At 43.2% G+C, this 72,089-nt stretch overlaps 1 protein-coding gene and 1 long non-coding RNA gene across 2 annotated transcripts; one reads left to right on the top strand and one right to left on the bottom strand.

Annotated features, from left to right (window-relative positions):
• Positions 1–26,278: 26,278 nt before the first annotated feature.
• LOC112848011 (uncharacterized) lies at positions 26,279–28,675 on the bottom strand. The gene is made up of 2 exons (XR_003221882.1): positions 26,987–28,675; positions 26,279–26,849 (listed from the first exon to the last, which is right to left on the bottom strand). It is a non-coding gene; the product is annotated as an uncharacterized LOC112848011 (long non-coding RNA).
• Positions 28,676–31,140: 2,465 nt separating this feature from the next.
• Positions 31,141–63,299, top strand: slco2b1 (solute carrier organic anion transporter family, member 2B1). Its single transcript, XM_003457683.5, has 15 exons — positions 31,141–31,308; positions 33,477–33,581; positions 34,592–34,729; positions 35,009–35,171; positions 35,502–35,726; positions 39,374–39,472; positions 45,610–45,740; positions 50,636–50,732; positions 50,998–51,162; positions 51,263–51,452; positions 56,987–57,131; positions 58,206–58,366; positions 58,720–58,784; positions 59,304–59,424; positions 59,833–63,299. Exons 2-15 carry the CDS (start codon positions 33,516–33,518, stop codon positions 59,990–59,992), a joined length of 1,926 nt encoding a protein of 641 aa, XP_003457731.1. The 5' UTR covers positions 31,141–31,308; positions 33,477–33,515; the 3' UTR covers positions 59,993–63,299.
• The last annotated feature ends 8,790 nt before the right edge of the window (positions 63,300–72,089 follow it).

The following is a 72,089-nucleotide window of genomic DNA, read 5'->3' as shown; positions in this document are numbered from 1 at the left end:
ACCAGCGACGAGGACGAGGTAACACACACTATAAATACACACGCCAGGAATCAGGGGAAGGGAAACAGGAGGGGAACACACCTGGAAGACATCACAGCTGACGAGGTGGAGGAACGTGAACAGGACACACTGACATAAGGCACAGACCGTCACAATAAAACAGGAAACACATACACACAAAGACACAGACTAGCAAACGCGGACTTAACACAAGGGTAGACGGCAGAACAGAACAACACTAAACAGGAGGAAGAACAGAACCAAAATGACACTAATAGAAAACACAAAACGCTGGGTCAAAAGGACCCAGGATCATGACAGTACCCCCCCTCAAAGGCTGGCCCCAGACAGCCCAAAACAAGAAAACCAAGAAACGCCCAAAAACAGAAAACAACCCGACCAGGGCGGGCGGTGGGGGTCCAGGAAGGAGGGCTCGAAGCCAAAACAAAACAGGAGCACCAGAAAACACAACACGAGTCCAAAACCAAAAGAAGACAGAAAGGAAACACATCAGAACACAGGAAAACAGTCCAAAACAGAACACCTCAGGGGGCCGGCAGTGAGGACGGCAACGTGGACACAGTTCAGGGGGACGGCCAGGGGGCCGACCGCACCGGAGCCCAGACAGTTCAGGGGGCCGGCCGTGCGGAAGGCAGCGGCGGCCACGTGGAAGCAGTTCAGGGGGTCGGCCAGGGGGCCGACAGCACCGGAGCCCAGGAAACAGTTCAGGAGGCCGGCCGTGTGGACGGCAGCGACGCCGACGTGGGCACAGTTCAGGGGGCCGGCCGTGAGGACGGCAGCGGCGGCGACTCAGGCGAAGGCGGTCCGGGGCCGCCCACGACGGCGATGTCGCCTGGCCAGTGGCCTGGAAAGTGGCCAGTCAGCAGCAGATCCCGACGGGATAGGACCAGGCGACGCCGAAGACTCGGAGGCTGGACCAGGCGACGCTGATGAGGCCGCAGGTGACGGCGAGGAAGCCGGAGACGATGAGGCCGCAGGTGACGGCGAGGAAGCCGGAGACGATGAGGCCGCAGGTGACGGCGAGGAAGCCGGAGACGATGAGGCCGCAGGTGACGGCGAGGAAGCCGGAGACGATGAGGCCGCAGGTGACGGCGAGGAAGCCGGAGACGATGAGGCCGCAGGTGACGGCGAGGAAGCCGGAGACGATGAGGCCGCAGGTGACGGCGAGGAAGCCGGAGACGATGAGGCCGCAGGTGACGGCGAGGAAGCCGGAGACGATGAAGCCGCAGGTGACGGCGAGGAAGCCGGAGACGAAGAGGCCGCAGGTGACGGCGAGGAAGCCGGAGACGAAGAGGCCGCAGGTGACGGCGAGGAAGCCGGAGACGAAGAGGCCGCAGGTGACGGCGTGGAAGCCGGAGACGAAGGCACTGCAGCTGGCGGCATAGATGGTGAGGCTGCAGCTGGCGTGAATGAAGAGGCGGCAGCTGGCATGGAAGCCTGAGACGGAAGCGCTGCAGGCGGCGGCGTGGAAGCCGGAGGCGGCGGCGCTGCAGGCGGCGGCGTGGAAGCCGGAGGCGGCGGCGCTGCAGCTGGCGGCGTAGATGGTGAGGCTGCCGCTGGCGTGGATGGTGAAGCTGCAGCTGGCGGCGGCGTGGAAGCCGGAGACGGAGGCGCTGCAGCTGGCGTGAATGAAGAGGCGGCAGCTGGTGTGGAAGCCAGAGACGGAAGCGCTGCAGGCGGCGGCGGCGGCGTGGAAGCCGGAGGCGGCGGCGCTGCAGCTGGCGGCGTAGATGGTGAGGCTGCCGCTGGCGTGGATGGTGAAGCTGCAGCTGGCGGCGGCGTGGAAGCCGGAGACGGAGGCGCTGCAGCTGGCGTGAATGAAGAGGCGGCAGCTGGTGTGGAAGCCAGAGACGGAGGCGCTGCAGCTGGCGGCGGCGTGGAAGCCGGAGACGGAGGCGCTGCAGCTGGCGGCGGCGTGGAAGCCGGAGGCGGAGGCGCTGCAGCTGGCGGCGGCGCTGCAGCTGGCGGCGGCGTGGAAGCCGGAGGCGGAGGCGCTGCAGCTGGCGGCGGCGCTGCAGCTGGCGGCGGCGTGGAAGCCGGAGGCGGAGGCGCTGCAGCTGGCGGCGGCGTGGAAGCCGGAGGCGGAGGCGCTGCAGCTGGCGGCGGCGTGGAAGCCGGAGACGGAGGCGCTGCAGCTGGCGGCGGCGTGGAAGCCGGAGACGGAGGCGCTGCAGCTGGCGGCGGCGTGGAAGCCGGAGACGGAGGCGCTGCAGCTGGCGGCGGCGTGGAAGCCGGAGACGGAGGCGCTGCAGCTGGCGGCGGCGTGGAAGCCGGAGACGGAGGCGCTGCAGCTGGCGGCGGCGTGGAAGCCGGAGACGGAGGCGCTGCAGCTGACGGCGGCGTGGAAGCCGGAGACGGAGGCGCTGCAGCAGACGAGGATGGTGAGGCTGCAGCTGGCGGTGGCGTGGAAGCCGGAGGCGCTGCAGCAGACGAGGATGGTGAGGCTGCAGCTGGCGGTGGCGTGGAAGCCGGAGGCGCTGCAGGCGGCGTGGACGGTGAGGCTGCAGCTGGCGTGGAAGCCGGAGGCGCTGCAGGCTGGACGGGTCCCTCGGACCCTCCAGCGAAGACTTGAGACGAAGGCCGGACGGGTCCCTCGGACCCTCCAGCGAAGACTTGAGACGAAGGCCGGAGCGGTCCCTCGGACCCTCCAGCGGAGACTTGAGACGAAGGCCGGAGCGGTCCCTCGGACCCTCCAGCGGAGACTTGAGACGAAGGCCGGAGCGGTCCCTCGGACCCTCCAGCGGAGGCACGAAATGAAGGCCGGACGGGCCCCTTGGACCCTCCAGCAGAAGCCATCACAAAGCCAGCAGGCATGGAGTCCTCTGGCAGACACGAAGGCAACGGGTGCTGTGCTGGGCACTGGTTCTGCTCACACAGCGCTGACCCGAAGTTGTTCTCTGAGGGCTGCTTAATCTTCAGGGATCCAGTAACAGCTGGGGAATGAAACCTAGCTTCTGGGGAGGCCCTGGAGTGCATTACGGTGCTTGAAGCAGCTAAGGCACGAGAAACTCCCTGCATAAAGTGAGTGTGTGAGACTGGCGACGGAATGAGCGACGGAGCTACGGGGGACACCGGAGCCTGAACTGAAAGGGGCACAGGAGCCTGAACCACAGGCGGCACTGGGGCCTGGACTGCGGGTGAAACTGGGAGCACTGGAGGCACCGGAGACTGAACTACAGGAGGCACCGGAGACTGAACTACAGGAGGCACCGGAGACTGAACTACAGGAGGCACCGGAGACTGAACTACAGGAGGCACCGGAGACTGAACTACAGGAGGCACCGGAGACTGAGCTGAGGGAGGCACCGGAGACTGAGCTGAGAGTGGCACAGGAGACTGAGCTGAGAGTGGCACAGGAGACTGAGCTGAGAGTGGCACAGGAGACTGAGCTGAGAGTGGCACAGGAGACTGAGCTGAGAGTGGCACAGGAGACTGAGCTGAGAGTGGCACAGGAGACTGAGGAGGTGTGGTGGAGCGAGGCTGGGACAAGGAGGTGGGAAGTTTGTGTAGCTCAGAACTTGGAAGTCCCAAATACAAAGCGAATGCTTGCAGTGGAGTAAGCCCAGTGTCTTCCACCACATAATCCCTCTTACGCCGCTGCTTGCCTCTCCTGCAGGGCCAGGATTCAGAAAGCAGCGGTGGAGTGACACCAGAAAACTGGGCTGAGGGTGAAGCTGGGAGCACTGGAGACTGCACTGAGGGCGACCCTGGAGACTGCACTGAGGGCGACTGCGAGGCCGCTGAATGAGCAGAGGGAGGCTGCGAGGCCGCTGAATGAGCAGAGGGAGGCTGCGAGGCCGCTGAATGAGCAGAGGGAGGCTGCGAGGCCGCTGAATGAGCAGAGGGAGGCTGCGAGGCAGCTAACTGAGCTGAGAGCTGCAGAGCAGGCGATAAGCCGTTCCTATCGTTATCTGCCGCACAGAACACAGCCCCTGAATGAACAGTCAAACAGTCCGAAAATGGAAAAGAGTCCTCACTCACCACAGCCGGCGAATTAGAAGTCCGAACGTCCGGCTGTGGGGTGGCGTGCCGGCGGCGCGATCGGCGTTTTCTCCCCGCAGATGGCTCCGACGGGCCGGGCGAGTTCACCTCCGACGAGTCGGGCAGCGAGGCAGGGGTGGCGGAGAGAAGGTGAGGTGTGTGCCGGAGAAAAGCCTGCATGGTCGGAGAAAGAGACTCCAATAGCCATGGCAGGCCGGAAAAGAGCCGTTGTAGCCGGCTTTCCACTGCGCGGCGAAGCTCTTCCGGTGGGTGCTCCAGCCACAGGCCGAGAAGATTCTCCACATTGTAGGTGACGTCGTCCCGGAGCTCCTCGGACGGATTTGTTGCTGCTGGGTCCATGGTGGCTGGTTCGTGCTGTCACGGTTCGCGAGTGCAAGCCGTGTGGAATTATTTTAGGACCAAAACAGCAGCTCAGGTGCAGGTGATTATTTATTGAAGGAAGGACAACGAACAACAAAGGTACTGGGAAAAAGAAACTAAAACCTAAACTGGGTCATACTAACCAAAACAAACCAGAACGCAGATGCGGGGAGGTCCGAGGAAACACACACGGAGAGACGCAGGGACATCGAGGGGAAACAACACAGACGAACCAGCGACGAGGACGAGGTAACACACACTATAAATACACACGCCAGGAATCAGGGGAAGGGAAACAGGAGGGGAACACACCTGGAAGACATCACAGCTGACGAGGTGGAGGAACGTGAACAGGACACACTGACATAAGGCACAGACCGTCACAATAAAACAGGAAACACATACACACAAAGACACAGACTAGCAAACGCGGACTTAACACAAGGGTAGACGGCAGAACAGAACAACACTAAACAGGAGGAAGAACAGAACCAAAATGACACTAATAGAAAACACAAAACGCTGGGTCAAAAGGACCCAGGATCATGACATGGATGGTCGCTAACTTTCTGCTTGCTTCTTAATTCAGATAAACTAATTGGTGTGTGTTACCTGGCTTCATGGATAGATTGTGCTGGATGTCATCAGCATAGCAGTGAAAATGTATGCTATGCCTTCTAATGATGCTGCCTAAGGGAAGCATGTATAATGTAAACAGAATTGGTCCTAGCACTGAACCCTGTGGAACACCATAATTAACCTCAGTGTGTGAAGAGGACTCTCCATTTACATGCACAGATTGGAGTCTATTAGATAGATATGATACAAACCACTGCAGTGCAGTACCTGTAATACCTACAGCATGTTCTAATCGCTCTAATAGGATATTATGGTCGACAGTATCGAACGCTGCACTGAGGTCTAGCAGGACAAGCACAGAGATGAGTCCACTGTCAGAGGCCATAAGAAGATCATTTGTAACCTTCACTAAAGCTGTTTCTGTGCTGTGATGAGCTCTGAAACCTGACTGAAACTCTTCAAATAAGCCATTCCTCTGCAGATGATCTGTTAGAATCAGAATCAGAATCAGAATCGTGTTTATTGGCCAAGTATATGTGCAGACAAATACAAGGAATTTGGTTCCGGTAGATGGTGGCTCTCAAGCACAGCAATGTAAAACACACACACACACACACACACACACACACACACACACACGTCTATATATACATTACACATGCATACACATACATACACAAAGCTGTGTAAACCAACTATAAATAACTAAACTTATGTAGATAAAATACAGAAATGAAATGAGGTGGAATGAATACTACAAAATGTACATAAGGTGCAGGTGCAGTCTGGCAGTGGGAGCAGTGTGACAGGTCAACTGTTTAGGAGGGAGATGGCGAGGGGAAAGAAACTGTTCCTGTGTTGGGTGGTCCTGGTCTGCAGGCTTCTGTACCGTCTGCCAGAGGGCAGCAGGTCAAAAAGTCTGTGTCCAGGGTGTGAGGGGTCTGTGATGATTTTCCCTGCCCGTTTCCTGGTTCTTGAGAGGTACAGATCCTGGATGGAGGGCAGGGGGGCGCCGATGATCCTTTCTGCTGCCCGTACAGTCCGCTGCAGTCTGCACCTGTCCTGTTTTGTGGCTGCACCATACCAGACTGTGATGGAGGAGCACAGGACAGACTCAATGACTGCAGTGTAGAACTGGATCAGCAGCTCCTGTGGAAGACTGTACTTCCCCAGTTGTCTCAGGAAGTACATCCTCTGCTGGGTCTTTTTGAGGATGGAGTTGATGTTGGTCTCCCACTTCAGGTCCTGGGAGATGGTGGTACCCAGCAACTTGAAGATCTTCACAGTCGACACAGGGCTGTCTGACATGATGAGGGGGGCAGAGTTGGGGGATGTCTCCTGAAGTCCACTGTCATCTCTACAGTTTTAAGAGTGTTCAGCTCCAGATTGTGCTGACTGCACCAGAGTACCAGCCGCTCAACTTCCTGCCGGTATGCAGACTCGTCACCATCCTGAATGAGGCCAATGACGGTGGTGTCATCTGCAAACTTTAGGAGTTTAACAGCCGAGTTCTTGGAGGTGCAGTCATTAGTGTAGAGGGAGAACAGTAGTGGTGAGAGGACACATCCTTGAGGGGCACCAGTACTGAGGGACCGAGTTTCAGAGGTCATCTCCCCCAGCCTCACTTGTTGCTTTCTGTCTGTCAGGAAGCTGGTGATCCACTGACAGGTAGCTGGAGACACGCTGAGCTGGGAGAGTTTGGAAGAGAGAAGTTCAGGCACGATGGTGTTAAAAGCCGAACTAAAGTCCACAAACAGGATCCTGGCATAAGTTCCCGGGCGGTCGAGGTGTTGCAGGATGTAATGCAGCCCCATATTCACTGCATCATCCACCGACCTGTTTGCCCGGTAGGCAAACTGCAGAGGGTCCAGCTGGTGGCCTGTAATGTCCTTCAGATGGGCTAACACCAGTCGTTCGAAGGATTTCATGACCACAGACGTCAAGGCGATAGGTCTGTAGTCGTTCAGTCCTGTGATGGTGGGTTTCTTGGGAACAGGGATGATGGTGGAGCGTTTGAAGCAGGATGGAACTTCACACAGCTCCAGGGATCTGTTGAAGATGCGAGTGAAGATGGGAGCCAGCTGTTCAGCACAGGTCTTGAGGCAGGAGGGTGAGACACCGTCTGGTCCGGGGGCTTTCCTGGGCTTCTGTTTCTGGAATAGTCGGCTCACATCCTCAGTGTGTATTCTGAGTTTCAGGGAGGAGGAAAGGGGGGTGAGAGGTGTGATGGAGGTTGTTGAGTCTGGATTGGAGAGGGTGGTGGTGGTCGTTGAGTCTGAAATGGGAAGGGTGGTGGTGGTCGTTGAGTCTGGATTGGGGAGGGTGGGGGTGGTCGTTGAGACTGGATTGGAGAGGGTGAGGGTGAAGGGGGGAGAGGTGGAAGGTGTGTTGGGGGTCAGTGTCTGAAGCGGTGTCTCTGGGGAGGGAGGGTGAGGCGTGGGAGTCTGTCCGTCTCAAACCTGCAGTAGAATGTATTTAGCTCGTTGGCCAGGTCTTTGTTTGCTTCAACAGTGGGTGGGGGGCGTCTGTAGCTGGTGATTTCCTGCAGGCCCCTCCACACTGACGCAGGGTCGTTGGCTGAGAGCCGTTCTTCCAGCTTCTGGGAGTAGATCCTTTTAGCTGCTGTGATCTCCTTGGTCAGTGTGTTCCTGGCTTGCTTGTACAGGGCCCTGTCACCACTTCTGTAGGCGTCCTCCTTGGCCTTACGAAGATGTTGGAGTTTAGGAGTGAACCATGGTTTATTGTTGTTGTATGTGCAAAAGGTCTTTGTTGGCACACACACGTCTTCACAAAAACTGATGTATGATGTCACAGTGTCCGTGAGCTCATCCAGGTTCTCAGATGCAGCTTCAAAAACAGTCCAATCAGTGCAGTCAAAACAGTCCTGCAGTTCCTGCTTTGCTGCGTTAGTCCACTTCTTCACAGTTTTGACTACAGGCTTGGCACGTTTGAGTTGTTGCCTATAAACTGGAATAAGATGGACCAGGCAGTGATCAGAATGTCCCAAAGCTGCCCGGGGCACAGAGCGATAGGCGTCTTTTAGAGTGGTGTAACAGTGATCCAGTATGATGTTGTCCCTGGTGGGGCAGTCTATATGCTGTCTGTATTTAGGGAGTTCGTGGTTGAGGTTTGCTCTGTTAAAATCCCCAAGGATAATTGTAAAGGAGTCCGGGAATTTCCTCTCCAGGGTGGTGATCTGGTCAGCCAGCTCGCACAGTGCGTTGTTCGCGTTGGCCTGAGGAGGGATGTAAACTCCGACCAGCATGAAGGAAGAAAACTCCCGCGGTGAATAAAACGGTTTACAATTGATGAAAAAACTTTCCAAGTGTGGGCTGCAGTGTTTCTGTAACACTGTGACATCAGTACACCAACCTTCATTAATGTAGAAGCAGACTCCACCACCCTTTGTTTTCCCTGAGAGCTCCGTTTCGCGGTCCGCCCGGTGAAGTTGGAAGCCCGGCAGATTTAAGACAGCGTCTGGGACACGCTCACTGAGCCAGGTTTCAGTAAAGCAGAGGGCAGCAGAGCGTGCAAAGTCCTTGTTAGTCCGTTTTAAGAGCAGTAATTTGTCGACTTTGTTTGGATGAGAGCGGAGATTCGCGAGGTGAATGGAGGGGAGTGCCGTGCGGAATCCTCGCCGACGTAGTTTCACCAGCGCACCAGCGCGAGTCCCCGTCTACGTCTCCTCCAGGAGCCACAGAGAGCTGCTGCGCCACCAACTAAAATCTCCAAAAAACTTTCCGGGTTTGTGAAAAATGGATAAGAACTATAGTGAGACGACTGCCTGATGTTTAGCAGTTCATCTCTGGAGAAAGTGATGTGGTCTGAGTGACCAAAAGCACAGAAAATAAACAAAAACAAGAAAAGTGCGAGAGAGCGCAGTACCGAGGCTGCCATCCGCGGCCCCATCTTAGTATGTATTTTCTGTGTATGTATGTATGTATAGTATGTAGCTGTTTGACAACTACTCTTTCAAGAATTCTTGATACTTTTTAATGCAGAGGTACAATGCACAATCTGTACTTTTTCTAAATATTCTAAATATTCTTAATTATTTAAACATCTTCCAGTACCCTGCTCTGTCTGCACACTATAATCTGGGTTTGCCATCTATATCTGTACTCTTAATAACTGTACAGTACTCTGTATTTGTAACTATTTTCCATGATTTAAATATTTTTTTCTGTAAAAATTGTGTGTGTTTCTGTTCTGTGTACTGTTCTGTTTGTATATGTGCTTTTATTCTGCTGCTGTTACAACCAAATTTCCCCTTGTGGGACAATTAAAGGATTATTCTATTCTATTCTATTCTTAAATGGTTTTTGCCATCCAAAATTGAATATCTGAATCCTGTTAATTTGGCTTTTATTGGTTTTTAGGCAACAACATCATTAACATGGTGATCACTTGTTACTGGGGCCATAACACTGATCAGTGCTCATCTGTTGACACACGTCTTCTTTTTTGAATGGTCCACAGGCGGTTCTGTTTATGTCTTATGCGGTAAATATAGAGCTATGACAAAATTATCCAGCAGACTGTAAAATCAAGACTTACTTCTGTTTTGACAAGAAGAGAAAGAAAGGAAAAAGATTAAAGATTATAAACTTTTTAACAGCAGGTGATGCAGATTTTCCTCATTAGATGCTCATGTACGATCTTACAAAATGAAAACAAACTAATGGACTTGAGGATAATTAAAGATCATAAACACCCAAAGACTTTCCACATTTGCATTAGTCCCATGAGGTCTCCCCTGCTGAGTAATTTAATGTACCTTAGTGCCTCATGTTTTGTTGCTATTGTTACAGCAACAATTTGTTAATTAGTACCACGAGACAGAAAACTCTCCAAGGAGGACTCAGCTAACCCCAACCTCCCACCCCAGCACCAGCTGAACTGAATCATTAAGGTCCTTTTTGTTTGTTGCAGAAAGTTTCCATTAAACTTCTGATGTAAACAACGTCACTTGTTGGCTCCCAGAGATTTGCTCACACTCCAAACGTTTAGACAAATAAACAAATCTAAAAACCCATTTTCTTGTATTATGACTCTTTAACAACTCACTTCAGTCAACTGGTCGTTTCATTTCTAAAAGTAAGTTTGACATGAGTTTGAATTTTCCTGTCACTAGTGCTGGATGTTCAGCTGAAACAATCAGATGAATTGTTGAGGAATAAGCTGTCATGTGAAATTAAAGACATTTTAAGACATTTTAAAAACTGTGTTGTCGTGCAACCCTGCCCCACCCCACCCCGACCTCAAACCCCAAAATTAACATCTCCAGATGTTTATTTTTGGACTTCATCGTGGCCATGAGTGAAAATGGCATAAAACTTGTTGAAACAGTATTTTATTGTATTTCCTTTTTTTTTGTATGTGTATGGGCTTTTTTTCTCTCCACTGTAGTCCAATTTCAGTAAGTCAGAATTAAACCCAAAAAGTTTAACGAAGAGATCTGCAAGGATAGTTTGCTTTATCACAAATTCAGCTGTCCTTTCATATGATGCCACATAATCTGAGTTTCTACTATGCATCCTGATCAGGATGCAAACTGCATAATAGAAAGGTCCAAATGAAATATAGACTGCAGACTTCTCCCACCTCTCCACCCTCCTAACGTGGAAATTGTGATCAAATTCCCATTTTATAGACCTACATCTGGTGCATTGAGGCACACTCACCAACCTTCCATCAGCTTTCATTTAAAGTTACACCTGGGATAATATGAAAGGAAAACAGCAGTTTAAAAATGAACCATACTGGTTTTCAAGATGGCGGCTTGAAGTAAGGTTGTACCAGAGAGTGCTAGCACGCCAGTTCCCTGATTTTACTCTGATAACCTGCAGTTAAAGGGGGAGTTAAATTTGTAAGTCTGGAATGAGCATCAGCAACTACTTTTTGAAACAGTCCGACAACATGCCGCGAAGGAAAGCTGTAGTGTCTGACACCACGGAGGGCCCCAACCTACAGAGCGGAGAAGCTAATGAGGGGATTAGCATGGGAGCCGACGCGGAGTTGGATATTAGATCTTAACCAGCGGTCTGCGAGGTGATCCGGGAAGTAACTGTGAACCTCACCAAAGTTATTGAAGATAAACTTGGACCGGTCTCTCTGCTTTTACAAGCACAAGGAAAGCAGCTGGAGGACCACGAGACAGGAGGCCCGGATCTCGGTTTTGGAGGATGCCACCGACCCGGCGCTGGATAAGCTCCAGTCACTGGAGAAACAGGTAAAGGAGCTAGTGGAGCGCACTGATGATTTGGAAAATAGAGGGAGGAAAAATATTCGTATTATTGGTCTCCTGGAGGGTGCAGAAGGTAGCGACCCTATCGGTTTTTTTGAGTGCTGGCTGCCTGAGCTTCTCAATATCAGAACAAAAGCTGGTCGAGTTAAAGTGGAAAGAGCGCACCGCACAGCAGCGCAAGCCCTGTCCTCTGGACAGAGAGCACGTCCTGCACTGGTGAGACTGCACAATTATCAAGACAAACAGCGGATTATGAACGCAGCATGGGCGATGAGCAGGGACAACCAGCCCTTGAAGCCACAGTGATGATTTTCCAGGATTACTCAGCCGCAGTTGTACGTAAACGGAAAAGTTTTGATGAGGTAAAGAAGCACCTTTGGTCCACTGGAGCTGAGTATAAGGAGATTTACCCTGCTTTGCTGAAGGTGACCCACTGTGGATCCACTAAGATCTTCAGAGATGCGGCTGAGGTGGAAGGCTTCATCGAGTCGCTGGACTTAACCCCTGCGGCTGGTGACGAGTGAGAGGTGGTCACCATTCGTCGTCCCACTCGGTCGTGGATTTGTTTTATTCCACACCTCAAGTAGCTGCCTATTCTTGACTGTTCCTATATATTTCTCACAATTTTCTCTTCCTCTTTTTCGGACGTTACATAGTTAACACAGAGTCCCACTACCACTACCTTTCGCTATGAGGTCGACTAGAATCATCCTGCTGAACATTTGCGGTACGTTATGAGCGTTGCTATAACTCCTGGGGTGTTTTTTTTTCTCTTTCGGGCAGGGAAGTATCTTCTGCTGTTAGGAAACCTCTACACTCGAGCTCCTCCACTTTGGGAGGGGGACAGTGGGTTCTTCTTATTTTTGTTTTGTTTCGGTAATGTTGAGCATTGTTTGTTTAGCTTGGTTTTATTTGTTTACCTGTTTTGTTTTGCCCCGGCTCTGTTTTTATGTTTTATGTTTTTATACTTGCATTACTCTCATTATTTAATTTTAGGAAGATGTTCAGAATACTCCAGACCCTACCTGAATAATAAAAGACTAGCATGTCAACAGTGAACATATGCACCTGGAATGTGAATGGTATCCATACGCCTGTTAAGCGAAGAAAGGTCTTGAACTATCTCAGGAGCGAGCAGGTCCACATTGCTTTATTACAGGAGACACATTTGAATCCTATGGAACATGCTAAACTAGCGCAGGGGGGATTTGGGCAGGTCTTTCTTTCATCCTTTACATCAAGGAGGAGGGGTACAGCTATATTAATTAGGAAAAATCTACCATTTACACCTCTTGATTGTATAAGGGATACCGATGGCCGTTTTGTTATAGTGAAAGGTGTTTTATACGGACAGGAAATTGCCATTATGAATATTTACTGTCCCCCTGGTCACCCAGGAGACTTTTTGATTACAGCCTTCACAAAATTGTGGATTTAAATGTTAGAAACTCATTCATTGGAGGGGACTTTAACTGTCATTTAAACCCAATTTTGGATCAATCTCCTCAGGGTAAACTATCTCTCTCACCTCAAGCCAAGACCTTTGTTACCTTATGTAGGGAACTGGATTATGTTGACATGTGGAGAGCACAGCATTCAGCAAATAAGGAATTTACCTTTTTCTCTAAAGTACATACTTGTTATACAAGAATTGACTACTTCTTCGTCCCAAACCTTATTTTACCATCAGTTACATCTAGCTCGATTGGTAACATAGTCATATCAGACCATGCGGCAGTTTTCCTTCATTGCAACGTCAGGAATCAGCCCCCCCGGGATAGACATTGGCACTTTGACCCTTCTATCCTGTACGATCTTGGATTCACAGGTTACCTCACAGAGGAACTTGGACAGTTCTTGTTAATTAATACACCCTCCACGGATAACCCGTCGTTACTCTGGGAGACACTAAAGGCCTACTCAAGAGGTCTCATTATTTCATATACTAAAGGTAAAAAGCGTAGACAAGCAGAGCAGAGGAAGGTTTTGGAATCCAAGCTAAAACACACAGAAGGAGATTATCTTAAAAAACCTTCTAAGGGTAAACTCAAAGAAATTTATGCTCTGTGTTCGGCATTAGACTGTCTACTGACAAAAGATGCAGAGACTAAAATTAGATTTGCCAGGCAAAGGCTATATGAACATGGTGACAAACCTGGGAAATACTTAGCATACCTGACTAAGAAGAAATCAGACTCTCAGAACATCACTTCAATCAAAGATGTAAATGGAAAACAGTTTTTTGACAACACCAGTATTAATGATATATTTAGAAATTTTTATGAAGACCTTCATAAATCACAAATTCAGACAAGTACAGCAGACCTATTGGATGTATTTTTTGCCCCTCTTAACCTTCCGAAGTTGAACCTCAAATTGGACTCTCCCATATCAAAACAGGAGGTATTAGACGCCATTAAAGAGCTGAAGGTTGGCAAAGTAGCAGGACCAGACGGACTATGTGCCGAGTTTTATAAAGAATTCTGAGAAATTTTAGCTGTCCCGCTGTTGAACATGTACAATGACTCCTTTAAAAAGGGTCTCTTGTCCAATTCTCTAAGTGAAGCCAATATATCCCTTATACTTAAAAAGGGTAAGCTACCTGAAGACTGTGCCTCCTACAGGCCAATCTCTTTGTTGAATGTGGATCTGAAAATCCTCTCCAAGATATTAGTAAAACATCTGGAACTTTTACTCCCCTTGCTTATCAACGAGGACCAAACGGGTTTCATTAAAACAACCTACGCATGTCATATAATAACATGCAGGTTGTTGAATATGATCCAGTTCTTCCAACAAAAATCTCTGCCTGGTGTGGTGTTTTCCCTTGATGCCGAGAAGGCATTTGACCGTGTTGAATGGTCTTACCTGTTTTTTACACTACACCAATTCGGTTTCAGTGGAAACTTTATAAACTGGATTAAGTTACTTTATAACAAGCCCTGCTCTGCAGTTCTCACAAACGGGGTGTGGTCCTCCAACTTCCGGATACTGAAGGGAACCAGACAAGGCTATCCCCTCTCCCCTTTGCTCTTTGCCTTAGCTATAGAGCCACTGGCAGAGGCAGTACGAGCTCAGGCGGACATACATGGTCTATCCGTAGGACAAAGACAGTATAAGATTACTCTGTATGCTGATGATGTACTTGTTGTGTTGACTCGGCCGGAAACATCAATCCCCTCTCTGGTTGAAACTATTAATAAGTTTAGTGAAATCTCAGGCTATAAAATTAATTTCAATAAATCAGAAACGATGCTATTGGGCAGTCTGAAACAAAAACCACGGGCCCCTTCTCCATTTCCCTTCACTTGGTCCCCACAGGGCTTTACGTATCTGGGAATTAGGGTCACACCCGCCTTTGACCAGATGTATAAAAGCAACTTTAGCCCCCTATTTGAGCAGGTCAAATTAGATTTGGAGAGATGGAAGTCCTTACCTCTATCCTGGCTCGTTCGTATCACTCTTCTGAAAATGAACATTCTACCCAGGCTACTTTACCCAATACAGATGGTTCCAACCCTCTTCCCACACAAAACTATCCAAACTCTAAATGGCTGGTTTAGCTCCTTTGTTTGGGCAAGGAGGAAACCTCGTCTTAAAATATCCACGTTATGTCTTCCATCCTCAAAGGGGGGCCTTGATTTCCCAGATATAAGGAAGTATCAGCTGAGCACCCATATGCGTATAGCTGCCGATTGGGTACAACAGCCTTCTCCTGTCTGGTTGGATATTGAGAGCTCTATGTCCAACTTCCCTTTGAAAATTTTGCTTTTTGTGGGAAAACTTAAGACCATAAGGATGTTCTGTTGCAACCCACTCACATTATCTACTGTTATAGCTTGGCGAATGGTTCAAACACTAGAAGGAAGGTCTCACTTAACATCTCTTTTCACTCCCCTATCTGATTATCTTTTTTTGCCTGGGACCACTGACCCTGGCTTTTGGAACTGGGCTGCGAATGGTATTTCTACCTTTTCTGACTTAATAGATGGGTCTAACCTTATGTCCTTTGACCAGCTAATCGATAAATACAATATTCATACGCACGACGTCTTTAGATATTTACAAGTGAGGGACCATATCCAAAGGGCTACAACAATACTTACTAATCAAACCGTCTCTAACTGTGAAAAGCAGATATTTCAGCCAAATCTTGGAACTTCTATAAAAATTTGTTATGGCCTGTTAACAGAATTTGGGGTCACGGACACAACTTATTTGAAGATGACTTGGGAAAAGGAATTACATATAGAGATAGTGACGAGGTATGGGACGAAGTCTGGGAGAATGCTAAATCTCTGAGCGTCTGTAATAAAGTAAAGGCACACTCCGCTGTGCCCTAAATGTAAAATAGAGGTGGGCAACCTCACGCATTGTCTATGGTCCTGCCAGAAAATACAACAATTTTGGTTTGTCATAAAGTGTGAACTGGATAAGATGTTCACCACTGACACTGAATGCAACCCATTGTGCATGCTACTTGGAGTGGCAAACGACAAAATCAGGGGGAAGTTTGGAAAGCAGCTCTACACACTGTTAACATTCTGTGCAAGGAAATGTGTCCTTTTGAACTGGATCACGGACACGGCCCCATCTAAGACTCAGTGGCACCGGACGGTATTGGAATATGTGTAACTAGATTTCCTAACATGCAAGTTACATAGTAGGGACAAAAAGTTTCATGAAATATGGGATCCATTCATGGCATATGGCGGTTTGGATGTTTCTGGTGTTTTCTCACGGGCCCTGATATAATGCAAGCATGTCACTGCTATTTTACATATGTGTATTGTTAATTGTATCTCATAATCAAAGTGTCTGGATTTTCCATTTATTTATTTGTATTCTTGAGCCGGGTTGTTTGTTTTGTTTTGTCTGTTTGTTTTGTCCTGTTATGTTGGTTTTGTTTTGTTTAATGATGGTGTCAGTGTAAAGTTTAAAACTCAATAAATACATGGAAGAAAAAAAATGAACCATACTTGCAGTTTGTATAAGGGTAAAAACAGGGGATATAAATAGGTAACATTCTTTTACTCAAACATAAAAAAACAAGCTTGTAATCCTTCTTGTTAACTGCCCCTTTAGAAGTAGGATTTTTCAGAATAAAGGACAATAAGTGTTTGTAAAAATCTGTTTTTTAAGGTTGAACACTTGCAACAAACAGTGGTAAAGAAAAATAAAAAATAGTGGTCACACAATAGGAGTTTTTACCTTTGTAATCTCAGTATTTGAACTTTAATCTGGCTTGTTCCTGCAGTCAGCCTGACTGTGTGCTCTCATCTTCATGTCATTTTCTGGCTATAATGAGTGTCCTGGAGGCCTCAGAGTTCCCAGGAGTCTCAGTGACCAACAGGTTAATTGAATTAAAGGTTGCAGTAACAGTTTCTCTCTTGAGAAATCTGGGGAACTGGCAGACTGGCCTTTTGTTTTCATATTCACTTTCTTGGGATCTGATCATCTGCATCTGTCCATTACCGATTACTTCAGATACTTTGAATCTTATATTTTTAATGATAATGGCTCCAAGTTTTACTTCTTTAAAATTCACTTCTGCACATCGGCACAAACACCTCAAAACAGCTGTGGTGGAGGGGTGACGACCTGAGTGGACGTGGACTCCTCTGTGAGGCCATCTGTCCAGTCAGAGTCCAGAGCTGAGAGAGCTGTGCATGAATCAGTGCTGCAAACCTCAGTGAAATGAAGAGTCGAGCATAACTCTTTCACAACAATATGAGAGACTGATGAAGAAAACCAACATTTCCACCTGTTACTGCTTAAGAAAGCTGTGGACTAAGGAAACCTTATTTTTCAAATTACTATATGCAGACAAAAGAAAGGTCAGAAGTCTTTTTGTAGGTAAACCTGGGTTAACCTGGGTCATTTACAGTTGCAGCTGCCTTTGTCTGTTAGTGTCACACCTGGCCTGCTTTCAGTGCCATGTGAATGAGGTGTTAGTAGACCCAGTAGACCAACAGAATCCATAGATATCTTGCAATAAAGGTTATGGTCAAAAATATCTCACACATTACAGCACAGATATTCTCTGAGTCTTTACCACCCACCGCTCCACCAGGTTTTTTGTTTTTCTGTTTTTTACTTCAAGATTAATAAATTCTCCAGTTAAAAAGACCTCATTTAAACATGTCATTAATAAATGAGATTACACTGAATGACAAAACTTATTTCTGACTGTGATCAAACTGAAGCTTAAGTGAGTTCTCCCAAACCTCTCATATGTTTACATTCGTTTGTACATTTTAGTGTGTTTCACTGCTTTTTTAGTATTTCTTTTTTGTAATGTCAGTTTCCCAGAGTACACTTGAAACCCAGCAGGCAGAAGGTGATTATTAGTCCCTGTAGATCCCGAGAGCTTTCATCACCACCTGTTATAATCGGTGTTGTCCTCTGAGCTCCATTAGCAGGCCTGTCTATCTCTCAGAAGACTAATTACAATCAGAAACTGTTAATAAGTGTTTTGTTAAGATCCAACTCACAGAGGAGCTCATTAATGACCACCTTTCTCTCAAAAACACTGATGCTCATTACCTTTGGAGCAAATACTGTGATGGAACACGGGGACCACCAGGGGGCAGCATACGCCCCCTGTGGTCCTAAGAATACACAGAAGGAAAATGTTTGACTTTGGGTGGACCTCCCTGCAGATCTGTCCTTTTTAATGCACAAAGAAGTCACACTGTTTCCACATGTGAGGGGAACTTTATCTACTTTTATTTTATTGTGTGTTCAGACATGAATCAGTTAAAGTGCTCGAAAAACAATGACAAATGCAATCTTTAAGATTTGAGAACAATAAAAACATGAATGCACTAAAATCAGTTATTAAGTAACATAAGTAACGGCCTTTTCTCATAAAAAGAGAAATATCAGTTTATTGGTACCGTTAACCCCTTTGGTCCGCCTCTGTTTGAAAAACTTGATTTAAATCCACATCCAGTTATACGATTTTTACACCTTTAATTATTCAAAGAGTAAGAAGTCTTAATTCTTTATTTTTAAAATATGAAAAACAAAAATTCTGCTGAAGTCTTGCCGCCCTTTTCAGTTTCTGTCATTCTTGGTTCCTGTTCAGTATCAGATCATTTCTAATCTAACAGCTTACATTTCCACAGGGGAAGCTGTCTAGACCAGGGGTGCAAGAAATACGCTTACAAAGAAAGCTATGTGAGTATTAAGGTCATCACAGCATCATGAGCTGCTTTAATGCATCCTCCATTTTGATTTGGGGTGTGAAGCGAGCAGCCGGAGCCTCCAGATAGCATCTTCAACCACCACGACCGGCTCCTGTTTCTACATACAAGGAAGCTTCTGCTGGGTTTTCACTGCAGCTCTTGCAACACAATTCAGTGCATGAAGAATCTTCTTCTTCCATTATCCCATTTTATTATTCAGTTGTTTTAGCTCTGCTTAAATTTTGTGCCTCAGCCAACACATTTCAGAAGTTTGAAGGCAAAAGTCTCTGTTTCTGGTTCACAACAACTTCTACTGTACAAGATTACTGTACAGACTGTGGAACAAGCTGAGGCTTCATCCACTGTGAGAAAAACACAGGTAAATGTTAAAAACTGACCCGATTCAAAATGCACTAGCACCAATCGGACAAGATGAGGAGAAACCACACCATAAACTGATATTCCAACGCACATGTACAAAAAGCCAGAAGGAAAAAACATGCAAGCTACTCATCTTCAAGACTGTAAATGGTTAAACAACCAGGTGGAGTCACCCAATGACGGCACAACATTTGTGGGACTTTTGGTTGTTACTCAGCAGATGTGGCACCACATGCTCAGCAATAAAAATCTCCAGTTTAATCTTCCTGCCGGGGAAGTCTTGGAGGTTTTGGACGATGTTACAAACAGAAGAACCACAACCAGAGGGATTTTGTTCCAACTGACCTCCCACGTAACTGCCTGGTGTCTTTGAGGGCTTCATGTTGAACATTGTTGGTGTTTGGCTGGAAGCAAACAAAGTGACACACTAACACACAAACCTAGCGATGACTCCTCCAGAAAGATGTTCCACTCTTTGTATTTTTGTTTGCAGGATTATGGAATATCAGATAAAAGCTTCTTTGTCTCAAACTTAAACTGAAACAGATTCTTCATGTGCTGTTAGATCTTTGGCTTTGAATCAAAAATGTTTTTGTACCCAGCTGGACACGTTGGAGCCTCCCTCACATGGCCATGTGGAAGTGCTCTGCTTCAAGCTCCTATTTGGTTTTATTTCTGCTCTGCTGAGCATTTTTCTGCTTAAAGCCTGACGTCAGTTCTTGTCTTTCTAAATAAAAAGGGAGGGTCTATACAGTCATATTTGCCTTTTCATATATGTGACATGCGAATTTTAAGACTAAAGGTCACAAGACAAAAAGCTCAAGGATCACTGGTGTCACATTTAACATTTTTCACTTATATTGTCATTTCTTTTAGAAACACAATGATATTATTGTGCTCTGACTCTCTCTGAAGGCATGTGCAAAAATGAGCTCATTCAATGCATGATCAAATAGCCAAGTGATCATGCAATGTTTTACTAGTCCTTGGACTCAGTCCAAGCCATATGATTTCTTGAATGATAAAAAGTCCATCAGGTCAAAGAACATTTAATTGGACTTTATCTTGGCTGCTGGTAACATCATTGCTTCATCATAAAACAACATTACTGGTATAAACTGGCACTGAATATTAATGAACTGTTTGTTTGAATTCTGTAAAAAATGTAAATTACTGCCACTTTTTTTTTTTTAGCTTTTTTAATATTTAATTGGTTCAAACAAACATTATTCAGCTCTGTGAGCGTTTGTGAGACCGTCTGCTCTTGTTGGCTTAAAATCCAGGTTACGTTGGTGTTTTGAAGACAGTAGATAAGATGTTTTCTTCACCTTGTGTTTACATACCCAAGACTTACAATCCTAATGTACAGTGTTTTCTGCTTTGTGCATTGCTGCTATGGATTCATGTATTTATTGCACAATGACAGTAACATTCTCTAATTCCTGCTTTGAGGCTGTTTTCCGTTTTGTTTTGGAGGCTGAATTGATTGTGAAAGTTTTCTCTTGTTGTTGGGAAACTGTCAAGAAAGGATTGCAGCAAAAAAACAAAGTACTCATTAAAGCTCTTTTTAGTTTTTTTGGTGTATTTTGAGGAAGTCTGGCTGTAAAGCGCCTTCCACAGAAAAGAAGAAGAAGAAGAAGAAGAGCTTTTCCATCAGGCAGCATTTAAAAATCTTATGACAGATATTTATTATTTCTCATCTTAGTTATATTCCAAGTAATTTATTTATTGACGTCAGCAGTTCTCTGTCTGATCGGGCACATTTAGCAGGGTTGTTAAATCACTGGAGCTCAGCAGAGATCAGAGGTGGCTTTGTGATGTGTCCAGTTTGTTCCGTTTCTTTCATTTAAATCAGCTGAAGTGTAAAGAAATTCTTCGGGTGCAGAGAAGCAGTGAATACACGGGCTGTGCTCAGACAGTCTCTGCAATGCCAGCACTACATAATAACAGATACATACAGTTAAGTCCATGAAGTAAATGGACAAATGAAATAAATGAAAATAAAATGTTCATTTCTAAGACTTGGTTGAGAACCCATTGCTGGCAATGACAGCCTGAAGTCTTGAACTCATGGACATGAGTGCTGGTTTCCTCCTTTTTATTGCTCTGCAGGCTCTTTAAGCTGCTGTTTGTTTGTGGGACTTTCTGTCCGAAGTTTAGTCTTTAACAAGTGAAATGCTCAGATGGGTTAAGATCAGCTGACTGACTTGGCCATTCAAGAATATTCCACTTCATTGCTTTAATAAACTCCTGGGTTGCTTTGGCTGTATGTTTTGGGTCATTGTCCATCTGTATTATGAAATCAGTTTGACTGCATGTAGCTGAACATGAGCAGACAGTATGTCCCTGACACCTCAGAGTTCATTCTGCTGCTTCTGTCCTGTCACATCATCAATAAATACTAGTGTCCCAGTGCCACTGGCAGCCATGCATGCCCAAGCCATCACACTGTCTCTGCTATGCTTTACAGATGATGTGCTATCAAACCCCACGGCCACAATGTATAGCTGGAATTGCTGCTTGAAAACCATGTTTTGTTTGTCTACATATTTATGAAGAATTAGTCCTTTTATGATCTGCTACATGTTGTTATTATTCACTCTTTGCTAGCAGGAGGAACATGTATACCTCTATTTTTCTAGCTCTCATACCCATGTACGCTTTCTTCTTCTACCCTGTAGCTCACTAGTGATGTGTCAGTCGCGAATGAAACGGCTCTTAGAGCCGGATCTTTGAAGTGAACGACACGAGCCGGCTCCTTATTGGGAACCGTGTTGTTTTTTTGTTTTTTTCTTTCTCTCACCCTCTCTCTCGCACTTTTTTCCCGCTTCACTCCGCACGCGAGCCTTGTGCTTGTGCTGGGCAGAGGGGGGAGGGGCGGTAGTTACACTCGCAGTAGCACAGGAACAGAGCAGGAGAGAGAGAAAGAGAGCCAGGGACAACAACGTCACATTAGAAAGGTATAGTAATGATCCACAACTATTTTCAGTTGCGGATGATAAAGCATTCAGAAAGTTTATTCATGCAGGCCCATATGACAGAGAATGTGCATCTTCTTTTTGTTTTGCATATTTTAATTTACATTTAATTGTGTTGTGGTTTGCAGTGTTTTGTGTTTAAATTTGTTTAAAAGGAAAAAGCTGAAAATTTAAGTAGCTAAAAGTGGAAATGTAAATAGTTGTTTTTTGTATTATATGATTTATTTATTACATTTTATGTGGAGTGAATAAATAAAAGTATCCTGGTGAGCTCAGACAAGGAGGAGACAGAGGTATCGTTTGGTCTTGCTTCCCGCCGTGTTAGCCAGGGAGCACAGCCGGTTATTTGCATTCAACAAGAGAACACTGCCGCTAGCCCAACTGCTCGGCGCAGCACTAGCATAACGACAAGAAGAAAAAAAAGGCGCTCTCTCTCCCAGAAAACACACAGTCGCCGAGAGCGCATCACATGGTAACCATGGCAACATAACGCTGCCGCCTGAAACAACAGAACACAGCTGTCAACCAAAACCCAAACAGCCCTGACCCGCTACATAGCCCCCACCTAAGGGGTCAGTCGTCCCCGACAACCCCATTACCCAACACAAAGTCCTGCAAATGTCCAGGTGTCTTCTTTCGGCGCACCGGCCGACCTCGACCGGCGGGGAAGAGTCACTCGGATCAGAACATGGGGTGCCACCAGCATCCCCTGCCCCGGCGGCTGTTGGAGCGAGCAGTCGGTATGGTGAGAGTCTGTCCTGGTGCAACACCACCATGCGCCCTGGGCCCGGCATGCGGATCTGGTACACCACTTCTGTTAGCCGCTCCACGACCTCCGCCGGCCCTTGCCAGTGACTGCAGAGCTTGGGGGACACTCCTCTCTTGCGAACCGGACAGTACACCCAAACCTTGTCGGAAGTTACACCCCTGGTCACTGTGGAGCTCAGCCGGGACCCCAAAACGGGTGAACATCTCCTAAACAAGTTTCTCCGCCGTCGTGGTTGCACTCTGGTCCGGCACTGCGTAGGCCTCCGGCCACTTTGTGAAACAGTCCATAGCCACCAACATATACCGGTTCCCTGACTCAGTAACGGGGAAAGGCCCTAGGACGTCCACTCCCACTCCCTCCATCGGGGCCCCCACCAGATACTGCTGCAGGGGGGCGGTGGAGCGTTGAGTTGGTCAATGGGAGCCATCCACCTCCGCTGGCTGTGGCCTGAGCAGTAGCCACCCCAGCGCCTCCTGGGCCCTATCCTCCTGCCGCCGACAGTAGCGGCACTCGACAGCCATGCAGGGCCGTCTGGAGAGGGCATCAGGGTTGCCATGCTGTCGACCTGCCCGGTGCTGGATCTCGAAGTCGTAGCCCTGAAGGACCTCCAGCCAGCGGGCCCACCTGACCTTCTGGGTGTTTGAAGTTCAGGAGCCAAGTCAGGGATGCATGGTCAGTGCGCAGGAGGAACCGGCAGCCATGCAGGTATGGCCGGAAGTGCTGCACCGCCAGCACTAAGGCGAGCAGCTCCCGCTGAGTCACGCAGTAGTTCCTCTCGGCTCGCCCCAGAGCACGGCTGAAGTTCTCCGGCCTGTGAAAGGACCGCCCCGACTCCTACATTACTAGTGTCAGTGTCCACAATGAAAGGTTGCCGAGCGTCGGGGTAGGCCAGGACTGGAGCTCTGGTGAGGGCCTCCTTCAGCCATGTAAAAGCCGCAGCGCAGGCATCACCCCAGCCAAATGGCTGGCCCTTGTCAGTCAGGTGGTGGAGAGGGCTGGCTATCGTCGCGAACCCCTTGATGAACCGACGGTAGTAGGAAGCTAGGCCCAGGGAGCTCCGCAGTTCTTTGACGTTCGAGGGCGTCGGCCAGTCCCGGACCGCAGTCACCTTTGCGGGGTCGGTGGCGATACCTTGAGCACTGATCACATGGCCCAAGAACGTGGTCTCTCTTGCCAACAGCCGGCACTTCGCAGGGCTGAGCCGCAGCCCAGCTTGTCGGATGGCACTGAAGACCTCGCACAGGTGGGACAGTGTACTGTCGAAGTCACCACCGTGCACCAACAGGTCATCCAGGTACACAATACAGCAGCTACGAGGGATGTTCACAAGCACCCTCTCCATCAGCCTCTCAAATGTCGCTGGCGCATTGCAGAGCCCGAGTGGCATGACCCTGAACTGCCACAGCCCCTGTCAATGGTGAATGCAGTCTTAGGCCTTGCTTCGGGGGCTAGCTCCACCTGCCAGTAACTGCTGCGTAGGTCGAGGGAGCAGAACCAGCTGGAGCCGGTAATGTAAACCAGGGCCTCATCGATCCGCGGGAGCGGATACGAGTCCTTCTTGGTGACTGCATTGAGATGGCGAAAATCCACGCAGAACCTCGGGCTGCCATCCTTCTTTCCCACCAGGACCGCGGGTGCCGCCCATGGGCTGTTGGACGGCTCGATCACCCCAGCCACAGCCATCTCACGGATCTTTTCCTCCGCCACCTGCCGTTTCGAGAGGGGCAGCCGGTGTGGGCGCAGACGGATGGGTTGAGCAGAGCCGGCGTCGATGGTGTGCTGAACCAGCCCCGTCTGCCTGCAGTCTTTGTCACTGGCGGCAAAGATGTCCACATTCTCGTCCAGGAGGCACCTCAACCGCTGGCACTGGTCAATGTTGAGACCTACACTGCTGCGCTGCCACAGGTCATCAACAACCTCGGTTGTCTCAGTTGACGGAGGCTTGTCGGGCTGAGAGGCTGGGGCTGAGGTGAGTAGAGATGATCCAGAGCCACTGGCGCCCAAAGTCTGCTGAGTGGCAGCTGCCTGACGCCTGGCTTGTCTGTGTCTGGTCCCCTCCGTTCCCTGCTTTTGACCGCACTGGAGGGCCAGATTCGCTGTGCCAAGAGTGATAGCCAGCTTCGTGGTGTCAACGCAGGCCCCCCCAGCGGGTCAGCAGATCAAGGCCGATGATGCACTGGTCTTGAATGTCAGCAAGCCAGAAGTCGTGCACCAGCTCCAGATCCTTCACTCGGATCCGCAACGGTTTCTTCCCCCGCATGTCAGTTCTCTCCCCCGTCACCGTCATCAGCTGGGTGTCAGTGGGTGACCAACCCATCACAAGCGGCCCGGACGTTCCAGGGAGCACACCAGGTCGTATTAGGGAAATGGTAGACCCCGTGTCCACCAGGGCCCGGCATGGTTGGTCCTCAACACAGCAGCTCAGGTAGAGTCCCTTGAGGTGCCCGACTCGGCCCACCACCATGCATCGTCCTTGGAGGGGGGCAGTAAGCTAGAGCGGTGGTCCCCTCACTACACCGCTCCCACCCCATTTCCCTGAGGCTGCGTAGTTCTGGTCTTTGGGGCGGGTGCCGGGCAGTCGCACGCCACGTGGCCAGGCTCATCCCACCGGTAGCAGCGGTCGGTCGGTCGACGAGGACGCCTCCTGGACACCGTGGGCTGCAGCTGGCATATCTCCGCGACCACCTCCTCCCCGTCGCAGTCTGCGGCTCTGATTTGGGGGTAGTTTGAGGGGGGCACCTGCTGGTTAGGTCGCGAGGCGAGCACCAGCTCGGCCCTTTCAGCCTCAAGGAGCGTCTCATGGAGAATTTGAGGCATGGCCAGGCGGACGTGTTGCCGCAGTCGCTCTGGAAAAAGTCCTTGCAGAAAAGCATGCAGGCTAAGCTCCTCACCGGCTGCTGCTGGGAACTCTGGGCAGCCACGACGAGCATAAAGCAACACATCCGCTGCAAAGGTGCCCAGGCTCTCCCCCGGCTGATGGCTCCGGTTGGTCATTTGCTCCCTGCTCTGATCAGTGGAGTGCCGCTGCCCAAATCGCCTCTCGAGTGCCATGGTGAGGGCCTGGAGCTCATGCTGCTCTGCCGGGGCTAGGTCAAGGAGTACCTGCAGTGCATTTCCTTCCAATGCTAGCGCTAGGTGTGTAGCAGCCTCTTCGTCGCTCCAGCCACTATGCCTCGCGGCTAGCCGGACTTGTGAGAGGTAGGGCTCTAGCGATGTTAGCCCGTTGTATTTTGGTACCTTAGCTGGCGTTGTAGGCATCACTGCTCACTGTCGGGGGCTTGGCGTGTCGGACCACAGAGGCAGCCCATGAAGCACTGTCCTAGCATCTAAAGGGCAGACGAAGGATTGTGTGTGCAATGAACAGGGCAGAGCAGAGATAAACACAACACTGCTTGATAAGATTGTTAAAGTTTGCTGCATTTTGGTGAATATGTGCCCCAGTGTGGTTGTCAAACCAGCGCCAAATGAAAATTGCTCTTGTTGAGCATTCATAAAGCTGTTGTGTTGCATGTTTAGTTCATTGTAAATAATTGTACTTTGTGTGAAGTAGTTTCAATAAAACAGAAAAGAATAGTATATTTGTTTGTTTTTTATTCTTGATCTGTTCACATGTACTTAGCAAGTACATAAAAATGAAATGCAAACTATTTACATGGCAACACACAGCTGGCATCAATCTTGAACGACACAAAATGAAACATTACAGACTATTTAGAGCAGCACGTTGTTTGAAGAAGTATTTCCCAACAAGTTCAGGAAGACACACTTTAAGAAAGAAATCTTGTGCTTGCTTTAAACGTGGTTCCCAGAAATCCACATCAGGGAAGATGCGTATCACAGCAAGATCTCTCTGTGTCCACACAATGAGGTCAGTGGTTGGCGCCGGTAACAAAGATTTGTGTTTGTACCTGACAGTAGTGTATCCAGTAATGGTGACAAATCCTCCAGCGTTGCAATAGGAATCTGCCTTTTTTGCGATCGCCTCCTTTTGCCTCTCAAAGGCAAAAGGAGGGTGTGTTTATGTTTTCATCAAGACCACGTTTTTGGGCAGCTGCTGAGGAGAAGTCAATGTTATGTGCAACCTCGGGCTGTATCCTGGTCATATTTCCGGGCAATACCCAATATGCTGGCTCGTCTGTTACAGTTCTGGTGCCTCTTATACGCACTGTAGCCTTGACTTTAAACAAAAGAGCAGCGACATGGGTGCAGGTCTCTGCAACTCCTGCCATGCATGTGCAGTGAGCAGCCTCAACCCTCCCATTGGTGCTCACAATGACCCATGGCTGTAATGCAGTTTCATTCAGTCGTTGTGAGTGCAGTACCTGAAACACACAAAAACCACTTTTAATAAAAACTCTGTAATGAACCAAGGCTAATATAGATGGGTTGGCTGTACGTGCAAATCAAAAACTGTAACAAGGAAGTTGTTTAGAAAGTTATCAAGTTCAAACCGACTTACCTATGTCTTAACGACAACGCACTCGCAGCGTGGGGGCTTAAAGACGGACAAAGCTTGCACCCAGCCGTTCGTGAATTGGATGTGGGCCTCCAGGGATTTAAAATTCTTAAACTGGTTTGCTGTGTATGCGCTGACTCCACAGACAAGGTATGCGAAGATATCGGGATAGGACAAAGGCGGTAGGTCGTCTGGGTTTCCACTCCACTTCCTTATTTCATACGGGTCCACATTACCGATGCACGCAATTTTTTCAAAGTACCGTCTCTTGGGGTCTGGGCGCAATCGGTCGCGATACAGCCCTTTGTCTTTTGCGCTGATTTTGAGCATGTTTCTGGCAGTCCCGATTCCAACACTCCAACACTGTGCGCTTGTTTTGCTTTCTAGCCTACTGACATGGCGCCGCGATCCCACAATGCACTGCGGCATGACGTCAACTCCAAAGCCCTATTCCCATCACTATAGCTCACATCTTAGTGTCCACACAAATAGTGCCACCTTGTGGTCTGGCATGGAACTGTATTAACTTTACAGCACAGCAACAGCTTCTGATCATTACAGTTATCTCGGCTGAAGTTTGAATTGCAGGAAGAAGAAGCTGGAAATGAACCAAAGGAATTCATCTCTTCTCACTGGGGACTCTCATCATTCTTTCCTTGCTGATGTGAAGATCCTATCTGGACCATTTTTAACTCTCAGCGGTGCCTCAGTGTTTATTTGCTTTCAGTAATTGAAGGAGCATTTAGACCTGCAAATACTTAATAGCTTTAGACGAAAACAAGCCACTACTCTAAAAACTACAACTGACTCATGAATTTAGCTCATTAGAGCAAAATTAATTTGTAAAACTTGTCTTTGAAAAAAAAAGTAAAACCTCTCCTGAGGAGTCACTTGTTTATGGCTCTTATTGACTCTAATGGGGCAATCAAAGCACGCTCAGTGGGCCATGAGCTGTCAATCAAAGGTTTTTAGAGAATAAGAGAAAAGTTAGTAGGGTGGTAATGAAGACATTTTGAGGTCTCATAAATAGGACTCCACAAACCAATCGGTGATGTTACAGTGGGTATGTCCATCTTTGTATACAGTCAGTGTGCTGGTGAAAGCAGCATGTGTGAGATCATATCAGGTCCAAACATCCTCTCAGGATGGCCCAGGCTCCTTTTATGTTCATAAAACTTCAATTTTTTTGTTCAATCAGTAACAAATATTCCGTCATGATGTTTTATCACTGTTTATAAATCCCTTCTTAAATATTTACTTTAATAGATTTTAGATAAAGAGTCAGCAGGTTCAGACGTCTCCAGCAGTTAAGGTTGGAGTGTGACAGATGATGACAGATAAGTGGAGGAGTCCCGGCTCCTATCAGTCTGAGGATACAGATGTTAGCAAGAACCAGAAACCTAAAATTACAGCTTAACAGCATGCAGTCAGAGGTGATTAATAACAGGAAACAGACAGATCAAGAATTTCAATCGTCCAACCTGCCAAACACAACCAGAAGAAAACCAACAGCTTCACTCACATGCTGCTCTAAAAATGAAGCAAAGAAAGAAAGAAATTTGATTCATTGCCTTCAAAGCGTTGCTGATGCTAAACTAAACAGAATATTTGAAATGACATATCTGAGAAAGTCACATGTTGTTTGAGGAAAAACTTTTTTTTTAATCCAGAGACTTCCTGTCAGTGTTTCCCCTCGTACTTTTCATTCTTTAATTAGTCCTTCTGCTCTCTGCGGGGAACACGAAGAGGTAAGAGTTCTTCATTCAACATACATGTTATTTCTGACTCTATTTCTGACTTTCGTGCCGTCAGTGTGGACTTTCAGTGAAACTGCTGAAATATATTTACGTTAAACTTTCTATTCGTGTTCAATTTCCTTAATTTAATCAGTCATGTGATGCTGGACAGCAGGTCTGAGGGTGGGAATTTAAAGGTCTTATTGAGATTTCATACTTAATACTTTCAAACTTCAAGTAAACGCTCGCGTATCCTGTCCTTACTCTTTAAGAGTGCTTTTAGGGTAATGTGGGACATTTTATGGTCCTTTTGTCTTGATCTGTTTGGAACCAGAAGTGGGAATAATGGGCGGAGAGGGTGGAGGGCAGAGTTATCAGCTGATTCCTGCTGCATTCATGCACTGCATTGGAGCATCACACAGACACACATACCTGCCAGGGCTCTAGACTAACTTTTTGCCATGGGCGCACCGGTACACCTAACTTTAAAAATTTAGGCGTACCTGCACAAAAGTTAGGCGCACTCAAATTTTTCAACCGCATCGCTTAACACCGCAGTTTTACATGTGCACTTTCTTTGGGGGGAAGTCCATACAGACAATATTCATTTCTAAATTATTAACTAACAAACTTGTGCTTAAAGTGCTTTGTCAATATTGTAGAAAATGTTAAAGTTAATCATCATCTTGGCTCCTCTGACGACCTGTTTGCTGCTGCCTGCTGCTGAAAGGCAGTGGGGAGAGGGGACACGTGGGCAGTGCATTTATTGCAGCATATAATGTGTTTTCTGGATACTTTGCTGTTTTTTCAGCATTCAAAGATTGATGGCACCGTGTCAGAGCTGGCTATGAATTTCAGACGGATCAGGCCTTAACTTAACACAAAAGTTATCAATAGTTCTTTTCATCTTTTCTTATTACCCACAGCTACATCCACTTCTGTCAGGCCTAGGCTGCTCACTAGGGCTGGGTATCATCACTGATTTCTATAATCCATTCGATTCCGGTTCTCAAAGTCCTGATTTGATTCAATTTAGCCTCAGACAGTCAGAAATATTATAATTCTGGTCATTTATCAGCACTGATACATGTGAGACTTCATCAGAATTGTGAACATCACAGCAGATGCCTTTGTGTCAAAGTAACTGAGAATAAAACACAGAAAAACATGAAGGAGATTTTCCTGGTCTGGCGTTTTACAGCAGATAACCTTAAAAATATTCTGCAATATTCTGCAATTTTGCATAATTTTAAGAAGTTTAAGTTTCTTCAGTATTGAACAGCAGAAATTAGGCTTTCTTGTCTGAGGTCATTTAAGTGAAAAAAAGAAAAAGAAAAGAAAAAGACAGCGGCCGACAGCGCTGTAAACAACGGTAGACTGGTGGGTAATAAGCCAATGAATAAGAAAACAGAGATTTGAGACGGGAAACTGTTCTTGAAGTACAGAGAGAGAGAGAGAGAGAGAGAGAGAGAGAGAGCTGTGCATGAAGTGGGATTTTTATCGTGGTGGAAGCAAAACAGCAAAAGTCAGAGGGAATTCATGACGACATTGATCAAATGTGAAGCGTAGTTTGCTGCTTCTTTTGCTGCTGGCTCGGCGAATTTTGGTTGGAGAGACAAAACCTGCAGCTCAGAATCAGCGCAAAAAGACGTAAACACAGCGCCAACCCGACGCATCAGAATCGCTGAGCTCCGACAGCGTGTCCGTGTTCGGGCCGTGGGGTGAGAAAGCCGAGAAAGACAAAGCTGATCCTGATGCGTCGGGTCCGTTAATGAATTGATTTGGCTTTATTCAAGCTACTCACCTTTTCTCTTCCACCTGCACTTTCAACTGGACCACGGCCAATCAGAGAGGTCCCGCCCCTGACTATCTCTGATTGGTTTAGTCCACGATAGGGGCATAATGTGTGTCTGTTGTTGACCACACGGAGAGTTGCAGAGATTTTTTTTTTTTTGTTACCCGAAAATATTTGGTCGCACCGGTGCGACCAAATATTTTTTTTTAGTCGCACCACTGAAAAATTTGGTCGCACTCTAGAGCCCTGCCTGCTAATTACTGATAAGTCTTCTTCTTCTTCTTCATTCAGCTGCCTCCTTTAAAAGTCACCTGCCCCCATCTCACCCTCTCCCAGCATCCTCCTTTGTCACACCCACCCTCTGCAATGTGATTGGTCAGAAGATGTCATCAAAAATGCTCCAATTCCAATGTGGCCCAGAAGTCCATTTCAGGGACTCCAGTTAGCTGAGGTGAAGCTAGCAGAGAGCTATCAGCTACAGCCGCCTGTGTCAGTGCCAGAGGCCACGCCCCTAATAATGCAGACTTTAAGTTTTAGAACAATGTAAATATTTGTGGGACTCACTGCTGCCTCTTTTTACCGCCCCCCCCCCACACACACACACGCACACGGCTTTCCCCCCCCTTTTTTCACAGACTGTCTTAACACAGGAGGAGGGTTCAAACTCCACCACTCTCCTTGCTCCTGTTGTCTCCTCCTATTCCTTCAGTGAGTCGGAGGTGTGTTGGCAGCTTGAGTGGAACAGAAAGTCGGAGCTGCAACGAAGTGAGAGCAGCAGAGAGACGAGCTACACAGTGAGTCTGAGTGTTTTTTCTCTGTGGGAGATTTCAGACTTTTAGTGGGACTGTTGGGACTTTTCACTGGAGCTGTGAGTGATTGAGTGATTGAGTGTGTGTGTGTGTGTGTGTGTGTGTGTGTGTGTGTGTGTGTGTGTGTGTGTGAGTGAGAGAGTGAGAGAGAGACAGCTCAGCCGTTGTGTTGCAGGAGTGAAAAGCTGGCTGCAGACTCTTTGTGCTGTTAGTTGGAATAAATAAATCCGGGCTTGGAGCTGGATTTTAGAGCAGGAAAGTGAAGACAGCTGTTTTTTTAAGATGATTGGTGTGTGACACGGTCTTTACAGTCATGGCGACCACGAGGAGCTAAACATGATCAGATATGTTCTGGTCTAAGACCAGCATGATGAGCTCAGCAGCCAGACTTGCTCAGAGGTTTCACAGAGTTCTAATAGCATTAATATTATATTAATATAAATCATAAAATGTGTTTAAATATTATTTTAAATCTTGATTATAAAGTTAACAGTGATGTCATGACCTGCATGGCATTAGTTATTCCCAGGTTTAGTTTGCTCATTCTTCAGGGACATGGTGACGATGTGAGGAGCCTGTACACAGAGCCATGATCGGGCCTGATAAGCTATCAGTATCCTGGTTACTCATTATCCCATGCTGCTTGTTTCCAAACACTGTGCTGGCTGTCAAACATTTAATCCGCTGTAAAAAAGAACTTGTCTTCGACCCGACGTGTAGGACATCTGCTGGAAATCGTTTCCCAACACCTTCAAGGATTTTTTTTTCTTTCAGTACTCCAACAAAAACCAACCAATCCCATTTTGGCAGGTTTTGGTTGGAGAGGCACCGGGGAAACCATCAGCTATCTTCAGATCAGAGTTTATTTTATATTTTACGTGCATGTTCACGAACAGTGATGAGGAAAAACTGGCAACACAGAAGACCTGAAAAACTGGCCAAAGGAAAAAAACGAGTTTCCTTCATTACAAACATTCAGATTATTCTGAGCATCAGGAAACGCTGCCGATGATCTCACAGTGAGGATGGTGATGATTGCTCATCTCACTCCGTGAAGCCTGTGTGGAGTCCGGGGTGGGAGTGGTGGTCATTGGTTTTATCTTCACAGATGAAGCTCAGCTCGTCTGTTTGTGGCTCTTGACAGATAAAACCGGGTCACACAATCAGTTGGAGTCTTAGATAAGAAACTACTTCCTGTCATCTCCACCTCCTTCTACCAAACTTTCTCTGGTTCCTGTTGTTTTCTAACGTTTTTTGTTGTCTTTGTATTTTAGCCTGATTATGGAAATACGTCACACAGCACAAATCAAATCAAACACATTCTTGTTCACATTCAGTTCTGTTTTAGGGAAAAAAAAACCCTTTCAAAGAAAAAAAAACTTTGACCTTGTTAAACATAAACATTTGTCTTCTGGTCCTTTGCCCTTCACAATAAATGCAGTTTCTCCGCTTGAAGTGTGCTACAAAACACTGACAGTTTAAGAGCTAGTTGGACAGAACCCAATGGGAAAACGGCCTTTTCAGGTCATTTTTAACAAAACATGAAGTTAATTTTGTAAATTCGTATTCATTATTAGAGTCAGCATGAAGAAATATCCAAAGTATACACATTCAGTGCTGGCGATAGTGAAAACACTCAAACCAAAGCTTTCATCATTCTTCTTTAAAAATGCTCCAGAAGGCATATGGATGTGTTCAAACAGCAGGAACACATCCAGAAGTCCAGTGCAGGTGTAGCTAGCAGCTACAGCCACCTGTGTCACCATCCACCTGTCCGTCACAGGGGTGCTGACCTGGCTGCCCTGTGACGCTGTGTCAAATCGCCCTCAGAAGTCGACGTCTTGTTTTGTTCTTTTTGGCTTTGATCAACGTTTTTCCAGCAGCTTTAACTGTTGAATAGCTCTATATCCAAACACTCACACGCCCTGTGTGTGTGTGTGTGTGTGTGTGTGTGTGTGTGTGTGTGTGTGTGTGTGTGTGTGTGTGTGTGTGTGTGTGTGTGTGTGTGTGTGTGTGTGTGTGTGTGTGTGTGTGCACTCAGTACTTCTAGAAGGTGGTGTTTGCTCAGCATGAGTGTGTCGGGCTGTTTGTGCTGGACTTTCTGCTGAATAAAGGAGAAGAATGGCAGGTTCACCCATGTTTGTCGTTCACAGGGTCACTCTTCAGTCTCGGTGTGAGTCAACAGCCTCAACATGACCTCTGACCCCAGAAGCCTACAAGCTCCTGCACGATCCAGGAGTCTCTTCAACAGCATCAAGGTTTGTCGGCAGCGCCATAGCAAAGATAGGATGGAAGGAAAGAAGGAAGGGACTAAGGAAGAAAGGAAGGGAATACAACAAAGGAAAGAAAGAAAAGATGAATTAAAGGAAATTTGTAACATTTATAGTTTATTTCAAACTTGGAGCTGAAAAAGTAGGAGTGGTGCTTGGACCTGTCAGGGCTCGTCTGAGCCCTGCTGGGTAAAAATGGTGAACAGTAAAGGGTTAAAGGCCGATGTTGTGTCAGACAGATGTTCCAGTGGTTAAGTCTTGTCTCTAACAGCTCAATGGTCTCACATAGATCTGATTTCAGTGTTTACAGTGATGAAGAAGAACGATCAGCTGGGTTTGTTAGTCTGCTCTCCGAGAGTGTCATGAAAAACAAATGAAACACAATGACTTGATCACATGATCACATGGCGCTGTAGCAATGCCTGTGACAGTAAAATCAGAGGCGGGCAAGCTCAGAGGTCAGATCCCTTCAGGCAGCGGAGAGATTTAAAAGCTGGACTCAGACACTCGCCTGTCTAAACACTGGAACCTGTGGGACTCGCTGACACACAGCTCTCACAGAAGCTTCACATCCTGAGCTTCATCCTGGAATTGTTCTCCAGTCACAATACTCTCAGGACGAGCTCAGGGCAAAGAAAAATACTGTTTCTTGTCTGTACCTTTCACTTTGTGCTGAAATTGAGCCAGAAACAGACTCTGTTCTCTCACAGTATGCAAGATGGATGTAACCACATTCTGGTTACTTTAGCACTGTGGGTGGAGCTACAAGTTACCACCTATAGATGCTCAAATGCTAATGCTAGCAGGTTTGGTAATTAGTGTGGAGTAAAGCCAAATAAAATGTCAGAATTTAAGTCAACAAAACTAGACTTTGGAGGTTTTAACACAGTTTGTCAGTCTGTTTGTCAGTTTGTTGCCTCGTGTGGACATAAGGGGAAATGCAGCTTGTGTTAAAATACATTTTCTTACTTTTTGTCTTCTTCTTCTTCTGTTTGCAGTTCTTTGTGTTTTGCCACAGTTTGCTGCAGCTGGCCCAGCTGTTGGTGTCAGGCTACATGAAGAGCTCCATCTCCACCATCGAGAGGCGCTATGGCCTATCCAGCCAGAAGTCTGGGCTCCTGGCCTCCTTCAACGAGGTCAGTTCAGCTAGGACTCTGAAGTCCTGCTTAATGAATTCATGGCTCTTCAGAAAGTCACAAGTTTGTTTTCGGTTTGAGAATACGATCCAGTGTTCTACGATACGAGATGGCGGTAAATGAATGATAATCAGAACGAGGTCTACGCTTTATGTTTGAGATGTTTTAGTTCTCCTATTGATAGAAACAAACAAAAACCTGAATATGAACCTGAAGGTGACTGGATTGGAAATCTTTGATGTTAGACTTACATTATGGATGTTGTGTGTCTGAGTACAGGTGGGAAACACCATCCTCATCATCTTTGTGAGCTTCTTTGGGAGTCGAGTCCATCGGCCACGGTACATCGGAGCTGGAGCTCTGCTCGCTTGCCTGGCCTCTCTGCTGATGGGGGTAACACACTTTATGAGTGAACCGTACCACTACACAAAGAGCATCTTTGGTGAGAACGCACACACACACACACACACACACACACACACACACACACACACACACACACACACACACACACACACACACACGCACGCACGCACACATCGAGCACAGTAACCTTACAGCAGTTATATTATTGGTCAGATGATTAATGCTCCAACAGCGCAAACACAGATCACAGGTCCAGTTCAGGGACACTAATTAGCTGATGTGCCAGTATATTAGAAATAGATTGAGTTCAGACTGAATCTTCTCCCTTTCAGTTTTATTTGCACAGAACGAAATCTATGTGTTGAATTCAGACACACCTAAAAGTCTCCCTCTGTTTTCCAAACAGCCTCCAATGAAAAAAGTGCCAACCTCTGCCAATCAGAAAGCTCAGTAACCACCTCATCCTACAATCAGACCTGCCTGAAACAGGAGACCCCCGCCCAGCAGGGGATCTACCCCATGCTGCTCCTGGGTCAGCTGCTGTTGGGCGTCGGAGCCGTCCCCATCCAGCCCTTTGGCATCTCCTACATCGACGACTACGCCAGCAGAAGGAATTCCCCGCTCTACCTTGGTAGGAAGCAGAGAATGATATTATAACTTGCAATTTGGTCCCGATGTCACGTTCTGGTAGATTAAGTAGTTTAGAGGTTCAAAACACCCAAGATGAAGACACCAAGAAGTCAAGTCAAGAAGTTTTTTGAGGGGGTTTCCTCAAAGTGAAGTCCATCAGTGTCTCATCAGTGTTAGTAAACTGCATTTAACCAAGTGTTGCTGATTATATTGAAGATTCAAGATTCTTTATTTGTCACATGCATAGTTATACAAGTACAACATGCAGTGAAATGTATCCCGACATGCTCCTCGACTGTGCAAAAGGGGAGAAAAGAACATTATATACATTATAATGTAATGCAGAATTCATTCACAAAATGAATTCTGCATTTTCTGAATGTTTCTCACTTTTTGAGCCTCTGAGCACACAAAATAACATTTTCTATGACTTAACATCTGTAACAGGTATTTTCTACTAAGGAGTATCCTCCATCTATGAGCTTATACTTTCTGAATCAAAGGAGTTTGCAAAGAAAAGCGTCTGGACTTCTTTAAGTTGCTTGAAGACGTTTCACCTTCATCCGAGAAGCTTCTTCAGTTCTAAGGTCAAATGGCCGAGAGTCCCAGATTTAAACCCAGTGGGAGTATCCCCCCAAGGAGGGACAAAGGACCCCCTGGTGATCCTCTAATCACATGCGCCCAGGTGTGAAAGCGGGTGTGGGACCTAATCAGCCAGGGTTTCGGGTGAGCTCATTGTGAAACCTGGCCCCACCCTATCATGTGATTTCCTGAGGTCAGATGGCCCAGGATGTGAGTGGGCGTTAAGGCGTCTGGGGAGGGAACTCAAAACTGGATTATAGATGGCAGACAGTTGGTGTCGTAAACCACCGCCTCTGTTCAAAGATGGTCGCTCACAGTGGACATAGATGGCCTCTTTCACTCCTCTTTCAAACCATCTGTCCTCTCTGTCCAAAATGTGAACATTGGCATCCTTGAAAGAGTGACCTTTGACCTTTAGATGCAGGTGGACTGCTGAGTCTTGTCCTGTGGAGGTGGCTCTTCTATGTTGTGCCATGCGCTTGTGAAGTGGCTGTTTGGTCTCTCCAATGTAGAGGTCTGGGCATTCCTCGCTGCACTGTACAGCATACACCACGTTGTTCAGTCTGTGTTTTGGAGTTTTGTCTTTCGGGTGAACCAGTTTGTGTCTGAGTGTGTTGCTGGGTCTGAAGTACACTGGGATGTCGTGCTTGGAGAAAACTCTCCTGAGTTTCTCTGATACACCGGCTACATAGGGGACGACAACGTTGTTGCGTCTGTCTTTCTTATCCTCCCTCGCTGGTGTCTGATCTTCTTTTCTGTGCCTCTTTGCTGACTTTATGAACGCCCAGTTAGGATAACCGGCCATTTGACCTTAGAACTGAAGAAGCTTCTCGGATGAGAGGTGAAACGTCTTCAAGCAACTTAAAGAAGTCCAGACGCCTTTCTTTGCAAACTCCTTTGACTACGATGACCTGGATGACTGAGAACCTTCACAGACATATACTTTCTGAAGTGTTCAAAAACTTTTTACTTGTTATAAATAAACTGTCAAAGAATTCACAGCTGATAAACTTGAAACTGTTGTTGAAGTACGGATGACTGCAATCTAAGACACAGCTCATATACCAGCACTGGTTATAACTGATTGCTGAAATTTGATCTCACAGAAGATTCTGATTGGCTGGTCTTGATGAACACTCCGATAAATGTAATTCCCGCTGAACTGCCAGCTGTGATGCAGATCAGGAGGAAAACATTTAAACTCTCTAACAGGTTTGAGTGTTGAGTCTTTGATCTGAGGAACAAGGTTCCAAACGCACCTCCAGCTTCAAACCATTGTTGGATTGAGTGTTTGCGGCGGAGACAGGAAACGAAAAGAATCAGAAGACTTTCCCCAATCGCTGAAACAGATTTCTGGTTGCTGTGGTGGACTTTTTTTTTTTTTTTTTTTGAAGAAAGAAAATGAACAATAGGTAAGTTTCCTCTAATTCAAAGACAAAGTCAGAATGACCCAAAGAGACACAACAGTTAGTACTCTTCAGCATGGCTGCATTTTACCACCCACTGTTATATCATAGCTGTATAACAAATACCTTTGTTCCTCATAACTATCAGCAAACACTGGCAAGAGTTGTATTTAACACACTAAAGGCAGATTACTTGAGGCCATGAAAGATTTTCAGCTCAGGTCAACTCACATTACAGAACTTTAACTGGGCGTTATAAAAATGTGAGAAGGCGATAACAGAGAGACCGAGGTCATCAAGAAGCTCACCTGACTTGTTACAGAACCCACTCACTGTGACAACAGACGTGATTGTAGTGCTGCTCCTTGCAGGGTAACATTAGCCTGCGGCGTCTCTGCTTATACAACAAACCTGTTTTAATTAGGATCCTGGGACCCGCAGGCAGGAAGTCTTTAATAATGATGTGAAATTCCTTCATTATAGCTCTATTGTTGTCCTAAATTCAACACAAATGCTGCACTAACTGCATATTTTGTAGACACGGTGTGATTGCTTCTCCTTTTGCTTTTGTTTTCTGTCACGATGGTGTAAGTAAAGCTGGGCATGCTCAGATGTTAAAACCTTTTCTTTAAATGTTAGAGAGAGAAAAACTCTGAGGTGCCCGTGGCCTGAAATGAGATGCAGATGTTCAGCTGACAGAGATCATTAGGAAAAGCTGTGATTATGTGAGGCAGGACGTCCAAATTCTGTTACCAGAACTGTGTGATTATGGGCGAAAAAGCCATAACTACAGTCGGTCATGTCTCTCTTCTTAGTTCTTAGTTTCCATGTTATTTTTTATTTTGGGCCCAGGCTGTCTTTTTCTTGTCTCTGTGTGTCCTCCCTGTCATCCCCTGTATAGAGTCCGGTTTGTGTCTGTGTTTCTTTCCCTCTCTGTCATCTGTGTCAAGTTAGTGTGTTTGTCCTAGTCTTTGTTTCCTGCTGTTTCCTGTCCTTTTTGGTGAGCTCATGTCAATTGTGTGTTGTCTTGAGGTTGCTTCCTTTGTTTCGTTGGTTATTATTCAGTTCAGCTGTGTTCCCCTGTGTCTCCACTTCCCTAATCACCCTTCTTTGTATATATTGTCTTAGTTTCCAGACTAAAGAAATAAAAACAGTAACCAGACCTCAGTAATTCCTCAAGAAGTCAAACTTAACATTATACAATAATAATTCGATCACAGCTTGAATCTAAAACTCAAAGGTTGAACTTCATTTAAAGCAGAACAAGACCAGAGCTTCATACAACAAATTCACTGTTTTATCTCATTTATCTCATTTTCAAGTTCATCGAGGCCTCTGAGCGTAAGAAGAACTGCAGGACAAAAGCAGCCACATGCAACTCTGTGTAACACCTCACAGACCTCGCCGCTCCTTCTTGTTCCAAATATATCATGTTTTCTGTGGTAACCTCATAATGAATCTGTCTGATGTGATGCTGAGGAGGAAGGAAATGTTTGGTTAGCAGAATCTTTTTTTGTGTTGGACGGAGGCGCCTGGAAAAAGCAGATAAATTATTCCAAAGTGATGTTTGAGGTGAAAGGTCAGGGTCAACCCTTTGGCTAGCAGGCGTCTCTTTCATCTTCTCAGGTTTTTTTTGTTTTTTTTTTATCATGTCTTCCAGGCATCCTCCTTGCTATGACCTCGATCGGTCCGGCCTTCGGATTCATCACTGGGTCCCTCATGCTGCGCTTCTATGTTGACTTTGACAAGGTACCCAAAGGTGAGGAGACACACTGTCCTAATGCTATACAGCTGTTTAAAGAAAGTTTATTTTACTCATTTCAAAAGGAAAGGAGGTCTTCCTGCATGTGAGCACTCAACATGGTGTTAATAAAAACAGTGTAAAGCTGACTAATGTGGGTCATTTCCTCTAAAATCTTCTACAAAAGATAAAAACCCATAAAATAAATCATATTTAAATGATGCAGCTTTGCAAACAGTGGCTGAGGTCTTCACTGGTGGTGTGGAGTTCTTTAAGACAGCCATGTCCTCATGATCATTGAGCTGTAGACAGGTTTTGTAACAGATTCACACCCTAATGACCTCTTTTTGTGTGTGTGTGTGTGTGTGTGTGTGTGTGTGTGTGTGTGCGTGTGTGTGTGTGCGCACTAACTGGAAATGCTAGGGCAGTGCTCGGTCCTCGGGCTGTTTATGCTGTGCCAACATTTCTACAAAAGGGTGGCGGTTTAAAAACAAGTGTTCTAGTTTATCCTGTTTTACTCATGAGAAAACAATGCTGAAACAAAGAATGATATTTAAAGATTAATATTCGGGTTCAACACACCGGGAGCTCGTCAACAACAGATCTGCTGTGAGAAATAGCTTATGGTGGCTACTGTTAGCTAATGTTTGCACACTTTATGCAGTTACTGCTGTGGAGATACTGAACCAGACTCTGTTTGAGGCATTGGTCTCTTGGACCGATACATTGTTATGTTTTTAACTCATATAAAGAAGCATCATCATTACTCTCAATATTTAGAGCACTATAATCAAAATGAACTGAACTCAAAACTCTGACATCCAACAAATAATCAAGCTGTGAAGCTTTTCTTGAATGAGCATTTCTCATGTTTTGGCTGTTCGTAGTGTTTCCCTCACAGCGCCTGCTGCCTCTTCAACACGGACATATGAAGGCACGTCTATGAACCTGTTTTTCTTTTTGGGACTAACAGATCTTCTTCTGACTCAGCCAGACTTAATTGGAAGTGTAAAATGGTATTTTGTAGCTGAAGTAGTAGATTATTTGCTGTTGATGTTATTTTGAAAGTTTCAGCGTTAGGGCAGACATCCAGATTGGAAATGTGTTCAGACAAGAATCTGAGGTCAGTGTTTTCAGTGAAACTATTATATTTTATTTATTTTTTGCTGTGTTTTACTTGCATCTATTTAAAAGAGTGAGTGTAAACACTAAACATTATTTTGCTGGAATATGCAGAAAATAGGTTTAAAAGTTAAACACATTTCTTTAAGTCAAAGACTGTTTTATATAATTTAATTTTTGCTTGATGCACTGTGCATAAAGTTAAAAGATTAAAACTCATAAAACAAGTTTTAAAAACAGACATTAATCATTTGATTCAATTTTAAATGATGGATTATGCAGAAACAATAAAATTGGGCTGAAAGGTCTATTGCTTTATTAGATATCCAGGTTGTGTATCATGTTTTTAAAAAGTAACTAAGTAACAAAGCAACTAATTACTTTTGAAAATAAGTAATGAGAAAAGAAACGGGGTTACTTTATCTTTGTGATGTTGCATTTCCAAGCTTCTTGCTTTAACATCTGACCCTAACCTTAAGTGGCTCACTGGTAATCTGCTGGATGCTAAGAGGCTAACTCCCACCATTTCTGGGATCAATAGTTCTGCTACATCTGCTCATATTTCAGGTTTCATTTCTGATCTAAGTTGAGTGAGAGTTTCGTGACATTCAGTCAGGCATTGCAGTCGTTTGACGTCTGCATGATTAATGATGTTACAGTTTCTTTACAGACTTGTTGAAACAAGGAACTTGCTTGTTTCAACATTCCCAGTGGAATGTGTACATGGGCCAACAGATTGTGAAAGTGAATGTGCCGTCACATAACACGTTTAACAATTTGCATGTTTAGAAAACAAATGTAAAAAATTGCATCAATTCTGTGTTTGTAAGTAAAAACATACCGAGGAGAATGTGTGTGAGTGTGTATATCTTATTTTGCGGGGACCAGGGACCCTGAGCAGGAAAGTGGGACATGTGGAATATTGAGGACGCTTTTCTTTTGCTTCATGAAATGTATGTTTGAGGTTTAATTTGTGGTGCTAAGGTTGGAGAGTTATGTTTAAGTTTCATTTCCTTAAAAAAAAACAGCACACATGCAAGTTGAAGCTGTCACTGAGGTCCTCATAATCTGTACGCCAGCTTGCTCCACACATCTATAGATGTACAAACACAATTGTATGAGGAGCTTTGTGTCTTAGGGATTGACACACTTAAATCTCACTGAGTTAGACTTTGGTGGTGGTTGGTGGGCTAGCAAATTAAAAGCCACTGATGTGGTTTGATTTGTAACACATGTAGGTTTATTGGCTTACACTGAGCCTTCAGGCAACTTGGCGCTGAGTAAGCATTAAAATATGTTCAGAGGAGAGTTTAAGGACAAATATGTTCAGTGAAACAATATAAAAAAAACCATTTACTGCACACACTACAAATTGTCCCTGTTTTTCTGTAAAGTTTTGTCAATAAAACACCAAAATTACCAATTATAGATTTTAACCAGCAGTTATGTTCTTCATTAGCAGTAACTATTTTAAAACTGCCTAAAAGCTCAACTTTAAATGTGTTTAGGCAGTTTTGATGATCCATTCCTCCTTTTTCTTTCACTTACTTAGGATCCTAGGAGATGTAATAAATATATATGAAATTAAGGAACCAAAAGATTTTTCTGAAAACTACAAAAAAAATGCACTTTTAATGTTTATCCATCCTTTCTTCTTTAGTTTTACAAAGAGTCAGCTACTCTGTGAAATATCTGGGAAGGTTTTCCAATAATAACAGCTGGATTGATAGTGAGGACAGTAAATAGAAAATAGATTAAGCCTAAATCAGAGAAAGGAACGGCTATTAAAATTTATAAAGCAATGTTTTTGTTTTGGAAACAAAAATATTTGTCTTTGTTTTTTCTAAAATTAAAATAGCAAGAAAATATTGGCTCTGAAGATTCTGGCAGGATGTCATTAACATGTTCTACTCAAGTGCAAATTCGGAATTTGGATTTTATTTTGAAATTCTTCTCTTGGTTGCTGTTACATTAGAGCTGTCACACTTACCTTATTTGTAACCTGGGCCATGTTTAATATGAACATCCACCACTGGAACCAGTGCTAATGTCAGCGAATAGATAAAAGCAGAGCAGTCTTAACATGACAGTAACTGCACACTGAGCAGTGTAATAAGGTTAATATAGTAAACAGGTAAAGCGGGTCAAGGTGTCCATTGCGAGATTTTCGGAATGTTGTTGTCAGAGCAGGACCAAGAGAGTCGCCCATTCCTGATTTTCAGTAATTACAGCCTTGCAAAGTTCCCACAGGGTTTTTCAATGGTCAGGTTCCACTGGGATTAGCCTTCATTGTTTGGTTCATTGTTTCAAACATGAATGTCACTAAAACCTGCAGAGGTTCTTCATTGTCATAGGTCCAGGAGCAAACAGATGTTTTTGCTTTCTGGTGATGAACAGGAAGTTGAGGTGGTACCATTTTCATTGGTTTCCCTCGACAAGCAAAGCCATAACTGGTTTAATAAATCAAGGAAAACAAGTGAACAGTTTTAGATGGGCAGTGACGTTTGTTTCAGATTGGCAGCATGTCATTGGTGCACAGTTACATTAGTGGAAAGTTGTGTTTACAGACTACAGTTTGTGTCTTGATATTAGGGCTGCACGATTTTGCATAAAATGAGAATCACGATTTTTTTGCTTAGAATTGAGATCACGATTCTCTCACGATTTTCTTTTCCAATATAAATATTTATTGCACTTATTAACTGCACATCAACTTCGTAACAGTTGAAACTGAACATAAAAACAATAAATAAACATAAAAACAACAAATGTCTCACATTTTGTGGTTGCCGCAAAATGTTGTACTGCTTGTAATTCCGTCTCCACCGTTGCTCGACACTGCGTGTATAGAGCAGGTAGTGCAACAATAGAAAAATAGTTGCGGGACGGCACTGTGTAGCGTTTGTCGAGGGTGTTGATCATTTTTCTAAATCCCTCGTTTTGCACAGTGTTGATATATCTTTGGTCAGGTGATAAGTGATAGCCTCCGTAATTTCTTTGTGCCTGCGGGAGTTCGACGGCTATGGGGAAGCGCTGTATAAGGTTCCCGTTATTGATGTTTGGGTGGTTGACCGGGACGAATTTTCTCCTGTCACTTTCTCGTCATCCCTGACGTGTTCTCCGTTGTTTTTTTCCTGCCAATTTGAGCATCATGGCACAGCTTCTGTATCACGTGGTATAAGGCTCCGCCCTTGTCATTTGTTGAGCAGGAAGAGGGAGCGCTTGTTTTCATGCAGATTACATCCCGGATCAAAATGCGGTACAATCGTCGTCGTCTTTTTTTTTTTTTTTTTTTTAAATCGTTGTCATTTGGAAATGAGATCGCACATAAGTATGAATCGAGATCGCGATTTTTTTTAACGATTAATCGTGCAGCCCTACTTGATATCTATAAATTTTAGGATGTAGACACAATTACAGCATCCATTTTTTTCTTTAGTGTGCATTTTGAAACCTCAACATATACATTTTGGCTGATGCTATGTTGGTTGTTGGTTTATATTTGGATAAAAAGTTTATTTCTAGGAGTGCTAAGTTCTTGTTGCACCTGCAGACTAAACAAATGAAATTCACAGATCCCCTCTAGTAACATAGGAAAAAAACACTAAAGTTCTAAAACTAGTGCTGAGACTTCTTGGATGGTCTGTTAGTACAATTAAATGCAGAGGAGCCATATTATAGGTCAGATAATTAAAAATGCTCCTAAAGGTCCTAAAAGCACAAACCGAGCCAGAGGTTGAGGTGAAGGAATCCAATTAGCTGAGGTGAAGTCGAGCAGGCAGCTAGCATCTAAATTTTTATCAGATTTTGCTTAGAACATTCACACAGTACGGAAGGTCAAATTACACACAGTGAAAACACTAGAACCAGGTACCTGTAGGTTCTTGCAAGTGATGGAAAGCTCACTTTACCAAGCAAAAGAAAGTAGTTTGTGTTTCATCCAGAACAACCTCTGACAGGGAATAAGATTTCAGCTTGTACTGTAAAAGCATTCAGTTTTAGTTCTTTGTTAGGAATGACTCCATGACCAACCCTAACTATAAATAACAGCAATGGTTGTCCAAACATGGAACTCCACCGGCGTAGGCTTCATCTGACTTCTGATTCTTGTGTAAATGACACATCTTTCAAACAAAGGAGGAATGATGACTTGTTGTTATAACATGAAGTGTACAGTAGGTTTTTCCCTTAACTGGTTCAATTAGTTATTTTGGATGCAGTTATTTTACCATTTAGGTCCAAGTATGCATTTAAACTATTAACTCAATATTACAAATGTGAAGAACAAGTTATAAGTCAAACCTGCTGACATATTTCTATCAGAAGATTCATTAATTTAAGCAAATTCAGTCTTTTTATACATGTTATTATTACCTTAGGCAGGACTACTAGAGTCAAAAGATTACTTCCACCTGGTTGTATTTTAAAACAGAGCAGGCATCACTGAGAACTAATATCACATGATTACGTTGGAGGTATAATGAAAAGGTGGTTTGGAGTTTCAACTGTAGACATGTTAAAGCAGTGTAAATATTGCACCCTATATAAGAATTTTTAGATATGTACTTGGATGAATGATAGACTTATGGGCTGGCAGTGAATTAACACTATGTTTAATTACATGTGTTGATAATTTATTGGCTGTTATAAGGCAATAAATGGCTACAAATAAATGAAATCATGAGTCGTATTCTTTGCATGTGGCAACATGGTGGTGCAGTGGTTAGCTCTGTTGCCTTACAGCAAGTTTGACTCCACCATCTAGCCTCTCTGAGTGAAGTTTGCATGGGTTATCTCCGGGTACTCCCGCTTCCTCCCACAGTCTGAAGACATGCACTTAGTGGGGTTAGGTTAATTGATGATTCTAAATTGCCCATAGGCATTAATGTTAGCGTGAATGGTTATCTGTCTCTCTGTGTTAGGCGACCTGTCCAGGGTGTACCTCACCTCTTGTACCTCCTGACCCTGATAAGTGGATGGATGGATGGATTCTTTGCATCAATTTCATGATTTGTGTTCTCTTCTGTTTCCAGAGGCGATCGAGTTGGACACTAAAGACCTGCGCTGGGTGGGAGCATGGTGGCTCGGCTTCCTGGTAGCCTCGTGTGTCCTCTTTCTCACTGCACTGCCTTACCTCTTCTTCCCCAGAAACATGCCCAAAGAGGTGAGTCAGTCCTATCTAATACAGAAGAGTTGTTTTGTAATTGAAGTTACATGTCCAGAAAATGTTCATGGGCATAGTCAACATCCGTTATGGGCCTTAATATCCCAGAGCACGTTATTTGTAACATTTAATCCAGCACCAGTCAATGGCTAATGTTTGAAACACATCACATGCATTGACTTTGTTTTTCTTTACACACCTATAATCGCCTCACCCTAGCTTAGTGATTAATCCAGACAGATCCAAGATATGCGCATGTGTAGCAGGTGTAACTGAAGATAATTACAGGTGGCTCACAGTGACTCATGTTCTCTGACAGGTTGATGAACTCTATTCTAGGGAAGAAAAACAATTGAGAGGAGTGTAAATAACAAGACTGTAAAACATGTACATTGGTTCCACCAACAAAATAGATACCAATCCTGATTGATCATTAATACACCTGACAGGTCTTTCATAGAACTTTTCTACTTTTCTGGCTTTTCAAGTAAACATTATATTAAATATTTCATAATGTTTTAATGTCTTTAGTTGTCTCTGGCTTTCCAGCTTTCGCCAGCTTTACAGCAGTAGCAAATCCCACACACTTTCTGTTGGTACTTAAATGCATTCTTCTTTTTCTTCTTCTTCTATTTTTTTCCAGCTCCTCTCTATATACTCGAATTTTTTTAAATTGTGTTTCATGATGAGTGGTAATCAGCTTCTAGGTGTGGCAAAGCTGTGTTTAGGCAGCCTGATATGTGGTACCAGGTCACAGTTTTAAATGGCCAGACTGGCTTCCGGCCGTCACCTCGAGTCATGACTGAAAGACCAATGTAGTGAATAAAAGCAACCAAAAAAGGTTTCTTTCTCAGGTGGGCTGGGCTTAGCTTCAAAGCTGGTGAGGAGTTCGAACATCTGAAATCGCTGCTTAGCTGTGACTGACTTTTAACAAGAAGACAATGAATGGATCTTTAAAGACCTTCTATAATTGCTTATTTACCACTGGAAAAGTTTTAAAATGTCACGATAGTTTATCAGACCACCCAAGAGCTGCTATTGTTATCTAAATGATGAATATGAATTTTAGTTTAAATAATCTGCACAGATGTGGGATGAAGTTTTCTATACATTGATAGAGGAGGAGATCTGTCTTCTCTCCTCACAGCAAACACAAGCACAGCTGAAGGGAGGAGTAAAGATTGATAATCAAAATTAGGAAATGAAATGGCTTGTAGCCAATATCACAGTACTTTTCATGAATTCAAGAAGCCCTGGTGGTGGTCAGAGGGCCCGGTGGCGCCTGTGTTCGGCAGCCTCGCCTCTGTCAGTGCGCCCCAGGGCAGCTGTGGCTACAATGTAGCTTGCTATCGCCAGTGTGTGAATGTGTGTGTGAATGGGTGAATGACTGAATGTAGTGTAAAGCGCTTTGGGGTCCTATGGACTAGAAAAGCGCTATACAAATGCAGGCCATTTTACCCTTTGCGGTTTCTTTACTCAAACATCTTAATGGCAGCAGCCAAAATCGAGTGATTATCTTAATTATCTCGATGTGATAATGATCAACTGAAGCCGGCCTGCAACCCAAAGAGGTTTTAATGGCTTCATGTCAGGGAGTAAGTATGTGGAGGGGGTTACTTTGTTTGTCAGAAACTGCATGAAGTAAATGAGTCGTTTAGTTAAATGGATTTAAAAATGTCTCTAACTGCAATGCAGGAAAATACAGCTGTCACTAACTAAAGAAAGCAAAAAGCTCACAATGCTGTTATGTTTTATGACAGAGAAAGCTTCTGCCTCAAAACCACAGAAACACAAAATGACAGGATAAGATGAGGCTTTGTTGGTGAAGCTGAACTTATTTCACTTCAGCCAGTGCGAACGTGAAACTGCTTTTGTGTGTTTTGGCTCAGTCCCAACACAAAAGAGAAAGTTCAGCTTCTGCACATGTTTTATCAATTAAATGAGACAAACTATCCGATTGCCCAACAGAGTTTCTTGGAATAAGACTCCCTGAGCATGCTGCCAAACATCAGTGCTCGACCAAATGTTTGCCTGAAAGCCTCCCAGTCACATTTTAGCCTGTTTTCATTCCATCAGGTCAGCGGTATTTGCAGAGATATACCATCTGTAATGTTAGCTCTAACAGTTCAGGGTTTCTGAGTGGATAAAAATAGAGCCATGTCATTTGAAATCTGGCTACCTTGATGTGAATGGATTTCGAACCCTAAGTTATCTAATGTTGGATGGTTTCTTTTGTTTTGCTTTGTTTTTCTTGATGGGGAAAAGGACTTTTTTCTATTTGTCAGCTTACACTCAGAGGGGATCTGTGGTTTATCTGACGCTAAAAGACTGGTCTTTTGAAATTTGAGCAATTTAGTTTGAGTGAAGTCATTTCACTAATAAGGTAAAGAGGGCGAAAATGCAGTCAACAAGAAATCATGTGAATTTAATAAAAAAAAGAAACAAAATCAAGCCTTGAAGATTGTTCCAACCAGTCCAGGGTTTGCTGATGACTGACAAACTCTCTGTCTGTACGAAGATGGTGAAAAAAAATTGTTTCTTCACTCTCTGATTCATTATTATTGCAGTACTGCACACAGTACTAATGCTGTACTCTCAGAGCTGTGAGAAAAAATGAACAAAGGAAAGCAGACTAGTCAGTCAGGGAAAAGAAGGGATAAGAATCCACTTTTGATTTGAACAGTTCCAGTCCGAGGATGTTTTGGTAGAAAGATAAATGATGAATTAAAAAAAACCTTTTTGGGCTAAATTTTGAGATTTTAATTATTTCAATTATTGAATTAAAAATCTTTTCTCATCTGTTGAAAGTTGATCTACTGACAAACTGCCTGTCTGTACAAAGGCAAAGGGAGTCGGACTGATAGGTCAGGAGTTCATCCAACTGCAGGAAAATCAAACAGATCGCAAATGATGAATCCCATCAAGCTGGTTCGAGATGACCTGGACTGTCCAAGAATGCAGAACAAAGCAAAAAAATCTAACAAAATGAAACCAAATCTGTATGTTTTATATTTAGAGTCTACTAGAAAAATACACCCAACAGTACCGTCCATTTCCTGCTGCTCATGCTACCTAAACCTTACATAGAAGTGGTTAGCCAAGAGACTTAATCTCTTCTGAGATAGCAAATCAGATCACTCTAAAACTGAAGATGTAATAATTGTGTTAATGTCAGTAGGGTGTTTTATGAAAACTTCAAGTTGATGCCTTGGACGTTTTCCACTGTTAGACTTGCATCACATAATATTTAAAAAGACCTCCTGGACCTTCCTCAGAACAGTTGCATAAGTAGCCACTAGAGACGAACTAACAAAGTCCACATGCTGCAGGAATGAGGGTAATATCCACAAACTAACTGCTGCTGCATGAACCAATCTGTCAAGCCTAAGATACAGATTGCTGTCTATAGATTAAAGCAGGGATCTGTCCATCAGATCTAAGGTAAGGACCATAAACCAGCCAGAACAGACCAATCAGAATAGTTTTGACTATACCGCAGGAAACTTTTCTATCTTCACAGCTGCTTTAAGTAAATTTTCGTTTTTAGACGTCACACTGCGCACTGCTGCATCCCAATCTTGTCCCCACATAAGAAAGCAGTTTTTAACCTTTAAAGGGTTAAATGATGAAACTCATTTCAGTTTTGTGATGGAGTCTTTCTCACATATTTCATTGTTTAATTATGTTATTGTTAATGAAACACAACTCTCTGTAGCACAACTCTGACAAGATTTTAAACTGAAAGTATTTCCGTGCTTAAAGAAAACCTTTGGACTTAGTGAACATCTGTGAGCTCTGTGAGATAAATCACTGTTGAGCAACAGTCTCAGTCATTTGTTTGAAAACCTGAGGCAGTGAATGGCTTTTGTGACGACTCCATGAACGGAACCAGGTTTCTCTGCTGAGTCTGGTGAAGAATTATTGACTACACTGGCTAATAATAACTCACGTATACATACATACATAGATAGATAGATAGATAGATAGATAGATATAAAAAATATGTGTGTGTGTGTGTGTGTGTGTGTGTGTGTGTGTGTTATACAAGGATGGAGGGAGCTGGAAGCTCAGGCCTGACCCAGATATTTTGGACAGTATCCAGTTTCAATCATTCCCGCCCACACAAAGATGTTTGTGAAGTTGAGAAGAGTATTTAAACTTTCTGATTTTATCCAAATAAGGTTCTTGGTGAATAAAACATTTTGGAGCAAATTTGTGTAGCAAAAAGACTCACGACAGTTTTTCTTTCTTACCTGTGCATCATGTGCTTCACAGACTGCACAGCTGTACTTTCACTTCTTGTTGTTGAACAGTGTGCTATGCTCAGCACTGTGCAGGAATAAACACATGCAATGACAACACTGCTGCTAATCTGACAACTTGAACATTAACACACCCACGAGTCTTTGTGCTCTCTGACACAAAACTGTCTGTAGTCCAGTGGACTGGCTTTGTGCGTTGAGAGGGGAACAACTAACTACTAAATCACACTGGTCCAGGTTTAGGGTCCGTCACATAGTTGCTTAGGCAATAATGGTATATTTTCAAAGTACACATCACCCCACTTTTGTTCCACTATCCAGTCCTGGCCTGTGGTTACAGTGGGAATGTAGATTGTCTGATAAATCAAGAGATTTCTCTCAAGGTTCGAACGCTTTCTTTATCTGCCACAGGATGAAATAGTTTCCATAAAAAAACATTCTTTAAATAGTCCTGGCATTTGTCAAGATTTTAGATCAAATAATTCATGCCTGTAAGTAACTCGCGTTTCCCAGGAACACATTTATCTGAAGCCTCAGACAGATTCATGAGTGTAAACTTTTACATTTACTGGTTTCAAATCTCACAGTGGAAAAACAAGGCTGTCATGTGATATTCTTTCCATATTTGTGCAGGAAGATCCAGACGATATTGAGTCCCAACCAGACAGTAAGGAGCAGCAGCAGCAGACAGACACACAACGGGAACCTACCCTCATTCAGTTCCTCAAAAGTAAGAGTCCTTTTTCCACTTCTGTTTCCTGTCCAGCTGAGGTGACTGAAGGGTGTCAACCAATTTAAAAGCGGTCAGCAGCAAGAAGGACTAAGCCAAGCATCACATCTTCATACTTCATCCAGCTGCTTCATCCAGCATTTTATGCTCTATAGTCTATGTAGCTATTAGTCTATATACTATTTTTCCATTAGAAACTTAATAATGATGCAAGGATTGGACACATAATATATTAATCCTCAGTCATACTGTACACCTCCCTCAGGTTTTCCTAAAATCGCTCTGCGAACGCTGCGAAATCCCATCTACCTGCTGGTGGTTCTGGCTCTGGTGAACTTGTCAGCTCTGCTGTCTGGCCTCGCCACCTTTATGGCCAAGTTCATTGAGAAACAGTTCAGCCAGAGTGCCTCTTTCTCCACCATGATGATAGGTGAGAGGACCTGAATAGTGCCGTGAAAGTCGTTACAGTGGAATCAAGCGGTGGACATAAAAATGAAGCTGCTGTTTTCTAAATGATTGATTTCTCGCAGGAGGAGTCGGGATCCCAATGGCGGTACTGGGGACCGTCCTGGGTGGAGCTCTGATGCGACGGTTCAGTCTTTCAGTCAGTGGTGCCAGCAAATTGTGCACAATAGCCATTCTTCTCTGCATGCTAACCGCCCTACCAATGCTGTTCATCGGCTGTCCCACACAGAACATTGCTGAGGTCTCTAACAACAGGTACTTGTCCCTTTACTTTTTTTGATAAACTTTATTAAAGTATACAAATTACATACATATATCAATTACACATACAAATTACAGTTACATATTGCTCATCAAAGAAAAAGGAAGATAAAGGAAGAGAATCAAACATCAACAGAGCGCACAACTCACTTATTAAACTTACAATTTTAGTACATCCCAAGGTAAAGCTTTCCCAAGTTTCAGGTCCACTCTTCTTCTTCTTCGTAAATCTGTGAGAATATATTTACTTACTACATCGCAACTTATTATTTTTTGCTCTATCACTCCTTTGGCTCGTGTTTTCCAAATATGTGTGTTTATTACACACATTTTTAACCAAAATAATCTCCTTTTGTCTTCACACATTTTTTCCTTAAACAAACCATATTTAACTGCTTTGATATTAACATCAACATCATAACCAATTTCTGTCATCCTCCGCGTTATCTCAGTTGTCCTATAACAATCCAATAAGATGTTCTAGAGTCTCATCCTCATCACAGTTTGTCATAGGACATTTTTTGGTGGTCACGAAACGACTCCATTGGACTACAGCTCTTACACGGAGGCGCCTGCGCGAGATGAGCCATACAACATCCCTCATGTTTTCAGATATTATTTTATCTTGAATATTTTTAACTATCAATGGATTTTCTTCTTTGTCTGCGTGCTTATATTGAATTAGACCTTCATTTTTACTTTCATTAATTTTATTATAAATATTCTTCGTGTTGTCCTGTAAAATATTGAGGTTGTAACGTTCCCATTGTCCTAATAAATCTCCAAACATGAGTCTGTAGTATGGTACGCCTGCTCTGGCTCTACCTCTCTTTTTACTCCACAACCCCTCCTTCCCTCGAACCCACGGAGCACCTCGGGAAATCGCACTGTGAATTTTTTTGAAAAACAGAATTCGCAAAACAATCTCCAAGTCTGGGGCTCCCAATCCACCATGCTTCCTACTCTTATACATAAATTTCTTCTTAGTCACCTCACGGTTAGATCCCCAGATAAATTTGGTACACATTTTACTTATTTTAATAATTGTTTTTCTCGGAGGAGGAAGAAAGAGAAAGAGTTTTGAGATTATGTGTGTTTTTACTATATTAATACGTGTTTTATAGTTTGTATCTTTATTTTCCCATTTCATCATTTCCATTTTGATTTCACTTTCTTTCTTAATCCAATTTAATAAGCAAGAGTCAATTTTATCGATCCATATACCCAGAATTTTAATCTCCCTGCATAGGGAGATCGCCATTTCAGGTCTTCTGGTCTGATGTCCAAGCCACACCCCTTCAGTTTTGTCCTGATTCAGCTTGGCACCTGATGCCAGTTCATATTGGTGTAATGTCTCCATCACTATAGACAATTGATTTTGATTTCTAATTAACACTGTCACATCATCTGCATACGCCAAGGCTGTAATCTTGTCGGTTTTATCAAGAGGATATCCTTTAATTCATTTTTCATTGTTTATCCTTTTAAGTAAGGGGTTGATTGCAAGGATGTACAATGCAGCACTTAATGGGCATCCTTGTTAAATACACACTCAACACCAAAAGGAGGTGAGAGTTTTCCATTTACTTTAACTCGCACCAGAGACGTTTTATAAATCAATTGCACAATGGAAATAAACTGATCCAGGAAATTATAGGCTTTCATTACTCGCCATAAATAGGAATGAGAAACAGAATCGAAGGCTCTCCTTTGGTCTAAACCTAGGATGCAAAGCTCTGAATCCTTTGCATTATAAATAATTTCTCTTAACATACATAAATTATCCCACATCTTCCGTCCCTTAATTGCGCAAGTTTGTTCTTTTTCAATAATAATATCTGATACAGCCTCTAATCTATTCATGATTATTTTAGCAAAAATTTTATAATCTACATTCATTATTGTTAATTGTCTGTAATTATTAATGTCACCTTTCTTATATAATTAACACATAACTCCTTCGTAAAACGATTTACCCATTGTTCCTTTCTCTATTCCTTCCTTATAGTACTGAGTTAATAATTCCTTACTCACAAGTTTATACAATTCAGATGGAATAACATCCAAACCAGGTGTTTTATTGGTACTGAGTTGATTAATTACAGATTCCACTTCCTCTCTTTTAATTTCCCCAACCAAGGTCTCATAAATGACAGAGTTTAATGGTTCAACCTCACTTAGAAGATTATTAACAGCGTCAATGTTTGTAGCTATTGGTGAAAACAACAATAGTCCCTAATAACTTGTCTTTTCCCTTCCTCTTTAAAAACTGATTTTGCATGTTTATCCTTTAATTGAAGCAATAAAATCATTTCCATGTTTTGTTTTTTTTGATTATTTAGAATCATATAATCGCTGTTCCCATGAAATTCAGTACGTCTCAACATATTAAATAAAACTTCTCTAGTGGCTCGATCAGTGCTCTCCCTCAAGAGACATCATTTGATTTTCTTCCTCTTCTTGTTTCTCTTTCTTGTTTCTTAAGTATATATATCTACTTACCTCCTCATTGTATTTCATATTCTTAGCATGATTTAATTCTCTAGCTTTAAATCTAAAGAACTCACACATGCAATGTTTAAGAAGTTCCCAAAGTTCAGAGAAGGAGGCAGTAAAAATCTTGAGTTGTAATATTTTCTTAATTTCAGATTTAACTTCAGACACTATCAACCCATCTGCCAAACAAGATGTGTTCAGTTTCCAATAGCTCAGAAATTTGTCAGAGCGACATGAGATTGTTGCCGTAACCACCATATGATCAGAAAAGTCTGTTAAGAATCTGTCATATTTAAGACTTTGAATATTAGATGATACATAAAATCTATCGATCCTTGTTTTACTTAAGAAATCGAACCTAGTATAATGTATGGTATGGGGATGCAGGACTCTTTACAGATCTCTAAGTGCTGCTTCATTACAAATTTGAACCAAAAATTTAGCTTCTCTCGATTCTCTAAACGCAATGTTGGATATCCTGTCGGTCGCTTCCGTAACAATATTAAAATCTCCACATAAAATAACATTAAAACCAATCTCTAATAAGTGCTTCATTTTTTTTTTCAACAATTGCATCTTTTTTGTTCAATTGGGTGCATTTTATACATTAATGATACGCAACTTTTGCCCGTAATAACAGCAATCAGCAAGGAGGAGTCGTCCCGCTATTGTGTCTCTTCTTTTGATTATATTCACAATAGCTAGCTATTGATATTATTGAGTAGCCAGGGTTCCACACTTGATTTAATTCCTTTATGTCTGTATTTGTTTTTAATGTCATCTCTTGAAGACACAAAATATCATAGTCTAGCTTTTTTAAGAATTCAACCTTCTTTTCTCTGCTCCTTTCATATTGAAGACCTCTAACATTAAATGTTATTATTTTAAAAGTACCCATAGACACGTTAAGGGAAGGTCTGTTTCAGGATCATTACCTTAAAGGGGGCTAGGTCTATTGTCCTTACGCTTATCTCTTCCACAACTAGAGGCAGAGACACTCCTTTTCCTGCCTCCTCTCATTTCGTTGACAGGCTCATCGAGGGCTGGGTGGCTTTTATTGAAGAAAGTCTTCCGTCGTTTTTCCGTTTTATCAGGTAACGCAGAGATTGCCAAAGAAGCCGCCTCTGTGAGGGGGAAGGATCCAAGATCCTTGCTATCTCCGTTGCTTTATGATGCATTATCACTGTCAAGTTCCTCGCCATCACTACCATTCTTGTTCTCACCGTCAGATGTTTCTATGACCTAGTTATCATCCAGCTCTACATCACTTTCGTCTCTTCTGTCACTTGATTGCGACGGGGGAGGGGCAACTCATCTTGAGTATTTTGATCATCCATTTCTGGGTTATCTGATCCAGACAAAATCAGCAGTAACTGTGAGGCCGGTGTTGGGGAGGAGGGGGGAGGAGGGGAAAGAGCTCCTCTCTCTTGAGAGGTCAAAGGGCGGTCCGTTGCTTGGGAAGGTTCCTCCAAAGAAGGAAGATCAGAAGTTTCTGAAGGTGGAGGTTGCTGGGAGAATTTAAGTATGTTAACAAAGGACTTGGGGCATTTAAAGAAAGTGTGCCCCTTCGCACCACAGAGGGAGCATTCACTTTCATTATGACAGTCTTTAGCCTTATGGCCCAAATCACCACATTTCCAACATTTAATAGTAGGGCAATCCCTCGCTTGGTGATCTTGATAAATGAAACACCTCACTGTTTGACAGGGTAAATAATCCTGCCATTATTGGGGCCCAACGAAATGGAATTAGGAATGGGTACTATGTGTCCAGCTTCGTCTCTCTGCATACGAACCTTATATTTCCGCACTCCATACCAAAAACCAAATTTGTCAACTGGCTTAACAGGGGGTTGGAGAATTTCGCAGTATCTTTTCAGATACAGCTCTATGTCTTGGTCTGGGTTTCTCCCGGTAAAGAATTGAACAACGAGAGTCACTATCTCTACCTGGACAGAAGACTCCACCTGCCAGTCTTTCCATTTGGGATGCATTGCGTTAGAAAGTGATATCTCCAGAAAACAACGTAGAGGTGCCTCTTGGAGAAAGCACAGCTCAAAGTCTCTTTTATTAGGCAGGGCGATGAAAGATCAAATGTCTTGTGCATTCACCCAAGCAGTTTGCAGAAGTAACTCCTCAGCAACATAATCACGGGACGGGGGATCCCCGTTTCCGACGTGTTTAAGTCTCACCCATAAATTGCTGAAGTTAGAAGCAAACGGTAATGGTAAATATGGGGGCATGATTGTTTAGACCCCCAAAATGGCGGATCGGGCCAAAATCCTTTCCACGCCCACCCCCGTGACATCACGCTCCAAAGCCCTATTGACACACAAAGCAAATGTCCCTTTACCATATACATCAATGATTTGTATTTTTTATTGTATATTCAGAATAGATTCACCATAACAGGGATCTAAGCTTGCCATAGATGGCGAACAAATTTTCTCACTTGTTATTTATAATACCACAAACTCATGAAAACTAGAACTAATAGAACTGAATCACTGATTTTAAAAAAAAAAACTAAGTTACCCACTGTTAGGGAACTAATATCAGGGAAATAATGTACTGCAGTGGGAAATTAATTTCACTCCTGACTGTGAACTTGTTTTACCAGCAATGGCAGCAACTAATTTCCCCATACGCTTATAGTTTAAGGAAAAGGATACCACTGATAGTAATGAAACTGCTTTCAATCAACCATCAGTTAAATGGTTCATTTAACCACTGGTGGCAACCAATTTTACCTTTGGCACACAATTTACTTCACTGCTACACTGCAAATTAGGTGTGATTCACAGGTTTCTTTCTTTTGTTGGTGATTGGGCCTTTGTGTAGCTGATACTGAATAAAGCCTTTGACACCTCACTTTGATAAAAATCCAGATGAACTTGATAAAATGATTCAGAATATAAAGGCTCATTTTCAATATTTTAAATCTTAGATATGTTAATAATGCTTATTGTAGGTATCTACAGCTTCTTTTTTCACCTTTAAAATGTTAATAAAAATGTCTGTTTGTATTTTCAGCTATGATTTGTTTCAGTGCAGTTCTAGCTGTCACTGTTCTGAGGAGGCGTTTAACCCGGTCTGTGGTTCAGACGGCATGGAGTTCAAGTCTCCTTGCCATGCTGGCTGTCAATCTGTAGAAACAGACAACTTCAGCAAAGTCGTGGTAAGACTCAGTTAATCCTCTTTGCAGACATTTTTTCCCGTAAACCAATCTGTTATCTCACATTGTGACTAAGGCTCAGTTCCAAATGCTATTCAAATTTAAATTCAAGTGGTGTGTAGTCACAAGGAACTGGCATGCTTTCTGTGATGGTTTGCTGCCAGTTCCCATTTCATTTGTTTTTGCTCTTAGGAAATCAGTGGCATCATATTACTTGAGAATATGAGCCATTCAGACGTGGAGGCAGCAGAAACGTTTCGTTTTCTCTATCATTCTTAGATATACGCTGGCTTTATTTCAGACTCTTACACGCACACCATCATCGTGTTGATATTTGTGTAGCCTGAACATTTAATTCTGTGGAAGAGGCCCTGAAAGGAAACAGACCACAATAAACTGCACTGAGAAGCAAATTTAGCTGCTAGTTCATTATTATTATTATCATTATCATTATTATTATTATTATTATTTCATTTGTAGGCTTGAGTTTTAATAGCTTACAGCTGTTCCAAGGTGGTCTCACTATTACAGATGTTAAGCTTAAATTCAGTGTGTGCTGCCAGAAAGGATTAGGGGCTCACACAGGGTTGGTATCTTTAGGAGTGCCGCATGTTTGTGTCACTGTGATGGTATGAGTGTCCCACTTTTCATTTTACCAGTCTGTCTGTGAATTTCACAATGAAAGTGAAAGTAAAAATACAGGTTTTAAAGAATCTGAACTGGGACTTGGAGTAATTGGCCAGATTTGCAAGAAATTCTACATCCAGATGTTGCAGAACTCTCCCAAACCTCTCCCACTGTAAGAACTTTTTTTTGTAGGTGTGACAGAACGTAATGGCCTCATGAACTTTGACCTCCCATGATTTTGTGAACTCAGTTATTCACTGACAGAATGAGTCAGTTTCTAATCCAAGCACCATTTCTGACTTTATGATGAAACTGGCACCGGCAATACTTGTATATACACTAACTTCATTATTTAAAAATTATTTTTACAAGAGAGGAAATAAAATCCAAGCAGGTTTATTAAAAAAAACTGTACAAATAACAGATCTATTTGCATGTGCGTTTCTGTAGAACTACAGTGAGTGCCGGTGTGTCGGTGGCCTCGGCTTCGCCCTACCTCGGAGCTGCGGCAGTGGGTGTGAGCATCTCCTCCTACCCTTTGTGGTCCTGCTGGGTCTCACTGCCTTCATCGCCGCCTTTTCCCAAACACCATCATGCATGATGATACTCAGGTATGAAAAACATAATATAATGTCAAATAATGGGGAATGCTTAAGTCAGAGTGTTTTCATTAGCAACAATTTTAAGTAACTTAAAGGAAGGAAACCAAAACAAAAGTTTTATGAAAAAAAATAAAAACTTGGAAAGCTGCCTTTCATTCTCTACAAAGTCACATGACAAATTGTTATTTTTTTGACACAGTCTTTAGCCTTTAGCCAAATATTTGCACATTCCAGTCAGGTACGACTTTCTTTTCGAAACTTGTGAAGAATCTTGAGATTTCTCTGCAGATTAATCACTCCATTAAATAACAGCTACTGGCAGCCTGTTTTTCCTTATCATGAATGTGATGTCTCTGCTGCAGGGAGGTGCCTCCGGAGGATAAGTCTTTTGCAGTGGGAGTTCAGTACATGCTGTTCAGAGTCCTCGGTAAGTCATCGCATACTTTCTCCAGTGATACGAGGTCTGTGGTTAAACTCAAAGACCTGCTGAAGGCATTTTGATGCTTATATGCTTAGATGCAGTTCCACACACTTGTTTCTGGCAATGCTAAGAGTCAGTTTTACCATCTTGGTTGCTGACAGTTATTTAGTTTTTGTCTTTTGGAGCCAGATGTGATTATACTTGGACAAGACAGTATAGTGCTAAGAAACTTTCAGATAAAAATCCTCAAATCTCAGCCACCAAAACTAGTGCTGAGACCTACTGGACAAGCTGTTCATACAGTTACCACACAGTGGCCATTTTACTGGTCAGATAATAAGTTAAAAATGCTCCAAAAGGCTCCAACAGCACAAACATGGTCAGGGATTCCAGTTAGCCAAGTTGAAGCCAAGCAGACAGCTAGCCACCTGTGTCACCATCCACCTCTCAGAGAGGCTGCACTGTTTAATAATTTGGGGCCAAAATGATGATTTTAACTGAATATTCATCTTGGTCTCTTTACAGCATTCATGCCCGGTCCGGTGTTGTATGGTAGTGTCATCGACACCACCTGCATCTTATGGGGCAAGAAATGTGGCAAGCAGACTTCCTGTCAATACTACGACCTAGAGCGCTTCAGAAACAGGTAAAAGAAACATTTGAAGATACTAACAAAATACAAAAAGTGGTTATTAACTTTATTTGACTATTGAAATGAATGCAGCAATCATTCCTTCTCATAGTAGGAAAGATTAAATTGTTATTTATATAAATATTGTGATGCATTTTGTGAGTCAGGCTGTAAATCTTTTTTTTTAAACGTTACAATTTCATAATCCTTATCAAAAAAAAAAAAACCAACAACTGAAATGAACACATTTTCTGCAGCCATAAAGACTTAAAATTTAACTGCCAGCACAGAATAACACTTTTCTAATTGTCAGTAGAGATTTCTGGCTTTGTAAAGCATTCTGTCATCTGATTGCATCCCGGACTAGCCCCCACCCGTCAAAACAACCATAAAAAAAACATAACCACCTGTTTGTGTATTCAGGTTTCTGGGACTGCAGGTGGTCTTTGTGTGTGGGGCGTTGCTCTGCTACCTCCTGACAATCGTTGTCCTGCGGAAAAGAGACAGGTATCAAGAAAGGGATTACCAGATGGTGAACCAGAAAATATCAGAGAATGCCAAAGAAAAAGAACTGATGACATGAAGAGGATTCTGAGAAAACACTTTTCATGGAGACTGCATAGGTAGCTTTTTTCTATGCTGGTTGAAAGGACCCTGCCACTAAGCAGCAAATTACTCGGTCTGGTGAATGCTTCACTTATAACGGAGCAATGTGCCTGCATTATAAGGCAAAAAGATTTTTTTTTTATCACTGTTTTGTTTATACATCATGGCTAACATTTCAGAATGGTTTTCTTGTTTTTATATCGAACTTCTTAATGTGACTGACAGCATGTACTTTACATTACACTTATACATTGTGACTATCCAACTTTAGTGTTTTGGCTTCCCTCATGTTGGGTTTTTGTAGCCAGAAGTGAGGATAAACATAATATATGCAATCATATACTTAAGCACATCTATATATATATAGTATAAGGTAAATGATCAAAAATATGATGTCTTGCTATTGAAATTTAGTTAAAGTAACACTTGCCTGGCTTGAAAATAAGGAAAAAATATCACTTTGTAGGCAGACACATGAGTTGCTATTGGCAACGTGTAATGATAGGACTACACTGTGGGACACCACTGTACCAAATTCCACTTCTTCTGCATGTATAATATTTCCTGTTTTGATGTCTATATGCACTCTCATATATAAATTATGCGGAAGATTGTGCTGCAGAATTACAAATCAGTCGCTTTTCAACTGCTTCTGTAATTACAGAGTCAGCCAGACTCAAGTGTCCATTAGAGAAATTGAAATGAAGCCAGCAATGAAATGCAAAAAAACTGGGCACTTCAACTGTGGCCTTATTTTCCAGCATCTGAGAATGGACCTTGGTTTAAACACAGAAACAAAGGAACAAACACTTCTCAGCATAATAACATTGAGCTAACAATTTAAGATGAGCTCATGTCCTTTAAATGCAAACACAGACATCTAAATTCACATTTCACAACCATCAAGGTCTGTGGAAAAAAAGGTTTATCTTCTTTATTGAATAATCAGTAAGATGGCTTATCTAATCAAACCCATAAATGTTTACCAATATCTCAAAGAACTTTTAGTTCCAAGCAGAAATTGTCCATGTTAGCATAAAGTCAGACAGGAAGCTCATAATCTGTAGTTTTAGTTATAGCAAGGCTGCAGTGCGGAATGAAGATCATCTGGATTTAGTCAGCGTCCTTTCACTAAGAGAAAGAATTTTCACGTTAATGTACACATTATTGTGAACATCAGTTTCCAGTTTCTTCACGTGTCACTGCTTAACAAACACTTAGCGAGTAGCTGCAGAGTGTTTGCAAACAAGTCGGCACCTTTCATACAAACTTCATACAACCCTTGCTACTGCAAGGAACGTTGTACTACAGCACACTATACCTGTTTGTGAAAAATTTCACTGACTGCTAGCAAACTCCAGCAATGAATCACAACCAACCGGTGGTTGCCAGGCAGTCTTTAGGCCTGTGGGACTGGGGTGAAGTAAGTTACTGACACCCTCAGGTGCTGCGTAAAAATACTCACATTGTAAAAGTGGACCTTTGCAGTATATGTGCATGAGCCTGATATACAAAAAAATTGTCTCACTAAACATACTTTATTTAACCATTAAGAACAGCCTTGGTTAGAGTAGTGGCTTACAAAAAGCAAAGGCATAAAAAGGAACATTAAACATTAAAAGAACAGCAGACTTCCAAAAACATGTCAGTAGGCCCATTGGTAAAACGGTGCCTCTGGTGGTGGAAGGCTTAGTTACATTTTTCAGATGTAATTATGAAAAGTACCTTTAAATTTGGCAAACTCTCTAATAATGAGCTCAGTGTACTTACAGTGATCCCTGTGACCCCAACGTTCAGGCTGCAGACTGCTCTAAATATTCACTTTATCACAGTTTTTTCTACTTTTTCTACTTTTGGATCTATGAGACATCGCCAAGAGGCAATATCCCTAATATGGTCCGCCTACCTGCTAGTCAAACTTTCTGTTTACAAGGAGCATTTGAAGCTGTCTTAAAGGTGGAAGAGCTAAAACAGCTCAGTAAGGTGGCTACACAACAACCTAGTATGAAACAAAGTTTATTTTGAACTGTGAATCATGCACACAATTACAAATACAGTTGTTACCTCTGATAGATCAATGTGATTGTTGTCTTAAAGACAATATATCTGCAAAAGCATCGCTATAGGAAGAAGTTTCAGATGTGAAAAAATGTGGTCATTATATCATTTCCTGCACATCGGTTAAATTACTTCCAGCACAGATTCCTTTAAATCACATGTTCACTTTCACATTTAAATACGTAAACAGAAATCTTATTTCAACATTACACTAATGAGGAAGCTTCAGCTTTCATCACTGACCTCCTGCTGAATATTTTTAGTGTGCCATCATTTTTACTGGAAATAAAATGAGAGAGAAACGTCCCTCTGTAAAGTGAATATATTTGTGCTGTGATCTTGAAGAGAGCGAGCAGCTAGGCCAGCTTGTATCAGACAGAGGGTGGACTGAGGGCTGAACCAGAGCCCAGTATGAGACGAATAACAATTATTGTCAACTGTGAACCATGCAAAGCTACTCTAGTAGAGCTCAAGAATAAAAAAAATATGGAGTTATATTGAGCAGAAAAGGTTTTCTATATGGGGGAACTAGAACTTTACCAGAACACTGTGACGGGATTCTGGAGTCACGAAAAGACTTCAAAGAGATTAAAGAAGAAAAAACTAAAGACAGAGGGATGGCAAACAAACAGAAAGTACAAAAAGGCGCCACGACACTATTTTTATATGAAAATGTTTGTAAGAATGTTTTTAACATGTGAATTCATGAGTTTTATTCTTCTGGCACAAACGGATCCTGTGGAACATTTTCCGAGTTTTGATGAATTTAATCCAGTGAGATGTTTTCAGTGTTTCGTCATTTTTTTATAAACTGTTTTCTACAAGTTTGATAAAATTATATTGTGCTGAATGTTTCAGTGTTTGTATGATAACCTTTCATACTCAGAACGTTATTCTGTAAATATTTCTATCCAATTGAACAGTGCATAAAGGACACTGGCTTTATAAAAAATATATGAAATATATATCATTTTCGAATAAAGTGGAGCAGTATAACTAAAATACCAATTGAAATGCGATGGAAAAAAATGGTAATTTTCTTTTGTATTTTTTTGTATTTTTCAAATTAATTGACACATTTAATGTTGAACAATTTCTTGCTTGCTCAACTTATAAAGTGTTTATTTTTCCACATGATTTGTGGACATGTCTACATTGTTTACTGCTTTTTTTATGTAAAAGATAAATTGTCAAATAAAAAGCAACTTGGTTTTTCTGACCATTTACTTTTGATTTGTTTTTGTTTCTTTCCTTTTTAAATCCACTTTAAAGTGTCAAATTTTAATGATTTTTTAAATTGTTTTTAATGTCCTAACACCTTTAGGATATCTTTATGTAGCGGAACTTGTTTTAAATGTTTTTGAATAATTGTAGTTTTCATTGTGTTTTGTATGTGACAGCATTGGGAGTAACAGCATAATTTCAGTAAATTAAATAGAAGATCTTAATATTAGTGCCACTTTTATCTCTTAAATTCATAGAAAATAAGGAAAATACCCGCACTTGGCTTCTTCCATATTAAAAAAAGTAAGTTGAAGGCATGAAGACAGTGTTATAGAAAAAAAGAAAATCAAATTAAACGTGGTATCTATATGTAATGTATGTATAAAAACTCGGTTTAAACATTTTACATTAATACTTTCAGCATTTTCAGTGTTTGGATCCACATCGCTGCACCACAGATGCCACCATTAAACACAGGAGGTGATCTTAGATTCACATTAAAACAAAAATGTCGCTCACGCGCGCGCACACAAACACACACTCTAGCAGATCTGTCAAAGTGCGATCGAATGTCCTGAAGCCTAAACAGGCATTCTTTCCAACTGACAGATTTATCGAGCTCCTCATCAAGTTTTCATGAAACATTCCAGCTTTGAGGTCGGACCACCTGCACAAACAGGCAAGTTCAGGCAGAAGCTTTAAGATGTCATTGGATGTCAGTTGGAGCACTGATGGTGTGTCTGCTGCAGGCTCAAACATGTGCGCTGCTCCTACTTCAACACACAACAGGTATGTGCAAAGGCGTGGCATGTGGCGTCACACTTCAGTGCAGCAATTCACAATACAGGGTAAATATTTCACATCGAAATGTCAATAAACCCAAAGAAACACAAAAACTAACAGAGACGTGAAAAGTGATTAAAAACAACTGTGATGAAATTCAGAAAGAAAACCATGAAAAGCAACAAAAAATGAACAAAAATATACAAAAAGTCCAAAAACAACAATGAAGAAATGCAGACTCTGCAGCATGTTTTTAAAAGTTTATCTAAATGCCTGCAACAGTTTGGCCTGAACACAGCTGGTGAGTCAACCGACCACAAAAAAAAACATATAAACCTGAAAAAAAAAACATTAAAAGAAGAGATGCAAAGCCAGAACAACATGATACAAAGTCAACAAAAGGAGACCGAAAATGGCTAAACAGACTGAAAAAAACCAATAAGAGAAAAATAAGAAAAGAAACATTAATAAGCAAGAAAAACACAAAAACACAACCAGATAAAGAGCAGCAAAAAGCTTATGTGCACCACCCACACTGTACAAACTGCAACCTATCAGATGTATGCAGTTTTGGGGTGATTGTTTGTTTTTTAATTTCTAGCACAAGAGAAACCTTTGATTAAGATGGAAAATTATTAAAATGTCCCGTCTTCTTGTTTGTTTCCTCACTGCTTGAAATCTAAGGAGCTTGGAAAGAAAAGTGTCTGGACTTCTTTAAGTTTCACCTCTCATCCCAGAAGCTTCTTCAGTCTTTAGACCAAATGGGGGAGAGTCCCAGACACCAACGAGGGAGAATCAGAAGGACAAACTGAACACCACTGTCCTCCGTTATGCAGCAGGTTTGTCAGAGAAACTCAGAAGAGTTTTCTCCAAGCATGACATCCCAGTGTACTTCAGACCCAGAAACACAGACAAAAACTGGTTCACCCGAAAGACAAAACTCCAATACACAAACTTAACAACGTGGTGTATGCTGTACAGTGCAGCGAGGAACGCCCAGACATCTACATTGGAGAGACCAAACAGCCACTTGACAAACGCATGGCACAACATAAAAGAGCCACCTCCACAGGACAAGACTCAGCAGTTCGTCTGCATCTAAAGGTCAAAGGTCACTCTTTGAGGATGCCAATGTCCACCTGTTGGACACAGAAGACAGATGGTTTGAAAGAGGAGTGAAAGAAGCCATCTATGTCCACTGTGAATGACCATCTTTAAAGAGAGGGCGGGGCTTATGACACCAACTCTCTGCCGTCTGTAATGCAGTTTTGAGATCCTCTCCAAGACGCCTTAACGCCCACTCAACTCTTGGGCCTTTTGACCTCAGTAAGTCACATGATAGGGTGGGGCAGTGTTTCACAATTTGTTCACCCAAAACCTCTGCTGAGAATGACCCACACCCGTTTTCAGAACTTGAAAGTCATGAACTGTTCTGAGCAGACAGCGCCTCAGCACATCAGAGACTGTCTACCCCCGTCCCTCCACCCCCACCAGTTTGCTTACAGAGCAATGCCAGCACAGAGGATGCCATCACCGTCACCCTTCACAGAGCACTGAGCAACATGGAGAACAGGAAGAACTACTTAAGAGCTACCTGCCTCAGTCAGTCCGACTCGACCGAGAAGACCCAGCAGCTGCTGCACTTCCTCCATATCCTGAGGAAGAATGACCTGGACCAGAAGTTGCTGCTGGCCTTCTACTGCTCCTCGGTGGAGAGCGTGCTTTCCTCCTGCCTGGGTTTTTGGTACTCAGGGGCCATGACTGAGAATAGTAAGGCTGGGCAGAGGGTCATTAACACCACCTAAAAACTCATTAGCTGCCCTCTGTCACCCCTGAAGACCAGATCCTACCGTCTCAGGTAAACCAGGGCCATCACAGTTGACCTGTCGCAGCCCAGCCACCACCTGTTTGACCCGCTGCCCTCTGGACAGCACCTCAGGTCAATCAGGTCCCACACCTACAGACTCACTATCTGAGCCATAGTCTGAGTAATCCTCATCACGCAGGCCACTCACACACAGACTCTATACTCAGGTCAAGTCCTTTTGGACTGCTTCCAAACACTTTGTTCTCCTTTGTGCGCCTTTCTCTTGTTTTGTATATATTCGTCTCGACTGTACATCTCTCTTCTGTTTGCAATTTATTCCTGATGTCTTTACTATTTATATTCTGTTTTTTACTCCTGCCGAGTTTGCCTGGGGCACGAATAATTGTGTTGTACATGTACAATAACAATAAAGGGCTATTCTATCCTATTCTATTCTATGATCAATGGTAGATCAACAACCGTTTTAAGTGAAAACTCCCACTAGGCTTTAATATCTTTTATTTCATCCGCTTCTCAGATGAAACGTCTTCAAGAAAATTATGTTTCAGTCGCTTTTCTTTCCAAGCTCCTTAGATTACCATGACCGGGATGCCTGAGAACCTACACAGACATACTCCTGGAAACAGGAACAATCAAAGCTCTGTGATAGCTCCCATTTCAATGTAGGGCTCTCCAGGAATTTCAACATGATTCATTTATTCAAAGGCAAACTTGGTTCAAATCCAGAAATAAGCATGTTGAAAAAATCCATCCAAGTTTCATCTGTGTGACGAACAGTGAGCTCAAGAAAAGAAACTAAAGAAGGAGAAATGGCCCAACAGTGAAGTTCAGGCTGTATTCATGTGTTAACAGTCTTCTGTAGTGTTTCCTCTCCAGAAATCAGACAGGCTTAAATGAAGAGATCAGAGCGAGTGTGTGAAGGGCTGCACCCCACAGTTCCACTTTAAACTGCTTCTTCTTCTCTTACCTGTGAAGCCTTTAAATTGAACCTGTCCCTCACTACATTAACTGGAAGGGAGAGGGAGGAGAAACATCCTGAAAACACGTCCTCATCCATCTTCTCTTAGGTATTAATATTTTTATCTTAAATGAGTCAGTATTTTATATTTTACATCAAAGCCACTTACATATTTGTTGAACACTGGAAGTCATGCTAAATAAATGCCAGTAGATCAGCTGGTAGACCTCAGCAGCAGTATTAAATCTCCTCCATATTTAAACTGCTTCAGCTTTTCTACATCTGCAAGCCCCTTTGCAACCCCCCTCCAGTCTAGCTCCTCCTTTCAAGCTGTCACTGAACTAAACAAATATCATCATTATTAGCTAGTTTTGTTAGCAGGTAGTATTTTTCCTAATGCTAATGAAGTTGCAGAGCCACCACAGATATAATGAGACATCTTTTAGATCAATAGCAAAATATATGTATTTTTATACTGCGACTAACTGGTAACATCTCAACTCTTTCAAATTTAAAAACTTAAAGTCAGTCTGTGAGCCCCAGTTCTGTGTGGGAAGTATGAAAAACAAGAGGAGAACATCTCTCGTGCTTGATCTCAATGAATATCATTAGTAAAGTAGATATATGGTGGGCCTGGCCTGTGGGGGGTCTCGCTGCTCGTCTTATTGCTCTAGGCTTAGACATGAAGCACAGACCAACATGTTCTCACTCCTAATGACCAGTTAGGAGTGAGGAGCCTGTTTTCACTCCCGAGGCGTAACATCCCGACGTTTTGTCACGTCCCGCGGCGTTCCTGAGGAACGCGAAAGGTGACCTTCCACGTTGTTATGGTACGCGACGGATTCCAGCCCTGTATTGCAGCCCTAAGCCTAACCATAACCTTATTTGTAACCTTAACCAGCACTTTAATGATGTGAAATAGTGTGTTCCCAAGCGATTTTAAGGGAAAAAGCGAAGATGTGTAGATTGAGTCCAAACGGTTCTCATGTGTCCGCAGTTTTCCGAATTCGTCACGTAGGAACGCGTTGGGTGGCCGAAAACGTAATATGTTGACGCTTTGTCACCTAGCTTAAAATGTTACGCTTTGGGAGTGAGAACGTTGCACAGACCGGTCCCAGAACAGAGCCACGATGCCAAACATACAGAGGATCAGAGTGACTCTTTTTTTCTTTTAAACTGATGCAACATGCTTTCATCCTCTTACATTGTAGCGTTTCACAAAAAGGAAACAGTTTTTCAGGCTAAAGGTCTGTTTCATCATGATGTTGTGACACAGAGGAGGAAGTGAGCTTTCTCCTGTAGACGTTGTGCTGTCAGAGCTAAAGCACCACCCAAAAACTGCACCAACAGCTCCAAACACTCCATCTTCATCTGGGCTCTGTTGGTTTTGTAGATTTTGACAAAGCAAAATGTAATTTGAACCATGGCTCATATCGTAGGCATTCATGAAGGCTCAGCAGAACGTGCTCACCACAAGCTAAAAAAAGAAATACAAACTCGTATAACAGTGACAATTTCAGACTGCTGGATCAGCTTTTTTCTTTGTGTTATGTGAACCTCTGTATATTCTTTATACAACAGGTTTTTATGTAAAAATGATGCATGTATTATTAAATCAACTTTTCCTAGGCAGTTGATTTTTGTTTGTTTCGGGGTCAAATTTTAAATTTAATTTGAATTTAATATCTTAATGCCTTATTATTTTTTAGTTTGTTTACGTGAGATCTAACTGTTTTGTTTTTAAATGAAACTATTTTAAAGGCTTTTATTTTCATTTTCATTGATTGGGGACTTTGTAGTGTTTTAATACTGTTCGTTTTACTTTTGGATCCAGTATTTCTCTTTGTCTCTGTCGGATCCTTGAGTTCTTCTAATCCTGGGATGCTCTGCTACCTTCACCATGAGTACCTTTGCTTTTCTCCAGTTGTTTTGACTTTTTTCTGATTATTTATTTATTTATTTACTTAACTTATAGTTGAGCATTCCCACTTTTTGGAATAAACGGAGCCTTTTAAAGCTAGAAGGGGTCGAGACAGGAGGCACAGCTGCTTATTATAGTTTTATGCCAGTATCGGGAATGTCACAGCCGCAGCTTCCTGATTGTAAAAAAGACAATCTACCCCTCCATCCGAACTTTTGTCCCTTAGCAATAAAAAACGCGGCAGCTTTCACTTGAGTATAAACATGACCTCTAACCTCCTTCTTACTGCTGACTTCAGAAGATTTCCTGTCAGGCGTCGTTTCCTCCTAAATTCTTGCATGAGGTCTTTGAACCCATCTGTCACTTTCAGTGAATTTGAAGCTGACACTCGTGTTTTGGTTCAAAGGCTACAAAGACTCCCAAAGACTGTTTGTCAGATGGAGAAGGACTACAAAATTCAAGGATTCTGTCATAAAAATCATCCCAAAGTTTAATCCAAATATCCTCTAAAGTATCAGGATTTACCAAAAAAAACCAAAAAAACATGTTGGATCTTTTTGTCCAACAAGTTTTAACAACACAAATTAATTTCACTGCCGCGTCTTTTCCCACATTATCTGATATCTATCTAGATCCCAGGCGTCAGCAGACCTGAACCCTCGCCTGCAATCAGCTTGTGAGTGCATCCACCTGCTGTGTGCTTTGCCAAAGCTCCTGTTCTGTTCTCACGCTGATGTTGTAACGTGTTGGCTCCCTTTGACTTCCTGCCCATCCTCAAACACTGAGTAAACAGTCTGTAACATTAATCTGACGTCGTTCTCTGTCACAGCGATCGTTTATTCAATCGCTTCATTAATCAGTCTCATGAAGGACTCTGGTTACTTCTGTCTTACAGAAAACATTGTGGGAAAACTTTACAATTTTTTAATTCTACATTTGGAAAAACTGACAACTAAGAGTCAAATACACACAAAAGGACAGAAAATCGTTTCAAAATGAAACAAATTGACAGAATAATCAGGACTCTGTTCCAGGAAGCAGGTTCACAAACTGAATTTAAGAATCACTCGAGTTTATTATATCTGAGATCGTGAGGTCAGTGTTTTTAGTTCCAGAAAGGCCGGTCAGAGTTAGTTTGACAATTAGCCATCATCAGAAGAGCATGACTCACCATGGCAACAGATAAATAAAGGCCAGAACCTCCATTTTAATCCACTGGATTGAGGAATATGAATATGCTCGTGATACCAGGAGGAGAGATGAACTGCAAAAAGCACATTTTTTTATCGGACTCTGTAATTTCTGCCATTACGGAAACAAAATCATTAATAAGATTTAGAAGATAACTTGGATTTAATCTTTAATCTAATCTCAGTCTTCACTGATACAGACAAACCAGGTCAATGATAGTGACCATTTCACACAGATGGAAGAAAGAAGCAGGGAATTTTTTAAAGACTTTAAAAAGTAAAAGCAAACATGTTAGAATAAACATTGAACTATAGAGCTGTCTGTATGTTGGACAGATACATTTGACATATTTCATTTTAATTTTAGAAGAACCAGAAAGAACACAGACTGTGGACAAAATCAGCTGCTATGATACGGGGTTTATCCGGGGTCATCTGGAAAATGACTCGTGCTAAACCGGATCCAGTGTGAATCCTTGATCCATCTGGGAACTGCCCTGTCATGCATGTAAATTCCAAGCTGGACCTGCTGATCTGTTACAGAGCCTCGGATTCCTTCGGGTGAATCCGGTTCTGGGTCGACCGACTGAGACTGATTTAGCTGACTTTCAGTAGAAAATATATCAAGTCTCAGAATGCGAACCTTTAAAATGTTGTTTGGCATCATCTAATGATTCCATCTGAATTTCAACATGAAATGTAATCAGATTACAATCAGACTCTCTGCAGCTGCATTTACATTGATTGTGTCCACTCGACCGAAGGTTCTCTGCTGCCTCTGACGGATTTCGCTGAGTGTTTGTCGCCCTCTGATGGAGACTCAGAGATGTTGGATGGTGACTCTGGACTGCATGCAGAGTAATAATCAGCATGTCATTAAAGTACAACCGTATACTGTTACAAATGTACTCATTTACATTACTGCATTTAAAATGTTGTGAACTGTGTGAACATTGAGGAGCATTACCAGCAAACTGTACTGACTCAGTCTGACCTGCTGATGTGATGAAGTCATGTCAATGTTTCTCCTCAGCATCCTGCACCTATTAAAACATGTTGCCAGTAGCGCCCTCACAAGGCCAGTTATAGAAGTCAACATAGGAGTTTTTCAGCCTCCTGCAGTCCCACAGGCTTATATGTTATTTGTTTTTTTATTGTTAATTTATGATGTGATCTATAGTGTTTTCCTGAAACTGGGGTCACCATTTCTGTTGCTCATGTATGACAATACTAATAAAGTTGTAGTTCAGTGGTGTTCATAACACACACTTTGCAAATACAAACTGAGCTCTGTCTCATGGTTCCCTCTTCTCACCCTGCTGAAGTTGCAATGAAATATAGACTAAAGAACTGGAGAGATGTCTGAGAGCTGGAAGAAGCCATAGAGCAAAACATTTGTCATCGGGAAAACCTGGAACAGATGCAAATGAAGCTAGGACAGTAGAACATGAATGCAATTCAGTTCAGTTTTATTTACATAGCACCAAATCCCAACAGTCACCTCAAATCACCTTAAACATCCCCGTCAGCTCACAGTTATGTTTATAGTACAGAGATTAAAGCCTGCACAGCTGGTGTGCTAGCAGCTGTGTGAGGATCTAAATACTAATATCAGCAGCTAAGAGACACTCTGATCTTACTCCAAACTGTTCTCAGGCTCCAGATTCTCAATGAAATTTTGTCTTGCAGTTTACAACTAACTGTTAGTTTGATGAATATGACCTCGATGCTGGCAGCATAGGACCTTCTGTTATTAATACATTTAATGTATGTGGATTTTGATGATGCTCTAGCTCGTTTGGTGGAACCTAAAATTCGCTTTAGCCCAATGATGTACTGCCACAGGTCTTGGTATGTCAGTCAGCTACTGCAATTTCATAGAAATAATACTTTTTAATTCTTCAGACTGTCTCTCGTGAACTAAATGCCTCTTCAGCTTCATAAAGCTTTGTTAACCAACAAATATCTCCTGACCAATTCCACTTTATATTCATCAAACTTACCCTGATAACATCTGTCCGCAGTTCAACTTTATAGAACAGGACTCCACATAATGAAATGCATGTTTATGCAGTATCCATAACAAGATCACGATTTGTAACCTTCACTAAA

Source organism: Oreochromis niloticus, linkage group LG10 (assembly GCF_001858045.2).
Source record: "Oreochromis niloticus isolate F11D_XX linkage group LG10, O_niloticus_UMD_NMBU, whole genome shotgun sequence".
In the NCBI taxonomy this organism is placed as follows: domain Eukaryota; kingdom Metazoa; phylum Chordata; class Actinopteri; order Cichliformes; family Cichlidae; genus Oreochromis; species Oreochromis niloticus.
The sequence above is the reverse complement of the archived record's forward strand: the minus strand, read 5'-3'. Positions and strand labels throughout refer to the sequence as shown.

Excerpts from the sequence above, each read along its gene's own strand:
- slco2b1 (XM_003457683.5), top strand. The coding sequence starts at position 33,516 with ATGACCTCTGACCCCAGAAGCCTACAAGCTCCTGCACGATCCAGGAGT. Across the intron at positions 33,582-34,591 it reads GTCTCTTCAACAGCATCAAG|TTCTTTGTGTTTTGCCACAG; the intron begins GTTTGTCGGCAG and ends TTCTGTTTGCAG. Across the intron at positions 50,733-50,997 it reads CCTCATTCAGTTCCTCAAAA|GTTTTCCTAAAATCGCTCTG; the intron begins GTAAGAGTCCTT and ends CACCTCCCTCAG.